At 52.6% G+C, this 70638-nt stretch overlaps 4 protein-coding genes across 4 annotated transcripts in view; 3 read left to right on the forward strand and 1 right to left on the reverse strand.

Moving 5' to 3' along the window:
- Positions 1–16301: 16301 nt before the first annotated feature.
- On the forward strand, positions 16302–18063 carry LOC122372162 (chaperone protein DnaJ 1-like). Its single transcript, XM_043349049.1, has 2 exons — positions 16302–16473; positions 16654–18063. The coding sequence occupies exon 2, from the start codon at positions 16718–16720 to the stop codon at positions 17324–17326; it is 609 nt and encodes a 202-aa protein (XP_043204984.1). The 5' UTR covers positions 16302–16473; positions 16654–16717; the 3' UTR covers positions 17327–18063.
- A 2853-nt stretch (positions 18064–20916) lies between these two features.
- Positions 20917–32037, reverse strand: LOC122372164 (pecanex-like protein 4). Its single transcript, XM_043349051.1, has 14 exons — positions 31979–32037; positions 30154–31164; positions 29716–29857; positions 29302–29458; positions 28419–28757; positions 27994–28118; positions 27484–27706; positions 26944–27180; positions 26555–26658; positions 24976–26235; positions 24446–24573; positions 23880–24066; positions 23292–23441; positions 20917–22678 (listed from the first exon to the last, which is right to left on the reverse strand). Exons 2-14 carry the CDS (start codon positions 30834–30836, stop codon positions 22577–22579), a joined length of 3837 nt encoding a protein of 1278 aa, XP_043204986.1. The 5' UTR covers positions 30837–31164; positions 31979–32037; the 3' UTR covers positions 20917–22576.
- Positions 32038–32348: 311 nt separating this feature from the next.
- Positions 32349–48583, forward strand: LOC122372163 (DNA replication licensing factor mcm5-like). Its single transcript, XM_043349050.1, has 15 exons — positions 32349–32787; positions 32931–33057; positions 33191–33319; positions 33460–33632; positions 34005–34160; positions 36974–37055; positions 37289–37402; positions 39011–39140; positions 39748–39941; positions 41552–41692; positions 42876–43052; positions 43686–43798; positions 45338–45466; positions 45792–46062; positions 47848–48583. Exons 1-15 carry the CDS (start codon positions 32636–32638, stop codon positions 47947–47949), a joined length of 2190 nt encoding a protein of 729 aa, XP_043204985.1. The 5' UTR covers positions 32349–32635; the 3' UTR covers positions 47950–48583.
- A 10048-nt stretch (positions 48584–58631) lies between these two features.
- LOC122372171 (kin of IRRE-like protein 3) overlaps positions 58632–70638 on the forward strand; it is a 45979-nt gene continuing 33972 nt past the window's right edge. The window contains exon 1 of the mRNA XM_043349065.1: positions 58632–58920. Within this exon, the coding sequence (XP_043205000.1) occupies positions 58860–58920 (61 nt within the window). The 5' untranslated portion in view covers positions 58632–58859. The remainder of the gene's footprint in view (positions 58921–70638) is intronic.

Below are 70638 nucleotides of genomic sequence, written 5' to 3' on the forward strand. Positions count from 1 at the left end.
ATGACGAGCGACTTCGGTTCACCTCCGAACCGACTGCCTTCGAAGCATTAGCATTAGATGAGCATCGCCGCGGTGCCGAACAAAAAGGCGCCGAGCGCCGGGCCCGACGGTTGGCAGGGACGCCGGCGGCGACTCGGACAGCCCATCTCGGACGCTCGACAAACCGCGGCAAAAACGGACTCCGCCGGCGCCAGAGGACGGCTGCGGTGGCTGCGGTGGCGGTGGTGGTTGTGGTAGCAAGCTGGCACCGAGCGGCGCGGTGCAGCCGCCTCGAATAGCTCACGGCGCCGGCCGGCATACCACCACGTCACGGCGCACCGCGGGGGAGCATCCCGTGCCGTCGGGTCTCGCATATCGCCGCCTCACACTCGCAAATCTGACGGCAGCGAACAGCGTCAGTCAGCTGGCTCGGAGAGAGATGTCCGTCAGCCGTCCCGTCAGCCTCACTGACCACTGAGCTGGGTCGGCGGGAGAGAACACTGGGCAGCGTCCGTTCGTCAACGTCTGAGCTCACGAAATTCCGCTGCTGACAGATACTTAGGATGGCCATTGGCCCGGAATTCTTCGTCCGGTTCCCTCTCAAATCCTGATCGGTCTGCAGGTAGGTAGATGAGCTGAGCGTCCACCGCAGAGCGACTACCCATATGTCCGAATGACTCCCAAGTCACAAGTCGTATCTCCAGAGTAATTCAGACCTCTATACCTACCTCCAAATGGACTCCCAGCGGCCCGCAACAGTAGACTCGTGACAGGTCCTCCCCAGCACACTGCCGCGCCAGCGGCACGTCATTGTCAGCCTGCACGTCACAGGCTGTCACGATCTCTGCAGGAGCTCCAATCAGCACGGCTTCCGCTGCCGCCGAGCTGCCGGTCTGCAATCCCTGGACAGCGCCACTGGTGCCTGTCTCGGGCCCATCACAACGAGGTCTGCGGGACGTCCGGCGCCTGTCAGTGTCGTCTGCATGCTGTCGTTCAGCCATCCGTTGAACGGTCCGTCGTAGTACTTTCAACCGTAGTACCATCGTGCGCCGTACTGTCAGCTGTCGTACCATCAGCCTTGACCGTCCCTATCCTCAGTCCTTTCTTTTCGTCACCACGCCGTGCTCTGCGCACCATACCAGCCTAAGCCCAGCTATGCCGAGAAGGGTTTGAGACTAATGTCCCGGTCACCGTATCGAGCCGAAACTCCGTGTCGTGGCTCGCGGCTGAGGCTGAGACCCCGTGTCGCGGTCCGCCGTGCCGAGATCCTACCCCGTGGTGTCGTGGTCGCCGTGTCGAGCTCATACCCCGTGTCGCGGTCGCCGTGTCGCGGTGACATCTGCCGGCGCCATGTCGCCGCTCGTTTGTCTCAATTACGCCGGCGCGGGCCATGTGGCCGCCCGACAGGCCCCATTCATCACCGCCTGCAACGACACGGCACGTCCGCCGGTGCCGGCCACGGCGCCGGCGCACGAGCCAGACGGACGGACGGAGACGCGGTGACGGGTCCAGCTGATACCCTCAACACCGGGGGTTGACCAGGGCGGGGCAGCTGGTGACAACAGCACACAGCACGCAGCTCAATGGAGCCCTTGACCACAGACGGCATTGCACACCATGCTGCTGATTGTTGGTGGCTTAGCCTGGGCCGGTTTGAGAGGATGTCGTGAGTTCAGAATACCTAAGGCTAAATCACTCACAACTTTGTAGACGGCGTCGTCTCATCCAGCCCGCTATGCGGCGCACAAATCTGACATCACGCAGAGGACCGTTTATGTAAGACGTGCAACCCTGCATGCACTTGTTCTGGTTACAGCTCCAGTCTGCATCGTCCGTCAGGATTTAACCAGCCATTCGCAGTAAGGACCGTTTGTTCTCCACGCCTCCTGCCAGCGCGCAGAAAGCTTCCATGAAGCGACGCTGTTTGTTTTCTGGATATACGCCGCACACTCGCATTCCCCACATACATGTCTGTCCACCCTCAGCCTCGCTCTCAACACAGCGGACATACTGAGGCGTTAGAACGTCCCACGCACCGGCCGGCGCCGCCATTCCGTGCCGTATAAAGCTCGCTATGCGGCCCCGCCCGGCAGCTGGTCGACCGGCGACGTTCGGCGCGCCGCGACTCCGACAGGTGACACTCGGTTCCTTCATCTGACCGGACCGACAGCCGACCGCTGGGATTTGACACGACCGCACGTGATCGGACAATAGAAATTGGGTATTTATGGCCTCGGCTGAAGACCGGATACACTGACACGCGCCACACGGGTGACACGAGGCTCGAGCCACGCGCAACTCGGTGCCTTCAAATGACCGACCAGCAGACCCTGGGACGGTCGGATGTCACAAGCGGGTGCAGGTGGCGCAGGGCGTTTGTGCGGACGGGTCCAGAACAGAGGCGCACTGTTTCAGGGGTCTCCCGGAGGCCATCGAGGGACGCCAGCCGTTGGAGAGAGGGCGGGGGACGCCCGAGAGACGGCGGGGAGGGGCGCGGGACGCCCAGAGAGGGCGGACAGACATCGGAAGGAGGGCGCGGCCGTCCGTGGGCGGCCATTAGCGCTTCGTTCCGTGCAGCCGCCCCTCTCACTCGAGAGATCGGTATTCATGAGCCGCGGAGAGAGAGAGGTGGACAGAGAGAGGGAGGAGTGGGATGGAACGAGAGAGGGATGAGAGGCATAGGAGAGAGGGAGAGAAGTGCTATTGAAGTGGAGAGGCTAGGAGAGTGAGAGGGGGAGACAGACGACTCTCCACGGACCACCGGCGATGCGCTGATCGGTGGCGGCCCGTCGCGGCCGAGAGGTAAGTTAGTTATCGGCCGCCGGGGGAGCATAGACCGGCGCGGCGGGCCCCGGTCACGAGGTCATGCTGAGAGAAACGGCCCACCACCGACATCGCGACGGCCGAACCGGTCGGGTTGCGGCGGCCGCGAGTGGAAACTGATTACCGCGTCCAATGTCGATAATGACCTGCTATCTAATCATGTAACGAGCCGGATCTCGGCGGCCGCAGGCGACGCTCGCCAGCTCCGGCTTCTCTCGGCTCGGAGCTACGTTACGGCGAGACTCCACTCGGCTCGGCTTGGCTCGGCTCTCAGGCCTCAGCTCTACTCGGTTCGGATACGTTCCTCCGCAGCGGGTAGGACACCGGCCGGTCCTTGCCCGGCCAGTGTCCGCCCCGTCGCGCCCCGCCCCGGTGCCGGCGATGGCATCAGCGCGCAGTCCATTATACGCCGGCCCATCGCCGATGGAGCGCGATGGCGGCGCGCGCTGCAGCCGCGCCGCCGGTGGTCCGCGGCCGGCGCCGCCCGCGTCAAGAGCGACCCGTTACCCGCAGCAGGGCGAGCGACACTCGAGAGCGCACCGCGAGGGGCTGAACACAGCCTGCATCCGGCCGCCCGCACACCGGCGCTCTTGTGTTCCCCCGTGTGTGGCTGGGGATAAGTGAGCGGCGCACGGGACCACCACCGCTGCGCCGCCCGCCACTGCTACCACCATCACCGCCGCCGCCGCCCGCCGCCGCCATCGCTGGTGAGGCGGCGTGACAGGAAGATGATACGGGACGATGATGAAGAGGAGAGAGGGCCGCGGCCCGGAGAGCCGACGGCGGCGCCGATAACGGCCGACGGAAGCGGCGCGCGGCGTGCCGGGGTGCGTAAACAGGCGCCGGACGGCGCTCTACCAGCCTCTCCCTCTCCCGCTGGTGGCACTGAGCGGCGAGCAGAGATTCCCCGTCGGTGGTGTGGGGCGCGCGGCCGGCGTCACTGAGGTCGGAGGGTCGGGGTCAGCCACTGACCCCGGGCCATACCGGCGGAGCGGCGGGCACTCCCGTCGGTCGGATCACGGCGAAAACACGAACAGGCACGGGCGGAGCAGAGTGGAGGCAGCTGGAGCTGAGCACTGAGCAGGGCCGATAGAGGAGGGTGAGCGGCCCGGCGTGGGAGGGAACAGCCGGGTGGGTATGATAGGGATGGACGTATAAGGTCTGAACGGAGAAACATCGCAGAAACGCCCAACGCTACATCGAGTATCGACCCTCGGACCTACCGCCGCTCAGAAACCTCGAACCCGTGCCCGCTGCTGACTGAGAGCTGGTAACATCCCTCTGAGTCGGCGTTTCTCCGGCGGCTGCCGTCTGGGTCCCGAGACCACCCGCAGGGCCGAGCCGCAGACCCACCGCGCGTGGCAATTTACAGAACGGCCCCAGAGCTGACGGCAGCGGCAGCCTTGGCCGCGCCGGCCGGCCTAGCGCAGCGTCCGCCGCCTCTCCGCCACGGGAGAAGTCCGATGACGAATATGCGGCTGGCGGGCGCTCCAGCGGCGCCCCGGGCGCCCAGCGGGTGTCGGGGCGCCGCGGGCGGCTGAGGCGCGGCAGGTGCGCCGCATCCGCCTCAGAACAGCCGCCGCACGCCGCGCTGGCATATCCGCCGCCGCTGTAGGAATTCGGGGGAGCAGGCCGCGATCAGAGCCACATCCAGCGGCTGAGCGCTGTCACAACACTGCCAGCAAGACGGAATCGGCCACCGAACCGGGCGCCGAGAGGCAGTACAAACCTCCTCAGAACTCACTGGCCCCGTCTTTAGCCATCCCTTCTCCCTCCACGGCCCGTCTCTCACCCGACGCGGCCGGCGTCGGCCGCATGGCGCCGGCCGCAGCCACTTGAGCCCATCTGGCGGTCACGCCGCCGGCAGGCACCCTCTCGCCGTGTATCTCGTCATGCTGATGAACGCCGGCCATAAACTGGCAGCGCGCCGTCCCGTGCGCTGCAGCGCCGCGGTCCGATCGGCACGCCGCGCGGCAGGTGGCCGCTCGGACCGCGGCGCGTCGATGATTTGTGCTTTCTGACGGCCGCCGAGTGAGCGGTCATGCGGCACGTCCGTGGGTGCTGATCGGCGAGAGATGACCAACACCAAAAACCGCCGCTGGCGAGCGGCATTCAGCATTGGGTAGGACGGATTCACGCCGACAGGTGTGATGATCTCTGGCCTCCAGAAAATCTCCCTAGTCTAACTTAGTGACGGTCGCAGTCGCCCAGAGTCATGCTGGGGTCAGCTTCTGCGCCCGGCCGGCCTCAGTCACCGGTCAGCGGCACAGGCGTCACAGATTGGCCGCCATAAAAGCCTCTCCGTCCGTGGGAGAGACGGAGAGAGAGAAGGCGCCGCGCGAAGGCCAGCCGAGGTGAGGAATGCGCTGAGTCGCGCGGCCGAGCGAACCTCGGCGGCCCTCGCGCGGCTCTCGTCTTTCTGCTCGGGGCGCGGCGAGGAGCCGGCCGCCCGAGGAAGTCATTTATCCAGCTGTCAGACCATTCGCGAGGTGTGAAACGTGCCGCTAAACGCTTTACCGAGCGTGTCTCGACTCAGACGCGACTCGGCTGAGCGCACACAAACAACCAACGCCCATCGGCCGAGGGCGCAGTCTCCGGGTCCTATCACAGTCCCGCCCGGCGGCTCACAGGTCCCATCACAGACCCGTCGGACGTCCCTGGCCGGGGCGGTCCAGTCCGACCAGGGACGCACCTGAGTGCGCCCCTGATCGCCGCGCGGCGATACACCGGGTCCGCGCGGGTCTCCACGGCTGTTGGCCTTGTCAGCGCCGTCCCTCCCGCCTGACAAATGGCTCCACGGGACGCAGTTACCCCCTCCCCTCCCTCCCGCGTGACCCTCCGCCCAACCAGCGACAACGGACAACGCGCTGACGCTTCCGAGCGCTCCCGAAACTCCACTCCTCTCCCTTTGACCCCACCCCACCCACGACGCGCCGACGGCATTCCACCGGATCAGCTGAGTTTCCGAACGAACGGCTGCCGATGTGCTGGCAGGACTGCCACACAACAGCTCGGAATGCGCTAATTGGGTCTGGCGATGGCCGGCCGGGGAGGTGGATTATCTGGCTCAGACCCCGGGCGCGCACCTTGAGGTAGATGACGCTCAATCGGCCGATTCACCGACAAGGGATGGGGTAGGGATGAATGAGGGAGAAGGGTGAATCCCGGACGCCCCCGCAATCGTTGGGATAGCGCGGTCATCTCATCAGAGGAGAGTCGGAATGGGACACGTGACGAATTAAGAAAAAGTCAGCGGAGGCCACGATGGCAAACGCTGAGGTCACACCTGCAAACCAGAAGATAGTGTGGGGAGAAGAAAGAACAGAAATGACCGAGACAGTCAAAGATGGGTCTCGATGGAAGCTGAAACTAGCTTATGACGAAGTTCGTGTCTGAAAACGCCACCCATCTGAAATATAAATCTCGTTTGAGACGTTCATGGTCAAGTGCCACTCCACTGTGCCCCTCTCAGTCCGTCCGGTCCGGCGGTCCGGCGGCGGCGCGGATGAATCGTCCGCGTGTCCTCTCCGCCTCGTCCGGCACCGGTCGGCGCCGGCGCCGGCGGCGGCAGCCGACACTGACTCCCTGTGCTCCTGTCATCATACAGCAGGTGACGTCAGCGTCCAACAGACCTCGCTCACTGCGCGCCGGACGGCAATCGGTCCTAATCACCGGCCCAGAACCCGGCGCCGCGCTGTGAGACGCCGCGCGGCGGCCGGGTGACGACGTGCTGAGGCGCAGCCGGAGATCGGTGGACGGAGGGGCGCAGGCTGCAGAGGGTAGGACAGAGGGCCGCTATGGAGGGCCACTGAGAGCCGCTACGAGGGGCCGCTGAGGCCGTACCACGCTCTGGGAGTCAAAGGGCTGCGAGGACCACTACAGAAGGCCGCCGAGGTCGGGCTACGACCTCTACAGAAGGCCGCCGAGGTCGGACTACGATCACTACAGAAGGCCGCCGAGGTCGGACTACGGCCGCCGAGGTCGCACTACGTCTGAGAGAAGGAGAGCTCCAACTTCCAAGGGCCAGTACCGAGGGCCACTGAAGACAAAACACGTCCAATACCAGAGCTCTGAGGGCCGAAACACAGAGTCGACATAGATCACAGAGATCGTACAGCATAGCACCGCACACCTGCGGGCTGCTGGTGCAGAGTCAGACTTGCCATCACCAAAATTAGACCTGCCTCTTTTGACACTCCAATCATTATCATTCATTACATCGCAGCATTAGGCGTCAGACCCATCACGCGGTGACACGTTTATTATTCTCACGGTACGGCCGTGAGAAAACCGGACAGCGGGCTTCTTTGGAGTCGGCTCGTCAGGACTAAAAACGGGTTTTCTTTCATCACGCCATGACAGAGCTGTGAAAAGGATGTGTCACCTGACACCGCTGTTTAAGACGCACATCTGCACCGGGGTGTCCATGTCCTGCGAACCGCGCCGGATATGTCCGTCCAGCGCGACTCTCGTCTCTTGGATTGATGTTCGCCGCGCACATAGCGGTGCCACTGCTAACCCATGATGGTTCTCATTGGAGTTTCTCAGTGAGACTAAAGCAGCGTAACTGTCGCTTGGATAACGAAAGAAGACCAGACAGCGCCGCTGCTACGCTACCAATGAATCAGAGATTGAGATACACCGATGGGAGTTGTGTGTCAGCTTGAAATCCCATGACACTGATTCCATAGCCCAAAATATTCCACACTCATCGTTAGAGTACAGTACGAGCCAGACACGGACCCGAGGTGCCGACAGCCGACGAGCCGCGAGGTCAGGTCGGGTCAGGGCCGCCCTCACTCCATCCCGCCGCTCTCCACCGGCCGGTGGACTGCAGTGGCTGCAGCGGGCAGCGGCGCCCACCACCACCGGCGGGCAGCGGCTGCAGCCTGCGTTATCAGTTCGGCCGGAGCCGTCCTGACAGACACACACGGGAGGAGAGGGGGAGGGGAGAGGAGAGGCGCCAGGCAGCCGTCGGACGCACACCACTGGCCACTGCAGACAGAGGTGGGCACTGGACAGGGCCGGTAGGTAGTGGAGCTTCGCCCATCTAAGGACCATTCAAGGACCATTCAAGGGAAGTTGTGCCTCACTTGTTTCTCCTACGTAACCCGAGAGTTTGATTGGTAAGGTGCAACAATGTGATTACAAAGTGAACAAAACATTCAAACGTCAGCTGTGTTGTCGTGTATGGGCCTGCCGACCAGTGACCACTATGAATTCTGGAATTTCCGCAGTGATTTAACCCAGTTCAGCCGCATGAGCTCGTTCAAAAAGAACGGTATAAAGCAGGGATGCGGAGCCGGAGCCGGAGTCGGAGCCGGAGCCGCCGGAGCCGGCATATTTTGCCCGGAGCCGGAGCCGGAGCCGGAGCCGTGAAACAATATAGCCCGGAGCCGGAGCCGGAGCCGGAGCCGCCAAAAAAGGGGGCGACTCCGGCTCCTTTTTATTTTTTGAAGAGGAAAAAAATAATTGACCTAGTTCGGTTTGACAGTACAAGGCAGTAAAACATATGGTACTTTACTTACGTCATGGGCCATCAAGTGAATGAAAAAAGCCGAATATCCCCAGTATCCCACAGTACGCAATCAACTTCTTGTCTGCTCCTCCCCCCCCCCCCCCACGTCTACTGCATCCCCAGAGCATGAGGACCGGTCATCAGGTGACGGCCATTGTTTTCAAGCCAGTGCAGTGGACTGCGACTCCCAGCACCGTCTCTTCCCCTCCCCCACCCCCCCCCCCCACTCCCACCCCCAATGCAGCCGAGACTGGTGTCAGCTTACGATGGTTCAGTGAACTCCAATTCGCGGCGACTGCGTTTCCAATGCCATCGCTTCCTAGTTCTTTGTTCTGCCAGTTCTCTCCGAGGTGCGTTTGCGCGGGAACGCGGTGAGCCGGTCATGGCAAAGAGTAACGCGTATAACCAATCCAATTTTTCTTCCACCCGTATTTAATTGATTGCATAGGGGATGTACTGAGTCGGAGCCGGAGCCGCCGGAGCCGGACCATTTTACTCGGAGCCGGAGCCGGAGCCGGAGCCGCCACAACATTTCACCCGGAGCCGGAGCCGGAGCCGGAGCCGATTTTTTTCTCCGGAGCCGGAGCCGGAGCCGGAGCCGTCTGAAATTTCCACGGCTCCGCATCCCTGGTATAAAGTAGTCCAACCAAGGCCTCACAACTCGTGAACGCCGCGGTTCTATGACCAGCGACACGGGCCTCCCCTCCCACTGAACTCCGTCCGTGTAAAAACACCGGCCCGCGACACGGCTCCAACGCGTGTCGCAGGCTCCCCTCCAATATAAATACCCACCCGGGAGCGGACGGAGGGCGCACGCACCACCGCCACCGTCCTCGTTCAGTCTCGGCGGCTGGCAGCGCGCCTAACAAGCGGCGCAGCCGAGACAAAAACGCCGCTCCGCCGGCACGTACCTGAGCAACGGACACGTGTTGACTCTCCGACGGCGACGGGACGGCGCCGGTCGAGTGCAGACTCCGTGGAGATAGTTGGCACGGGATGCGATCTCCTCCACTGATCACCACACTCCTCTCTCAACACCGTCCGCTTTACTAAGCCGCCCTCTCGGCTCTGAGCGCACACACACACTGCGTCGCGTCCGGATCCAGCACAGCACACACCCTCCGCGGCGCCTCTTCTCAAACAACTGGCGGCGCTGGTGGCGGCGGCGGCGGGCCGCGCGCCCGCCCAGCCAGCCGCTGTTGTGATTGGCTGGCGCCGAGCGCGGCGTCTCGGCCCGAGGGGGACGCACCTCAGAGGCCGGCTCCGTCCATGTAGCCGCTCCGTTCGTCCTGGAACACAGCCGGGACGCCGTCAGCGACATCGCACTCACTCATACACACACGATCATGACACACACGCATACACACACGAGAGAGAGGAAGGGAGGCGCGTACAGCCCACAGTACGGTGGGGCGGGCCTACGGCAGGTGGACAGCGGGAGAGGGTTAGAGTGGAGGAGTGGGGACTGGGGACGGGACGGACGCACCTGACAGCCAGGAGAGCTGTGTTTGTTTCTGGCACGCGGAGGGACGCGCGATTCGCTGCGTCACCTAGCACCGGCCCGACACCCTTTGTGCTCGGACCGAAAAGGTAATGACCGCGCCGGGATTGGCGCCCCGCGCTCTCCAATGACCGCCAGCCGGCTCTGGCCGGGGACGGTCGGGAGTGGAAGGGAGGGATGGTAATGGGAGTGGGGAGTGTCAACAGGGGAACAAACACGCTGCTGAAGTGTTGAATGCGTCAGAAATGGTGTAGCAACACAACACAACGCAGCTAAACCGAGGGACAAATAAGACGAGTGTTTTGCACAGTGGATCATGAATGACAGAAAATGACTAGAGAAGTGATAACCATGACAGTCACACAACAGCAGAAACCAGTACAGACTTTAAACGACAGCAGCCCGACCCAAAGTCTGACACCCTCTGGGTCGCAGCCCTCTCACACAGCTTCACCCCGGAGTGTATAACGATTCGCGAAGACGCGCCCGCCCGCCGGCCTCTCTCCGTCCGTCCGGAGAGGCCGGCGGCGTTCCGTGCCGTCCCGCGGTCGGCGATCGGTGCCGGGCACGATCTACGTGATCGGAGCCCATGGCGGCCCGAGCCGCGCCGAGCTCCGGCCGCCGCCGGGGCGCCGGTGCCCGCCGCCAGCGGCCGATAATTGCTGGATAGCGAGCAGAGCAGACGTTCTCACCGAGCAGACATCACGCCCGGCCGGCCGTCTGCACGGAGACAAGAAACAAACTAATAATACGGAGAGACGGCCGCGCCGGCGGGTGGTTGAACTATCCAGAAAAGGATGTCTGATTAATTCCGGCAGACGATTCGTCACGTCCAACATACAACCAGCAGAGGTGCGCCAGAATTTTTAGTGAGCGACGCGCAGTTTAAAGCCTGCAAGAAACGAATGCAGAGAAGCAAACCCGGTCTGATTCCGATGATAGGAACATTGCGCAAGTGAAGGGCGACTGTCCGCGACCACCAGTGTCCGGAAATGTTAGCATGTCGTCCGTCGTGTGTCGACAATCGAACCATCTTCGGTCGGTGGAGAGCTTCAACCCGGGAAGCAGCGTGTCGAATACAGAGATCACCCAACCGGATATCACCAGTCAGCGAGTACACTTTCGCCATTCACCGAGCAATATGAAAATCAACAGCCGGAAAGATGGAATACAAACGACCGAATCAGCAGCGCGTCTTGACGAAACAGAGCCCAGCGATCTTGTTTTCACCATACGGCCACCGCAAATGATCAGGGTCACCGCATCTCTGCCTGTAAACACACCACAACATCCGCTCGGTCCGCTCCAAACGGCCCGGGGACCAAAACGTACCGAAACCCGTCCAATAATTATAGGTTTGGTCGCGAAGGAGGCTTTGCTACTGGTAGTGAGGGAGACCTTGAAAACTGCCTACAAGTTTAAAAGTACGCTCTCTCCATTCCAAAGAGCTAGACGGCCGACTAACTTGGTTCGACCTGGAACGCAATCTGTCCCTCCCTTTGACGAGCCGTCCTTTCCGGCTAACAATCAGCTGTATTTATTACACCCCAATTAATCCAGATGGACTGCGGGGCTGTTTGGCTTCTGGAGAAGTGAGAACAATTGTCATCGAGGCATTTTGAAATGTTTCGAGTCCCTATCACCGGCCTAGGGCAAAGCGGCTAGAAAGTAGCCCAAAATAAAGGTAAGATAAGGTCCAATACGAAGTCCAATGGCATTTTTTCATAGCGACAATGTAGTTTCACTGATCGTTCCATTCAATAGGCACTTCCTACACCGCTCATAACGCAACTAGGTAGAAACTAGAAAGTTATTTAACGGTTCGTACCGCAGTCACCCGTATCAAAACATGAAAATTAAATTTATCGGATGCATTGCAATCAGGAAGATATTGCAATGGTTGTAGTACACGACTCCTGATTGATAGATCCATTTGGTTTATATGGTAATATTATTGAGTTTACCGCCTGAGCGAGCACTGAATCTGACCGGTCCTCAGCGGTGTGCTCCGTGTCCTTGGACGGAACACGAATCGACCAGATAAGGATTACGGCTATTATTTTTGGCGTGATCGACAGATCACGACACACAGAGACGCGCCGAAGAACAAGACAACGGCGAGTTTAGTCTCAGACCGAAGACCGCAGCGATAAAAACGAGACGGAATCGCAGTCGGACCCGACTTTGGCGCAACACCTTGCAAAACGTGCGTGCTAAATCCTTCAACAAGCTACCTGATTAAATTTAATGAACGTGATAAATGGCCGTCATCAGAGCGCTGGCAGGTGCATCTGTTTTCATTTAGCCCCTACAGAGACACGAACAGGGCCCTGCGGAGCACGTGCAACACGGACACATGTTACGGGAGTGTCGCGCCGATTCGCTATCCGTTTCACGTGTAGCTACACCTGATACACGGACTGGGAGGGTGTCAAATGATATGTCACCGCTCGGTAGAGACAATACAGGCGGCCGACAGGTGATGAGATACATCCAGGGACGCTGTGACGTCATACAAGGTGAGGGGCTACTCAGTGACGTCACTCACAGTCGGCTCTGGCAGACTCTCACCCCATTTGCAGTCCACGCAAATCCTGCCGCTGCCACCAAAACTACTGACTGGTCACTAGCAATATGGACTCGACAGAAACACCGGCCTGTCGCTACAAAAATGAAATGGTCACAGAATATCGAATAACAGAATACAACAAAATATAAGCGGCCACAATGTAAAAATCAGTCTCCAGAGAAACTTAATGATGATCCAGGCTTCAATTTGAGAGACACAAATACCACAGGAGAATGCTGACCGCCAAAAATTGATCGCTGTCGTATTACAGCCGTGTAGAATGTGTCACTGCAAACAAAAACTAGCGGAGAGACGCGAACAGTCGTGCAGAATGTGACCAGTGGACAGTAACGGAATCCGACTGAGAGTGAGAGGAGGAAGACATGAACGAGGTGTCATGTCAGATCCCGGTTCCCTTCTAGAACAAATAAGCTCGTAGCTCCAGTGAAAACACGAAAAACAGGCTCAGGAGCCTCAACAACAACCGAAACAAGTCATGGTCAACCTGACAAGAACCAATTTCCTTCACCGTCACACGTTATATCATAGCCCAATGTCCCAACAAACTGCAATATTCGACCGCCCAGCATACCTTCGTCGGCTGCACGATCACTATCCTCCCATCTTCCTATCAGCAATCGGTGGCTGAAAAATAACCAAACAACCAACTCAGCGACAGACGACTGTGTGGACGAAGAAATGGAGAGAGGAGCGTCCGAGGAAGGGAGAGAGAGAGGGAGGGGAGAAACAGACACCTCCCCTCTCCCCACGCCTTGTGAGGGGAGAGCGAGGCTGGGGTATGGGGGCGACAGTCTGGAGGGGACGACGGCAGAAAACAACAGGACGCCGGCCAGAGGAGACGGGGAGGAGGCGTCGACACCGGCGACTGTCGGAAACGACAGGGGTCGCACGGCGCGCCGGTCATAGGGAGGGGAGGGGAGGGGAGGGGAGGGGCACAGCTGGTGGTTTCCGGGACGGGACAGCGACACGGCGCGCTGAGACGTCCGGCCGGCGGGTTGGTGAGGGGTCTGACATAAAGAAGGAAGCAGTATGTTACAGTATTTGGAGTGATAGAGTTGTTCCTTGCTCGGGGCGAAACGTCATCAGCAAAACAACCAGATACAAACGAAGTAAGTGAACGAGACGTCAGATGATCACCCCCTAGCCAAAGACCAAGTTCCTGAGGTCCATATCTCAACAGCATTGAGCTGCAAAAGTCCTTCATGGTACTTCCACCTAAAAAGGATGCAGCATGATTATTCCATCCCGCCGTACAATTTAATTTCCTCCTGAGGGACATCGCAGAGCCTTGCTCCGGAACCATCCGATGCCCTTGCAGCACAGACAAGTTTAACAACAGCGGGCTGGTAATAAATACGGCACTTCTGTCCAGTTAGCCCTATTACTAAATTACTAAAGTAAATTTCAGCTCGTCCGGCCCCACAGTTCCTCAGAAGCAGTACCACATTTCAATAAATCAGCCCCCAGTGACGGGTGCAATAGCCAGTCTGGAGCAACTCCTCAGTGGGGCAGTAAAGTCAGACATCTCAGACAGGCAGACAATTCAGACAGTCCAGTAGAATAGCAAATCAGACAGCCAGTCAGACAGTTCAGACAGCTAACTGGTGCTCGGTCAGACAGACATCGCTGGTACCGCGATCACGGACCGATATCATAAACGTCACGCTGATTAAATACGGCGGCGATGCAGACGTACACAAATTATCCCAGGAGTGAGAGCGCGACATTAATAACTTGAGATAAGTCAAGGAACACGTCCCGGTCATCTTATCGGTTTTACTGTATTGCATTTATTGCATTTTATTGAAGTCGATAGGTGAAGGGTAGATGATTTATATTCGATTGCATACAAGGTGATCTTGGTGCTTGGAGCTCATTTCACTAGAAGAAACTGCAAAAATATTCATCTAAAACTAAGTTAAAGCCATTAATACCACATATATATAAGATGATAGTTGTTTGCAATGTGAGTTGTGACTCGCGGCCCAATCTAGTCCAGCGAAATCCTCAGCTGGAAGCGGCATCTACAGATTACAATAAGGCAAAGCATCAAGGATAGATGTCGCCACATTACAGATCAGCACACAACCATTTCAAGGAACAAAATAATTAATTGTCATAGGGTGCTCCATTCAGGGTTAGAGGTGAAATGAGAATGAGATCAGAGATTGCAGTTGTCTCAAGCTCCTCATGGTCCAAAGTCCCAACTCCCATCCCCCAAACATAATCATAAAATGCCAGTTCTTGGAAAGGTCCTTGATATACAGCTTGATGTTCTGCACAACCCACAGGGGTATCAGGCTGCTAAAAAATGGCAAAATGGGAGGTGACTTTAAAAACCAAAATTCAGTCAAACAATTTAATTATTCTAGAATCTAGATCCCCTCAAGAGGGAGGGGGCAAGCCACCCTAGCCCCCCCCCCCCCCCCCTTTGGCTACACCCTGCTAGCCATTAGGGTTCTTTGCAGATGCTAGGGCATCATTCATTGGTTAGAATTAATTTTTCATTAGCAGGCTGCCAACTTCCTGACATTTGTTGGCTTTTCACTTGTTGAATTTACATGGTCTGTTCAGTTCATCAATGAAAAGCCAAGAAAGGCCAGTAAACACCCTTCAAACATGGGAAAACTGGCAGCATGCTGATAAAACTGAAAACATGACAGATTGCAGAACTCTGGTTCAATTTGAAATGGATTTCCAAGTTAGATGCTGCATTGTTGTCCCCTGGATATGTATTTGGAATGGCATGAGTGATGAGAGTTAAACAGAACATTTGCTCCTTGCACTGACAGATACAGCACAACCATTCACGCAACCAGCCTATTCATCACAAATCTGTTCCAGGCATTATATGATTATGGCATGTAGATACCTACTACATGGTTTCATAAATAATAAAAATGATGCTGAAAACACAAATATTTTAAGTGATACAAATGAATAGCAAAAGATTTCAAGCGTGCAGCTGCAACAAACAATTACATTGTAGTCGTTGAGCTCGCGCAGATTCAACACAAAATAGGCAGGAGTTTCAGCTTAGATTAAAACAATATCATGAGTCTGAGGATCTCAGCATACCTTATGAATTATTGAGTTGACACTTGATGTTTTATGGTCATGCAAACACCGACTTCGGTGGCATCAATGACTCAATATTGATAATCAACCTACTGATATGCCAATTATGCTTCAAATCAAAATATTAATTTCCTCATATAAATCGCACTTGTTACTAATCTTGCTATGAGTGTTATTCTACTTCTGTAGGCGAAATCAGTTACTTTATGCACAGAACTCTAAAAAAATGAGGCAAGAAGAGGTAGGTAGTTGGACTGATTTGAAAATAATAACAAAACAAAAGTAAACAAACAAAAACAATGCCAACACAACTAAGCGCCAGAAGTTGAGGCGTACATGCCGCACCTGCTACATTTCTTGACAAGTAGCCGCCGCTAAATAAAATATTTGTCATGAGCTGTAAATCAGAGGGACTAAAAAGTTAAATAAGTGCCAAGAGCTTGCTTTAAAAATCATCAATTATCTCATATATGCTTTGACTTTCAGCAGGTGTTATAGGAAGGGCTTCTTTGGGGCGTTTGGTGTCTATAACTTTTTCGGCTGTTTTAATTTTGCGGAGGGCTTTAGAAAAATCCTTTGCAATATTTTCTAACAGCACCCCTCGCACTCTTTCATGCCTGTTGCTCGATAATTAAACCTCATTTAATTATATGAAGCGTTATTTTAAACTCTGAATATAGGCATGCACCATATGATCAATCATTCTATCCTGGATTGTTTTAATTTGGTAGCGCTTTATTTTCTGGGCACTTCTGGATTCATCCGAATGCTGCTCGCTGATTGGTCCACGTCCATGTGACTGGTATACGCATGCGCAGTACGTTGTTTACTTCCGAGGTCAGGCGCACACGTGAAATTCCCGCTCTGTTTTCGGAGTAGTGTGGTGGAGTGGGGTGTCGCTGGTGGTGCTCTGATTGTGATCGTTTTCCAGAGATCCTGTCGGCTGGAAGTTTATTTATTTCATAGTCTGCCCCGTTGAGTGAGGTAAGATGTATGCTACTTTCTCTAGGAGCTGGAAAACTGCGTGCTGTGTTCTGTTCGTAGCTGGCGATCCACCGCCCATGGCCGACACCTTTCAAATTGAAATCGAAATATGTGTCATAGGTGAGAACTGGTGAATGTATGATACCAATATTGACTAAACTAATTGGTCTTTCTTCACAGGTACTTTTTGCTCTCAGGGCTGCATATTGCCAGTTTGAACTTTGCAAGTGACATCTTGGTTGCAATGGATACCTTCATTGGATGTCTGCTCTGCATTTATCTACTGAGCCTCACCCAGAGGAGCCTTGGAGCTGCATTTAAGGACTACTATAAAGTTATGGGCCTGGACAGAGAGGCTACAAAGAGAGAAATCAAAGAAAGGTTCAAGAAGCTGGCCGTTCTGTACCACCCAGACAAGAACCACTCTCCAGAGGCAGAGGCGCGCTTCTACGAGGTTCAGCAAGCCTTCGAGGTTCTCTCGGATCCAATCCAGAGGGGCATGTTTGATATCAACCTCGGGCTGGCGGAGCGCTACCCAGAGATGGTGGAACGCCACAACGCGCGCGGCGGCCACCGCCGACGGATGCCCGTCTTCAACAACCTCCGCGCCGTGCACGAGGCGGTGCCTGACGCGCAGCCCTCCTTCGACAGCGGGAACGTCGTCACCGGGTTCTACGTCGGCATGGACCAGGTGTCTGGCTTCCAGCCGCCGCCGGACCGGATACTGCGTCCTCGGGGCAGCCTGCGCCTCCCCGAGAGCGGCTGGGACACCGAGGACGGCTCCATCACCTGCAGCACCTTCAAGGAGGAGGGCGTGGACGGCCGGGCTCACCTGCACACGCAGTGTAGTTAGTACGGCTGTGCTGTCGATCGGAGATCGTCTCCGCGCTCCGCGGTGCTGTGCCACTCGTGTTGTTCAGCCGGCTGTGAATGCCCAGAACTTGTGGATGCTTTCAGGGACTGTGGGTGTGGGAAGGGCTGTTGCGGTCTGAACCGGTGGATTCTTTCAGGGAGGCGGGAGGTGGACTCTTGCGGGGAATGTGGGAACTCTGCTGGGCGCACAGCCGCGGGTCAGACAAGTGTACAAATGTCCTCTCATGACGGGTCAGAGCTCTATGTATAGCTATAGGTAGGTTATAGCTGTGTGGTAGCCGTGAGCCCGCTCTAACTGCTACGGTTTTTGTAACTGTGGTCCGCGCCGACTGACGCACCGAGCTTTGACATACTCTTATCGGACATTATTAAAGACAACCTGCTACCGAGTAGTTCCTTGTAGAATGTTTATTAGCTATTTGTTTAGCAACACACTAGACCCGAAGCTGCAAGAAGGCGGTCTGTTGCCTGTAACCTGCGTGGTAGCCGTTCCCTATCCCGTTTCTGACTTCAGTGAGCGATTTAGAGACGTTTTGAACTAAGCTGCCAGCTGCCGGGGGTATGTTGTTTTCAGCGGATATTGTATAGTCTTTCTCCCGCGCGCTGCGCTCCTGTGCCATGTGAAGCGTGCTGTCGAATACCTCTGATGCCGGCCAGAGTTTTACTTAATGACGGCGGCCAGTCTTTCGTAAAATATATTCGGTTTGTTCTACTGTACTTTTTGTCTGGAGGCTATTTTATGACTGGAACGAACGAACGGTACGAAACGAACGATTAGATGACCGATTCCCCATTCATCAACCTTTATCAACTTAGCGCACTCCGGCGACCTTGTATTGCACATATCCGAACGCAAAACCCGTACAGTGACAACTGACAACACCTACGCATATTCTCGGCGGTCCCTGCAGCCGCCGTTGACCGCACCGACAGACAACCCTTCCCCGAGCGGTGGTGTGTCAGACAACACAACATTTGACCGTCTCTTCACTGTGACCGGGGCTTGACCTTACGAGCCAAGTCTCAGGATTCCATTTCGTTGTCAGTGATGTTAATAATTAAGGCTATTGAATAACTATCGAATGTGCTGAGTATCCATGACAGGTTGGATGATGATGTAAATAATAAACCAAATTATTACAAATGCATTCAAATATATTCAAAAAGACACACAAAGCTTTCGGTTCATAGAACCTTGATCACTGTGCAAATGAGTATAACAATCGCTGTAACCGTCTAAAAATTCTTTGAAATTAATCAGCCGCGTGTTTTCTTCTTCTGCTGGTCTACCACCGATTTTGCTGCCATTGACGACCATGTGATAAATCCGCTCCTACTGTTAAACGTATCACGTGTGATGATGTGGGCTGCTTCCAGGACCTTCCTTGTACCTTTCTTTATATTGTTTTCTAATATCTTCGTACCGTCCCAGTCAGGTAAGTGGTTATACTTTTCTATATGCAGTACTATTGCATTTGATGTTCGGTGAAATTTTACATCGCTTCTGTGTTCCTTCAAACGAACTTCCAACCCTCTTCCCGTCTCCCCAACGTACGTTCTTTGGCACCCTTTGCATGGTATTTCGTAAACTACACTTTTTTCATCACTGGTATCTTTTTTGGTTTCATGGTGCTTGACTAAATCTAGAGTTTTCTTTCCTGTTACTGTAGCTACTTTGATATCTGACTTTTCAAGTGCTCTTACTATGATATCAATATTTTTCGAATTTGGGACCGAAATCCATCTCTTTCTTTTGTTGGCTTTTCTTCTCGTGTCATCTTCGTGTGCTTTGTTCGCACGTTGTTCGTCTCTTCTGTTGGCATCGTCGCCGTTTGCTTGGTTCGCGCGTCGTTCGTGTCTTCTGTCGGTCTCATCTCCGTGTGCTTGGTTCGTACGTTGTTCGAGTCTTCTGTTGGTGTCATCGTTTTGCGCTTGGTTCGTTTCTTGTTCGTATCTTCTGTTTTGTTCGTTTCTTCGATTTTTGATTTTTTCGGCTTTTTCTTTTTGTTTGATTAAAAATCCTCTGGGATATTTCAGTTTTTCGAACGAAGTATAAATATGATTGAACTCTTCCTGAATGAATTCATCGCTGCAGATTCTTAGCGCTCTGAGAAAGAAACCGATAACTATTCCGCTTTTCGTCCTTTGACTGTGTGCTGAGTAAAAGTGCACATAATCCTCTTTGTTTGTCGGTTTTCTGTGGACTTTGAATTTGAAGCCTGAGGCTGATTTTACGATGCATGTATCTAAAAACGCCATCTTTTCTTCTTGTTCTTCTTCAACTGTAAATTGTATGTTTGGATGAACAGCATTCAGTTTGTTCAGCGTTTCAGAAATGTCAGTTTCTTTCGGAATGATTGCTAGTACGTCGTCTACGTATCTAAGCCAAGTAGAGTCGTCACCAATAATTTTGAGAAAATGCTCTTCTTCGAGTGTCTTTTTATGGAAGTACTCGAAGAAGAGCATTTTCTCAAAATTATTGGTGACGACTCTACTTGGCTTAGATACGTAGACGACGTACTAGCAATCATTCCGAAAGAAACTGACATTTCTGAAACGCTGAACAAACTGAATGCTGTTCATCCAAACATACAATTTACAGTTGAAGAAGAACAAGAAGAAAAGATGGCGTTTTTAGATACATGCATCGTAAAATCAGCCTCAGGCTTCAAATTCAAAGTCCACAGAAAACCGACAAACAAAGAGGATTATGTGCACTTTTACTCAGCACACAGTCAAAGGACGAAAAGCGGAATAGTTATCGGTTTCTTTCTCAGAGCGCTAAGAATCTGCAGCGATGAATTCATTCAGGAAGAGTTCAATCATATTTATACTTCGTTCGAAAAACTGAAATATCCCAGAGGATTTTTAATCAAACAAAAAGAAAAAGCCGAAAAAATCAAAAATCGAAGAAACGAACAAAACAGAAGATACGAACAAGAAACGAACCAAGCGCAAAACGATGACACCAACAGAAGACTCGAACAACGTACGAACCAAGCACACGGAGATGAGACCGACAGAAGACACGAACGACGCGCGAACCAAGCAAACGGCGACGATGCCAACAGAAGAGACGAACAACGTGCGAACAAAGCACACGAAGATGACACGAGAAGAAAAGCCAACAAAAGAAAGAGATGGATTTCGGTCCCAAATTCGAAAAATATTGATATCATAGTAAGAGCACTTGAAAAGTCAGATATCAAAGTAGCTACAGTAACAGGAAAGAAAACTCTAGATTTAGTCAAGCACCATGAAACCAAAAAAGATACCAGTGATGAAAAAAGTGTAGTTTACGAAATACCATGCAAAGGGTGCCAAAGAACGTACGTTGGGGAGACGGGAAGAGGGTTGGAAGTTCGTTTGAAGGAACACAGAAGCGATGTAAAATTTCACCGAACATCAAATGCAATAGTACTGCATATAGAAAAGTATAACCACTTACCTGACTGGGACGGTACGAAGATATTAGAAAACAATATAAAGAAAGGTACAAGGAAGGTCCTGGAAGCAGCCCACATCATCACACGTGATACGTTTAACAGTAGGAGCGGATTTATCACATGGTCGTCAATGGCAGCAAAATCGGTGGTAGACCAGCAGAAGAAGAAAACACGCGGCTGATTAATTTCAAAGAATTTTTAGACGGTTACAGCGATTGTTATACTCATTTGCACAGTGATCAAGGTTCTATGAACCGAAAGCTTTGTGTGTCTTTTTGAATATATTTGAATGCATTTGTAATAATTTGGTTTATTATTTACATCATTATCGAATGTGCGCTTATTGGTCAGCCCGTGCCACGAGTGAACACAACAGCTCAGATCAGCGCAGAACAAGAGACGTTAGCGGACCGCCGCGGGCGGAATGGCGCTCGTTTGTACAGAGGTATCACTTTGTGCATGCGTGCAAACACCAACAGACTAGAGCTAACTGCACCAACTAGTTCTACATGTCACCAAGTTGTAGAAACCATTGGACGGTAATATCACTGTAGGTTTCTGTTTTCGTATGAACGGCGAGCGCTAGCAATTTACACGATCACAAAACTATAAAGTCCACAAGTATCGCCCGCTCACGATATGCGATATATGCGTGATATGCGAAGTTTACACACTCAACTTCAGTAATCATAGCTTATTGACAATAAGCGGTAGCCAACAATTTCTCAACAATTTTAATCTGTAGCGCTTATTGTAAAAATATCACGAACAGCAAGCCCTTTTTACATAACGACTAGCCGAGCGCTATCGAAATTTCCGTGAACAGACATTTAGTAGCTGTGCTGACGAACATCAACCGACGTGTACAGAGTTATGACGTCATCAGGCGTGACGTGTACCAACTGCGAACGTCATGACGTCATTGTATCATGTGGACGGTGCACTAATTGATGTGTAATTCGGGCTCCCCTCACACGGCTTTAGCCCTGACAACATTTGAGATCAAACGGGCGTGTTTTGTTACGAACATCAACAAGTGCACGACTAGCGACTGGCCGGTCTCGGATCAATACTTGTTCCCAGCAGTACCATAGGCGCATTAGTGCTCAACAGCGTCACCATATTACCTGCGAGTGAATCATACAGAAACAATGTGAGAAGCGTCGCGTGTGAAGTCACAAAGTGTGCACGTGGAAAAACCCGTGCGTCGCAGTGGCTGCATCAATCCTTCCCCGCTGCTCTTTACCTGTATCATGCCATCACAATAGTGGAGATCTTACATAATCACAACTAGTGGTCATTACAAGTTCTGAGTATGACACGTCACCTAAAGTCACGGACGGTATCACGAAGGACGCCTGAGTGAGCTGAACAACACATAGAGGTGCCCTGGTGCTATCACACGCGACTGATGTGGTCATATAACACGTGGCACTGACTGTCTTCGTGCGTGACTTCTTCAATCACCACGCGTACCAATGACGGCCATTATATATGTTTGCTGTGGATATCACACGTAGCTATTACACGTAGCAGTGACAGGTATCTCACGTGGGTTCTTCAGTCATTATAAGTGGCTACGTGATCCCCCGGTGGTCCTCACTCGCTGCTATGAATATACAACACGTGGCTGCTGCGTTGAAATCACACGTGGCCCTGACGGTCATCACATCACTCGTGGCTTCGACGGTCATCATACGTGGCACTCACTGGTGGCTGCTGCGTATAACACGTGGCTGCTGACTGTCATCACACGTGATATCACCCGTGGCACTCACTGGTTCTCACACGTGGCTGCTGCGCACGGGCGGCCCGGAGAAGACGGGGTAGCCGAGCGGCGGGTCGGCCGCCTGAACAGTCAGGTTACGGAGAATCATCGGGTGCGCCTGTCGGGACAGAGAGAGACCCTTGTCATACAAAGGGCAGTACGGAATGAAAGTCTGGATGCATGCTGCACACGGCAGACTTCATTTCGGAGTTCGGAGGTGCAAACATGAGCAAATGGAGAATTGGTCTATGGCGACTCAGGAACGTCATCAAGCATGGCTGAATCATCTTGCCAACCAAGTTATTAGCAACCAATGTCACCAACTAATGAGACGCACGACCGAAACAGGCGACTGGTCATAGGCATCTCACACAGCAGCTGTCTGTGGTAACCTTGGTATCGTCTATTTACCCTGTATCCTTGCTGTCTTAGAAGCACTTTATCTCGCCCGTACCCGTCTGCACAAGCCTGTACCCATCTATAATACCCGTCTGTAATAATTGAATGAAGACTTTACTCCACAAGAAATCGTTCGGGTCGGAGCTTTCGAATTGTATTACAAAGCTTCGTCAGCGTAGGTATCGTAATCGGGTTCGGGGGTATCGGATTCTTGTGGATTTCTTGTGGAATAAAGACTCCTCATTCAATTATTACATTAGCAAACTCCACATCATGTCCTTTAGTGAATACCCGTCTGTGCTAGTCAGCAAGTGTCAGTAACCGGTTCGTACCTGAATGCTGTACCGCTCTTCATCGTCATTGGTGACGTAGAGCAGCTCCAGCGCCAGACTGGCCCAGACTCCTCGGACCAGCTCGGCGCTCAGACTGCCCACCGAGACAGTCTGGTCGCCCAGACTCAGCAGGTGCGACGTGTACGTGTTCTGGGGAGATGGAGAAGGGAGGGGTTATCGAAAATCCCGCAACGCATACACGAAGCCCGCCGTTTGCTATTATATGGCCGAGAGTGAGGCATTTGCATTTAGAACATGCATGGCGCCGTAATCACGCATCATTTACGACAGAATATCCGAATAGACTTCGCTTGGTTGAACAATGCGAGGAAAAGAGGCAAAGTAGATACGAAGTCGCATCATCTGCACCTCTACCCCGCATATGAAGCTGAAGTCTCACTCCAGGCAGAATATATTACCTTACCCGTGATACTCGAATCATCATCACATGCATACACTTTCAACCAACTGGCGTCTAACCATCACACCCCTGATGTTCTGAACTGTCAACCTACCCCAGCTCTGAAACTCTGACCTCTCACCATGCAAACACTGCCAGTGACTCTCACCCCCTCCTCTCCCTCTCACCCTGGAGTCGTCATATCCGAGTGAGAACAGTGACGGTTTGTGCTGGAGGACCGCCTGCCGCCAGCCGGGGTCCGAGTCCAGTCCGATGTACCAGTCGGTGCTGTACTCCTCCAGCGTGTCCAGGAGCTCGTCGTCCGAGTCGAACCCGCCCAGCAGGATCGAGTCCAACGCCAACTTCACAGACCACCTGGGCGGGATAGGCGGCAACGTAAAGAGGTCTAGAGTGGGTTAGAGGAACGCATGTGTGGACTAACGTTATGGTAAAGACAAAATCTGTTGAAAATGCACGAAAGAAAAGAGAAATAGCTTGATAACGTGCGGTCATGAGATTCGCCTAGTGCAGGTAGATATGTAATTTAACTATATGTAAGAATCTTGGATTTGACGGTAGGCAGGAATCGCGTCAGTTCCAACTCAATTTTGAATCTGTACAACTTTTGGAAACACTTCAGCTGCAAATGTCGGTAGACTAAGACTAAACCTGGAGGTGTATAGTAGTGTTATGTGTCATTCAATATGTAACGCTGCTGACGAGTGATTGACGCTCATGCTCTAGAAATACTGACCTGTAGGCTCTCCGTGCCAGTGCGGCGACCACCGGCGCCCCTCGCAGCCAGGTACCGGCGGGTGTGTCTGGAGCGCCGCCCTCTTTGTACAGGGACAGCACTCGGGCCGGAGACGAGCCCACCTGGAGCTGGGGAGGGGGAGAGGGTGAGCTGTGGTGGTGATACCAGGTCAGAGAGGCATATCAAGGTCGAGTGTAACAGACGAAATTGGAAAGTTAACTGACAGCTGATGTATGACATTTACAGTGGACTGTGATCTACCAGCTGTCTGAAAGGTCTGTGACAGCTGACACTCAACTGCCCAGCAAATCAGGAAATGTTCATCATAAGTGCCAAGGCGCGGCCAATTTCGTGAGCAGTGCATTTTGGCAAATCCCAAATACACCAAAGACAAATAAAACAAAATTAAACCTCGGGAGGGGCCACTGACCCCTAGAACTAATCCTAATCCGCAGAATCATGGGAATGATCGATACCAGAAATGAAATGAAATGTAGTGAAACACGACCCCCCCCCCAGATTCCACTGACCTGTCTGGCGGTGCTGTGGTACGCCGAGTCCACCAGCTGACACACCACTCTGTGATTCTCCATCACTCTCTCCACGGCCGCGTCCCCTCCCAGACTCTCCACCGGGTCAGTCGCCGCCGCGCCCACCACCGTCTCTGTCAGCGACTGCCCCTTGGCCGCCATCTGTGCCTCCTTCTCGAGTAGCGAGGTGACAGTGTGCACCCAGAACTGACGAGGGAATGGGGAGGCCAGCTCGGTGTTGAGCGGAGGTGCTGCTAAGGTCCAGACGGCTGGAGGAGTCATACGGCGCGCCGCGGCGGTCGGTGGCGGCGGCACGGATGGTGCAGAGGGTATCAGAGGCTGCCAGGCGGCGCGGGAGGGTCGCCGGGACGAGCTGACGCGGCCGACAGAGGCGGTCACAGAGCCGTGGGTCGAGCCGGGCGGAGTGTCCCGCTCGGAGCCGGGCGCCGGGGCTACCCGTGAGCCGCTGCGCAGGCGGCTGGGGCGCCGGCTGGGGGTGGTGGTCACCGACCCGGCGCCGGAGGGGGCGCGCCGCGGCGGGGACGGGCGCGAGGAGGTCGGTATCGGCGGCAGCTGTGTGGAGCGGCGGGGGGAGGCGGGAGCACCCGTCCCAGACGGAGAGCCGGCCGGCGGGCCGACCATGATAGTCGTGCTCGACACGAGCGGAGGCGGCGGCGGAGCGGTACCCTCTCCGTCCGACCCCGGCGAGCCGTCATCGGCGTCCAGCACCTGTCTGAGCCAGGGCGCCGCTCCCAGCGCCACCCCGGCCGGCTTCTGCGGCTCGAACAGCAGCAGAGAGCCCTGCGAGCCGTCCGACCACTCCGCCACCTCACCGAGCAGAGCCGGCGGCGCCGGGGAGCTGAGCGCCGTCTTATAGCGTTCCATGCTGTCCGCGCGGGCCGCGCTCTTACCACCGGCAGTGTCACTACTCTGCACCGCCTTGGCGAGCAGCTTCTGCTCCTCCGCTACCGCGTCAGTGGTGAGGAGGTGCTGCACCAGCGTCCAGGCCAGCACCTTGGGGAACAGCTCCTCCACAGCCGCCAGAGTGGCAGAGTTGTCGATCACTCCCGTCAGCTGACTGCGAGCGTCCGAGTACCCCGGCACGTGCAGCTGGGTGAGAGGTGTGAGCGCATGGAACCAGAACGGCGCCAGAGGACCGACCGACTCCGCGGAGCGCTCCTCGTCGAAGGCGCAGTCGAAGATGGCGTCCACGCGCGTGGCTTCGGCGGCGTGACAGGAGGTCTCCTGGAGCTCCAGACCCTGACGACGGGAGGGGAAGCATAGCTGAGTTACTAAGTGAGCTGGGAATGGGTCGAATCATATAGCGGCCCAGGTTAACGCAAGTGCTGACACGAAAGCAACTGTAAACTAGCCTTCAGTACCATCCCAACATAACTAGTTACGGATGCTTTTGTTCATTCCACAAGCTTGGCAGTAAAACTCCTGAACTGTACATTGACTGTTAAATAGAAGGCATTAGCAGTTTTCGATCCTCAGAGCCGTTAAATCCAGCGACATGGGCTATGGGTAATAAGTTCGGATAAATCAGAAACAGCTATATCATGACAAAATTCACGACCTTGATGCAGAAGTAGATGTATGCGTTTCCCATTTCGGCGATATAGACCCACATGAGTCGGTCTTCAAACCGGAGCAGCAGATAGTCCCCGGGCTGGACGAACCCTGAAAGCCGCACCACATCGATCATTAATGTCTGTCGAAACATCTACATTCTTCATCGGCGCAGAGCGGTGGCAGGCTATAATCATAGCATAACAGACACTCGACAATCATGGCAATCTTCAGTCAACAATCGTCTCACCAAATAATTATAAAGCCAACGGAACTATTAAATATCCGCGTTGACCAAAAGAAGGCACAGCTGTTGGCTAGTCCGTATAGAGATACATTTCCCATGCGATTTACTGTGAGATCCATGCACAAACCAGCCCCACCCTTTTCTCTCACCGGCGCATCCGTCCCAGACGGCCCTCCCCAGCACGTCTGCGGTCGGAGCCGACATCTGCTGGTAGTATACGGCGTCTGGTCCGGCGGTCTGGGGCGCCGCCGGTACCCGGCCCGCCGGCCGACGCGGGAAGGTGGCCACGAACAGCGGCAGCGTGCAGACGGGGAGGAGGGGGGCGGAGAACAGACAGGAGAGCGCCAGCAGGCCGGCCGTGATGGGCAGTAGAGCCGTGTTCAGCGCTGGAACGGAGAGAAAACGGAGATCGGTTAGGAACACAGTGCGGAGGCGGGAGGTTACTGCACCGGTAAACTAGATCGAAACAGCGCAGGTTGTCGGAGAACAGTCAAGAGCGCCATGGAAGAATAAAAATATGGCAATATTGACGGATACAAGGCATAAGTATACGATACAGGACATAGTTACGCGAGGCAAGCTGATGTCCTCCGTTTGCAGATGATCAACCAGCCGAAGAATGCCATCCCAGCAAAACCGACTTCCACCCTCTGCACCTATCCCCTTTCCTCCTCCATCCATCATCTCACCGAACAGCACGTGAGCGCGTCTCCTCTCCTTCACGCTCAGCCACGACGAGAGCAGCACGGCCGCCATGTACAGCTTCCCGCGCAGCTGAGTCAGCCGGTCCCTCAGGGCGCTGGCGGCCGTTAGTACGAACTCCGGCCGCCAGGTGGCAGCAGTGGGCCACAGCAGACGGAGCAGAAACACCACGGCGGTCTCCGGCAGGGCGGCCTCCGTGTTCTGCCACACCTGTGTCAAGGGGAGGGGGAGTGAGCAGGAACACCAGACCCCAGGGCGGTCTACGGCAGGACCGATATTTAGTCGAGGCAGCAAAAGAAATGTGACTAGCAGTTAGCACACATGACTTGCAAGTTGCAATCGCGCATTATGACATACAACAATAAAACATCACCAACGATCGACCAACGACCTCCTTTCCCTCAGCTCTAGTTCAGACCGTTCTACATCACAATCACACGCCTCCCACACCTTTCAGAGGTCCCGCCATACCCAGACCACTCGAAATCTCCACCTACCCATCGGTAGCAGCGTGCCAGACACATGGCGGACAGAATGTCCTCCGGTGAGCCCCGGGATGGGCGGTCCGCCGCCACCTCCTCGATCTCCCACGTGATGAAAAGAGTCAGCAGCAGGGGCGCTCCTAGGGACGGGGAGAGGGCGGTCAATAACACTGTGTTAGTCAGCAAAATTTGGTTATATTAAAGAAATAAAACGTCCGTTATTATTGACATGACATTGCAGAGCATTCGAGCGATTCGTTTTCGAGTGAGGACATCTCTCACGGCCATGGATTCATCCCCAATGTCCACCCTTCTTTGTTTATTAGGTTTAAAGCGGGTATTGAGGACTGCGATGCTCAGTTCGTGGCTTTTCATATCCGCCCTATGGGTCACGTTATCGTGAGTTCCACCAACCGCGCTCGCCACGGATCCTGTCTCACCGAGTGTATGCAGCCGCAGTCCGGCGGCGCGCACCCCGCCTTTGACCCCCCGGCCGGCGGCCGGACGGTACAGGCAGTTCCGCAGCAGACCGGCGCAGTAGACCCGCTGCAGTTCCACAAACACCGCTCGGCCAGCGGCCAGCGCCAGCAGCGCGGCGCCCAGCGACGGCAGCGCCCCTGGCGGCGGACGGCGGAGGCTACCCGCGGCGGCCACCGCACCGCCTGCCGCGCAGCAGACGGCGGGGTAGAGCAGGGAGCGCCACCAGCCACCGGGGAGAGAGGGTGGGAGCCGGCGGCAGAGGCCGACCGCAGCACACCACAGCCACTGCAGGAGACCGACTGTCGGAACACGAGGGGACGAGGCGGGGTTAGAGTGACAGGCTGGGACGGGAGGGAGGCGCATCAACGCCTGTTGCAGTCCTTGTTAAAACATTAAGCTGCTGTGTTAGCTCCTGCTTAGCGTCCTTCGTCACAATATTACCCCATGTTACAGATGTCTCGCTAAGTAACTAAAAATTACCTAGCATCGGCCATTATAAAAAGCACGGTGACGATATAAAAAGATTGATCAATGCGTCCCTTGACGTCACAACATGGCTTCAATATTGATCGAGAATGAATGACTCTCGAGACGCCGGTACAAATAAATATTCCATAACACATCGCAAACGCACTCGGGTAGAACCCGCTACTAATTCGTACAGACAACTATGACGGGGAGGGGAGGTAATACAGCTGTAACTAAGAGTCCCCTAGTTACAGAGAGGAGTTCCCTAGTCCCCCTGTAACTAAGAGTCTCCGCAAATGAGTGCCAAACGGAGCTCTGATGGAGACTGATTGACAGTGACGTCCATTGGCTATATGCAACGAACTGAGCACTGACCGACGTCTGCGCTGAGCAGGCAGCCTCCCACTGCGGCGGGTATCAGCCGGTCGGCGGCGGGGAGGCAGCAGAGAGGGACGGCCAGGGCGGCGGCCAGCAGCAGCTGCAGCGCCAACCGGGACGGCGTCACACAGGGAGAGCCGCCGCACAGCAGAATCTGAGGGACGGGGGACGGGGTTAGAGATGACAGAATTTGAGGTACGACAACACTGAAAATCTGAGACAGGACGGTCAAATACATAAAGTTCCAACGACGTTCAAGACAGCTGTACAAAGTGCAGCTCTCAAGCACACCCCGAAAAACGGAAAGGTTCTCCTGGCATAGTGTGATGTTAGTTTATTTACACCCAAGCTTGTATCAGGTCTCCATTAGCACATCAGTCGTGTAGGGACATCACATCGACCCCAACTCACCAGTGTCTGTTCTGAGAGCCACCCGAAGGCCACATCCATCGGCGGGATGACCCCGAACAGCCAGAGCAGCGGCAGCGCGCACATCGTCAGACGAGCCACCACGTCACAGGTGATCAGCCAGTCGGGAGTAGGAGAGGGCCACCTGCAGGGAGGTCAGAGCTCAGCAAACAAGGACTTCGTTACAGTTATCAGTTAAATTTATGTTGGATGTGCGACTGCTTACAGGTCCCAAAAACGGCATGCTTCTGTATTGCAAAGGAGTCGCGAGAATCGAACATTTCCGTACGTATTTCAAGGCACATCAGAGCCACAAAGGATGCTGGCGATGATACCGACACATGAAAAACTGCTTCACCATCTGTCAAATCATCATACAAGACAATTGTATCGTGCCTTGTTTGTCACCATGCCCCACTCCCTTCTGCTCTGCTCACTCACCCGTGTTGGATGAGCAGCAGCGGCGCGGACAGCAGCAGCAGGTGGAGCGGCCGGTTCAGAGCGGCCACCTCCCAGTCATCCAGAGCCCGCAGCGTGGCCGGTTCGGGGGGCCGCGCCACTGTCACCGAGTACAGACCCGTGCAGACGCTGAGCCAGCCCAGCACCGGGAAAAGCACCACCAGAGCGGCACCGTGGCGGGACACCGCCGGGAGGGTGTCTGGGGAGAGGGCCACGGCGGCGGCTGCAGCGGCCAGACCCGCAGCCAGTGGGTGTAGCGCCAGACTCACCATCCGCCGTTTGGCCGGTATGATGAACGCCCAGGTGGCCGAGTGGCAGACCCCTTCAAACACCACCTCATCGTCCTGCGCGAGGATGTTGGTCTTGACGTCCCTCTGCGCAGCCGAGTGGCGCTCCGTCACCACGCCCACAATCTGCAGGGTCAGGGACAGCAGCGCGGCGCCCGCGCCGACCAGCGGAGCGGCCAGCCGGGCGCGCAGCAGCAGCGTCAGCGGCACGCCCAGCAGCGCCGGCGCCAGCAGCAGCAGCAGCTGCAGCAGCGGCACGTAGAGCGGCGCGGCGAACGGCAGCCGCAGCCGCGCGCCGCCGGCCGCCGTCTGCGCCACACGACGCCACAGGTACTCCCGCTTGTAGTCGTTGATGACGTTCAGGTTTGGGGCGTCCATCGTGAGGATCAGGTGGCAGTGTGGGGCATCCAGGGACTCCCAAACAGACGAAAAACTTGTGGTCTTGGCTGATGCTTCATTTTCACTTCAGATGGCCATCAGACTTAACCCAGATAGCAAACATGACAGTAAACTTGTCTCTGGGCTGGCATCTTTGGGTAGACAAATCATTTACTTCAAATAACTCATGCATTCAACTTCCAAAGCTTGAGTAGTATGGAATGGACCCATTTAGGTCAGATTCAACTGGTCCATAGAAGCAAGTTCAAGCTTCAGACAATACCAATTTGCATGACATGGATTCATCTTCACAATCTTACAAGTCAGCCTGCAAAAAAGGTATAAAATAAGACAGATAAATTGGTGACTGCGTGTGCCAGGTTATAGCTTAGTGGGGAAGATAATCCAACTTCTAAGCATGTCAGTGATGAGGTCCTTGTTGTAGACACCCCTATGCTCAACACTTACTCCAGAAGTCCTGACAGACTACCAGAGCTCCTCTAGGTCAGTACCTACTCCATGGTGTGCTATAAATCAACTTAGAGTGGGAATCTAGTGGGCAATAAGCAGATTACGTTCAAAACATGAATTAATCATGCTCTGTACACCAGCTTTTCTGAAGATGCAGAACAAAACCACCCTTGTGGCTCACTAGTTCTGAAGGGTATAGCAATCTTAAGTCAATCCCATGCTGCAACAAGTGCAATCTCCAGAATGCTATTGATGCTGTGATTAATTGGTTATGCTCTAATGTGATGCTGAGCCAGCATTTGCTCCACACAGAAACATTTGTGGAGTTGCTGATTTTTTTCCTTGGCAAGTTTTCACTTTCCAGGTTTTTTCCCCTGGAAAGCCAAAAGTGAAGTAGCAGTGCCAGGGTGTCGTGTAGGTACCTACTCTCATAGCTCAGACATCTAAAAAAATACTTCAGCTTGGGCAGTTGGGCCAGTGATCAACATAAATATTGAGTAGTTGAAAATGCACTGAAATCATCATGAGCCTGTGACTTGCATGAATACTTACCTATATAATGCTTGTTTGGCACAAGGAGACCAACACGCTTTTAAAAGGAAATACATGTGTAAAGTGCATAACAAAATTACAGCATTATCCGATAAATCAAGCAGATGAAAACAACTTACCTCAATTTACAGCACCTTAACGTTGTTTGTTGGTTGTTTGCAATGTTGTTTGTTTCTTATAGGTATCTTGGTTTGTTTATTGTTTGTTTGCTTATTTGTCAAAGTAAGCATATTTGGCGCAGATAATACAAGCAGAGAAATTCCAAGCTTAAGCTTCATTCTGTTCACTAACAGGTTTTGTGTGTTCGCAAACCAAAATCAATGAACAATTTTTCCTCGTTGCTAGGCAACAACTTCCGAAAGCTCTATGAATGTTACAAGTCGAACAGGACAAAAATATCTCCCCTCATTTGTAAGAAAATATATTTGGTGTTATTTTTTGGTAAAATTTGCCAGCAAAAATACATATCAAAATGGGTCTAAGCATCCAAAAACTTTTAAATCAGGGAAAATTTGAAATATTACAAAAGAAGCACTTTTCAATAAACAAGTACAGCGATTCAAAAGTAGTATACTTAAAATTTTGCACAGTAATACAGGCCAGCGGCTGTATTCCCGCCAAATTTACGCTAACCTTGCTCTCCCCACGCGTTACATACTTGTTTGTGATTTATGCTGGGCTGATAGGGTCTATTGTTTCTTCGCTTCGTGTTGGGTGTTTTTGTTAAGTGTTTACTTTGGAACCGATATCATATTTGGCGTATTTTCCTCTTAACGATGTCTGGTTTCGATGATGCTGGTGTTTTCTTCTCCGACAATTTTGGTGCCGAAGACCACGATGAAAATCAGGCTAATTTGCAAGCTGTGAAGAAAAAGTTCAAAGATTTCCTACGTGAATTTCATGAGGGCAATTTCAGTTATAAATACAGGTATGTCGGTGATGGCCATTCTGATCCAATAATTTTTTCCTAGGTGTTTTACTTCTGACACAATTCTGTGAATTTTTTACACCGACTTGTGAAATGAGATTGTACGCGCCTATCTCACAGAACATGCCTTTCTATTGTTTCAGAGACAATCTGAAGAGGAACTACAATCTTCAAAAATATTACCTGGAGGTGCTCTTGGAGGATGTGGCCAGTTATGATGAAGCTCTTATGGATTGTCTCTACAAGAAGCCTTCTGAACATCTTCCTTTGGTAGGCACTAGCTAGGCACTGAGTGTTGGTCTCATCAGCCATGATATAGTAGCATTGATGCTTTATTGTATGCTTGTTTTGTCTTTCTCCCATGACTTAAGTGATTTTTGACCTTTTGTTCTATGCATTTCAGTTTGAAGAGGCAGCCCGAGAAGTGGCTGATGAAATCACCCGTCCGCGACCTGAGGGCGAGACAGAGGTGGAAGACATCCAGGTCTGCCTCATCTCCAATGCCAATCCTTCCAACATCCGAGACTTGAAGGTGAGAATTTCTGGAGTAAATGCCAACTCCCACAGTTAGGATGCAAATATGATCTCAGGATGCCAACAACAGTCGGGGAAACTATGGTAATTTCCTATGTGAAAACTACTTACATTTCCCATACCCCCTCTGCCCTCCAGTCAGAAGCAGTCAGCCACCTGGTGAAGGTACCCGGTATTATCGTGGCGGCGTCCGGTGTGCGTGCCAAGGCCACGCGGCTCTCGGTGCAGTGCCGCTCGTGCCGTACTGTCATCCCCAACCTGGCTGTCCGGCCAGGCCTCGAGGGCTACCAGCTGCCCAGAAAGTGCAACACGTGAGTTTAGGGACCGGACGGGGCTAGAGGAGAACGGAACATGACGATTGGTGGGTTGATATGGACATTTAATAGTTTAACCAGAGGGTGCGGTACATGTGTTGACACGATAAATGGGATATGCTGTAAATGCGGTGCGGTCAGCGGTGTTCGGGTATTCATTGTTTCGTCATATCGGCGTCGTAGTATTCGTTTTACCGATATCGGACGGACTCGCGGCCGAATTTTCATCACTGCCGTACGTCGAACGTTTTCAAATTTCACCGACATTTTATCGGAATATTATCTGATCTAGCTACGTGTTTGCAATACATGCCTTTCGTTTCCTTCGTCTGCCTGCTCTCACGTTTCTCTGTGTGTCCGTTGTCACAGGGAGCAGCCGGGCCGACCCAAGTGTCCGCTGGACCCGTACTTCATCATGCCGGACAAGTGTCGCTGCGTGGACTCCCAGGTGCTAAAGATGCAGGAGCTGCCCGAGAGCATCCCCCAGGGCGAGATGCCGCGGCACCTGCAGCTCTTCTGTGACAGGTCAGAGCGAGGTCATATGGTAGGTTGGAACACGGGTCACGGAGCAGATCTGGTCGAATGTTTGTCGGGATTGGTCCGGGGGACAGGATCAGACTTGTGCCGGGACCAAAAATCAAGATCCAGGATCCTCAAGGTCCCACCGCAAATTCAATTTTTAGAATCCAAGGTTTCCAAGGTCCAACGGCAAATTCAATTTCTAGAATCCAAGGTTTCCAAGGTCCCACGGCAAATTCAATTTCTAGAATCCAAGGTTTCCAAGGTCCCACGGCAAATTCAATTTCTAGAATCCAAGGTTTCCAAGGTCCCACGGCAAATTCAAATTCTAGAATCCAAGGTTTCCAAGGTCCCATAGCAAGTATACTTTGCAGGGTCCACAGTCCCCAAGGTCCCACGACAAGAATGCATTGCAGGATCAACAGTCCCCAAGGTCCCACGGCAAGAATGCATTGCAGGATCCACAGTCCCTAGGGTCCCACGACAAGTGTGAATTTCAGGATCCACAGTCCCCAAGGTCCCATGACAAGTACACACTTCAGAGTTCAGGGTCCACAGTCCTCAAGGTCCCACGGCAAGAATACATCTCAGGATCCAAAGTATTCAGGGTCCCACAACAAGAACTTAAACAAACTAACATTCTGATGAGCAGACTTACTTCTAAATATTCTGCCAATGGATGCCCAGCAACATTTAAAGGGGCAGAACCTATATGCAAACCTGTGGACTGTGGTGGTTTTATCATTAACCAACATAGGTAGGGGGAGCTTCAACACAAGTTAAAAATGAATCATAATATCAATCTCTCCTTTAACCTGACAAATTCGTAAAAAATATAGGTAGGTAAAAGGTACCTTGCAATTTGTATTGTCATGTCCCTTTCAATTCAATCTTACCTTATCAGTAGGAATGTAGGATAGCACCTTACAGTTATTGAAGACAGACATTCAAGTATTCTTTCAGGCAATATAAAAAAAAAAAACAGAAATAAAACCTACAGGCTTCATAGAAATGGAAAAGTTGAATTGATAGTTACATGCTTTCGATTTTCTGCACATTCAGTTACATAATACCTAGGATAAAAAGAAAATATGTTCTAAGTCTTGTTTGCGCGAGCGCTCACAGAAAAACTGATCGACTAAGCCAATAGAATTAGAGTATCAGCGAGCGCAAACCTTACTTACTGTTCATTCACATTAGATTGAAGGCTCTGAACAAAATTCCATCTGACAATTTTTTCGTCAGCCGGTTATTCGTCGGCAGATTTTCGTCTGACTTTTTCGTCTTGCATTTTTTTCGTCTGTTCGAATTAATTTGGTGCATTTTTCGTCTGAGTATTTTTCTGTCCGGCATTTTTTCGTCTGGACGAGGCGGAAAATGTCCTTATGAAAATAATGCGCGGACATAAAAATGCACAGACGAACAAATGCATAGACGAAAGTCTGCGGACGAAAATCTGCAGACGAAAAATTGTCCGACGAAAACCTGCTAAACGAAAAAGTTGAACTGTCATGGAATGATTGCTTATATTGCTCATTGCTCAATGGTGATTTGATGAATTGCAAAACAAATAAGTTTGACACTTACTTGGTCAGTGGGTAGCTTCCAAGTAGCTTCAAGCCCGGCATATCACAACCCAGAAAATATGTGAGGTGAGATTAGAAAAGAACTTTCCAAACCACCACTGTCCACTGTTTGACAGTTTCATAATCCATAACATTGATAATGTAAAAAGCTACCAGGTCTCTTGTTCCAGTTCTGCCTCACAACCATGGCAATGATTTTGCTCTATATATGTCTACACAGTCTGGTTCGTTTTCTCTTCGTGTAGCTATCTAGCCCCTTGCAGCTGGTCGCTCAACCATATATATTTATTGAAGTGCTTACAGACAAAACCTAGTGCAGGGTCCTTAGTGGCCCAAGTGCAACATAAACCTCATGATGGTCCAGCTTCCAGGATTCTTGAGGTCCCTCAACAAAATGGTGGTGTAGGTCCAGACCGTTCTCCTAAGATCCCATGACAAATAATAAAACTGGTACTGAAGGTCTGCATTCTGCAGGGTCTTGCAGCATACCAAAATTTTGAGGTCCTAACCCCTGGGTTTCCATGGTTTTACGGCATATGAAATGTTGAGGTCCTGGGTTTCTAAGGTCTCATGTCACATGAAATGTTGATGTCCTGGGATTCCAAGGTCTCACGGCATATGCAAATGTTGAGGTCCTGGGATTCCAAGGTCTCGCGACATATGCAAATGTTGAGGTCCTGGGATTCCAAGGTCTCGCGGCATATGGATGTTTTAAGGTCCTGGGATTCCAAGGTCTCGCGGCATATGGATGTTTTAAGGTCCTGGGTTTCCAAGGTCTCGCGACAAAAATGACAATGCAAGGTCCAGGATCCATCAAGGTCCCAGACCTTGGACTCTGCGAACCCTGGATCTCGGATCTTTTTGGGACCTTGGCACAAGTCTGGACAGGATTGTCTGAATGATCACGAGGCGAGTTTTTTTTTCAAAATTACCTGTCGATGTAGGTTATTCAAGATAACTGTTTTAGTTACGAGCACATGAGAGTGGTCAACGATGCCGTCGATTTGGTAGTGTTACATCGGCTACGGTTATGAGATAGATCGGTTAGATCACAGGGGCAGATCGGTAGAATAACTAAACTGGCTCAGACGGGTTGAGTTTTATTGGTCGATCGAAGTTAATTGCTTTAACGGAAGAATATCGATTTCACCTCATTACCTCAATTTGTGTAATCTACTATGTGTCAGAAACTAAGTCGCTAATTCGCCTAACTCCGCGCCACTCCTCGCCCAGGTACCTGTGCGAGCGTGCCGTCCCGGGAAACCGCGTCACCATCATCGGGCTCTACTCCATCAAAAAGACCCAGGGCGCTAAGGTAAGTCCGGCAGAGCTGCGGCGCGAGAACTTTAAAAAACTGTTCGCGGTTGGAGATCGAAATGTCTGTGGGAAATTCAGTACCATTGCGATTGGAGTACTGCCTGTCGGAATGTTCATAAGTCGATTTTGCTTAGCGATACCAAACGTCTCTACCCATTACCTTTCTGTATCCTGTGTTGTGCTCACTTCTGTAGGTTCACACCTTACGCCACCCTGTGTTCGTGTTTTCAGAAGCAGGACAAGGGTAAGCCTGGCGCCGGTATCCGCGCCCCGTACCTGCGTGTCATCGGTATTCAGATCAACAACGAGGGAGCCGGCAGGACGTCTACCATCAACTTCACCCAGGTCAGTGACGAAACTCCCTCGTAGCAGAGCGATATGTGTTTTGGGACTGGTCTGCGCTTGTGAGCTTTTACCAGCACAGCGGCAAGGAGCCGTTAAAATCGTGAGGTGCCCTGAATATGAGCAAAAGGGACGCGGAATGGCGGGCTTCTGTTTGATTTTGTCGCAACTGTGTGCTTATTCTCGTTGCGTATTTTAGTCGCCGCTTTTTATCAAGATCTGAGTATTTGATAGAGCAATCTACTAGACTAGCCCGCGCCCTGCTGGGGGGGGGGGGGGTGTTTGAACACCCCCCCTTGTGGTTTTTCGCGAATATCTCAAAAACGGCGGCGCGGAGCGCCGCCGTTTTTGGTACACCTTATCATACATCAATTCTACACATGTTGTGAAAATTTCAGACCAAGGTCATTCAAGGTCAGGTCACCAGGTCACTTGAAGTGACCTCACCTCATAAAAAGTTTCAATGTCTGTCATAGCTACACCGAGTGACCGATCGCTTTGAAACTTTCAGCGTTTGATAAGGGTAACAGTATCTATAAAATGTATATCTCGGAATTTTGATATCGGTGACCTAAGGTCAGGTCAATTTTGCGACCTCCCCATTATAAGTCAATGGGAGAAAATTGAAATGCGCCTCTTTTGGACGAAAGACATTATAAACACTCCCAAACACTGAATTACAAGTGGTTTAGACACACTGAATATGAAAATGGTGTCCGTGACCCTTGTTTATGCCCTGAGGTCATCTTAGGTCACGAATGGTATCTAACAGTTTTTCGCAAATAACTTTTGATAGAGGCATGCTAGAGCGATGAAAACGCCTTAGATGTGTTCAGCTCGACGATGCGGATCGACTGATATGCAACATGACCCTTTCCGGTCAGGTCATGACCTTGACCTGAGGTCAAATTTTCAAGTTGACCTTTCAAGGTCCAGTTATAGTTCATTCGATGCGTCTTGACGAGAGGAACACGATGCTGGTAAAAGTAAGCTCGTACAAGGCTTGGGTCAAAAGTTATTGCAGAAAAACTGTTTCCGTAAAAATCGGCTATTTTTGCAGTTTTTGCCCCCTGCAGGCAAAACCGTTGACGTTACGTCAAATCTGAGAGAATTACTCAGAAAGGGCGTTAATAGGGCTATCGAATGCGCTTTTCCGCGGCGCTGTAGCTCTATTGGTTCCCGAGTTATGCGTTGGCTTCTTGGAAATTTTCGATATTCGACCTGGAAATCGGCGAAATTTTGCCTTCAATGACCTCTGGTGACCTGACCTTTGACCTGACCAAAAAATTGACCGAAGTGATTTCGTCATTATTTTTGACGCTCTTTCGAACGCCGCCTTCCGCGTATCGCTACGTGGCCCAGGAGCCGAGTTACAAGGGGGGGTGTTCAAACACCCCCCCCCCCCCCAGCAGGGCGTGGAAATCCAGGACCCCCAGCCGGGCGCGGGCTAGAGCTGGGTCACATGATGACGTTATCTGGACCAGGCTGAAGCAAAAAGTACGTCATCCGTATTTTCATATATTCATAACATATGTATTAGCCGTCGGTGTCCGCACGTCTCGGCATCGCTCTGCCAGTCTCTTTTGACCGGTGCTGCCATCTCACGGACAGGAAGAGGAGGAAAAGTTCCGGGCACTGGCCGCCTCGCCAGATGTCGTCGAGAAGATCGCCAAGTCGATCGCGCCCAGCATCTACGGCTTCACAAACGTGAAGCGCGCCATCGCCTGCCTCCTGTTCGCCGGTAGGTGCCGCCGCTGATGGCGTGGGGGTGGGGGGAGACGAGTGGCCAATGTGGTTTGGGACGGGTGATGGTTATTGAATCATCGCTTCATCCGGGATTTTATGTCGTTATTTACGTTTTTGCTTTTCGCCTGGCAGCCAGGGGCGCGGGAACTACGTTCAGACTGGGGGGCACACCATAATAGAGATCAACCTAGGGTTGATCTAAATCAACCAAATCTAGTTTTCTCACCGGTTTTAGGCCACTTATTTTTCATCCCTTGGCTTTTTAAAAAAAAGAAAACATTTGCAAAAAAGTGTGGTATTCCGTCTCAAAGCTGTGGGGGCATCGCCCCCACGGCCCCAGAGTTGGGGGGGGGGCAAGCTGCCCCCACTGCCCCCCCCCCCCCTCCCGCGCCTATGCTGGCTGCTAGTGTGAATCTGTTAGATTGACATGGTTGTAATGATGAAAACAGCATTTTGCATGCTAATGATGTTGAATATTCATAAAACTGGCGATTGCCATAAATTGGTCAATGGCTTCTTTCCAGAAAAGGTTAAAAATCTCCATTTGACATATTCACCCAGCCACCTTCCTTTGCTCCAATGACGTCATATATATTTCACAGGCTCCCGTAAGCGGATGCCGGACGGTCTGACGCGCCGCGGTGACATCAATGTGCTGCTGCTGGGTGACCCGGGAACGGCCAAGTCCCAGCTGCTGAAGTTTGTGGAGCGCGTCTCGCCCGTGGCCGTGTACACCTCGGGAAAAGGCTCGTCGGCGGCGGGTCTGACGGCCAGCGTTATCAGGGACCCCCAGTCGGTGAGTGACGCGAAACCGGGGGGGGGGGGGTATCAGGGTGGGTGGGTGTTTTGGGAGTTCGACTGCATTTTCGCCGCTTAGAGGGGTCTGTAATACCATCAGTAGTCCTCCAGTATGACGTTTTAGCCCGTAGTCTGTCACCCGAAGTCGGTAGAACTCCAGGCTAGAAGTCGAACCGTAGTCTGTGATTCTGGAACTCTGTCTTGTGACCTCTAACCTTTACCCAGTACCATTTAGCTGATCGCACGGTTCGTCGCCGCCAAACTTGGCGTGCAAAGCCGGTATAGCTACATAGTTAACGTGGGAAGTCTTCATAGTTGGTGTGCAAAGTCGGCATAGCTCACTTGAAGTATCCAGTTGGCGTGGGAAGACGGGGAGGTTACCGCGAAAAGTATCCGAGACGCGTGAGCACAAGTCGCGCCGTTGTCCAGCCAGTCATCCTCTCGACCCGGCGCCCCTTATCTGACTGTCACTTTTGGCAATGTGTCACCCCGTTAGCCACGAACTTTGACGGCAAACTGGAGTGGCCGGCGGCAAGCCTGTGGAAGTCTGAGGAAGGACGTAACTCGACGCAATGTTTTCAGAAAGTCGGCTACGAAATATAGCTGCAGGCTCAGCTGTCAGCAGCGGTCACTTCTCGACTTATTTACTGGAAACAATTTTCCGATGTGACATAATTACCATATAAAATCAAAATATCCAAATGATTTGGACCAGCCAGCTCACCAAGGGGACATTTGACTCCCAGCTGTGCTTCCATTTAATTCCATCGGACTCGGAGTCCACTTTTCTCGGGGACTAATTCCACTGTCGGCCCATACGCCGTAAACCAGACAGCGGCCACGCCTTCTAAGCAGTAACTGCGGCGGCGAATTCCGCGAACCCTGATGGACGGCCCAGTTGTCCGGAGCGACAATAGATGTCGCTGCCGGCGATTTATGCACCGAACAACTCGCCGGGCGGAGAAATACGCCTCCGGCTATCTGACGCCGCTGGATTTATGTGACCGCTCGGCCGTGCCGCTGCCTCTGTGTGTGAGCCGCGCAGTGGCGGCACGACTCGTGAGTTACCTACCGCGGCTCCCCGCGCCCCGGAGGTATTGAATCGTGTTGCCAGGATGCGTGTTTGCCGAGCTGTTTCGTTCGCACGGTGGTTCAGACTTTGATGGCGATTGTGAGGAGGTGGCGTCGGTCGGAATTGATTTGTGTTTGCCTAGTCGGTAATGTGCTACGGAATTACATGGGTAATGTGAGATTGAATTACTTGTTTGTGGAGGTGCCGAGCTGATTGGTTATACAAGTCCATTTTCCGTGGAGCGTGAGTTGCCCCTCGTCAGTTTTCTTCTTTGGATTTCACCAGTTTCGCTATATAGTGTAAAGTTTCGCAGACCTTAGACTGCATTAGCAATCAAATATGTCCAATTATTTGCTGTAATGAAGCAGATCCTGGCATCGGCAAATCGATGGCCGTGAAGACAATGCGAGTGTTGTATAACAGCGCAAACCCTGCCAAATAAGAGGGTGTCGTGGTCCCCCACCTCCGTCCCTCCTATCCCCCTCCCCGTCCATCCACTCAGCTGGTGACCTCGTTTGTCCCGTGTGTGATTACAGCGTAACTTCATCATGGAGGGCGGCGCCATGGTCCTGGCCGACGGAGGCGTGGTCTGTATCGACGAGTTCGATAAGATGCGGGAGGAGGACCGCGTGGCCATCCACGAGGCTATGGAACAGCAGACCATCTCCATCGCCAAGGTAACGCTTCGCCATTCATCGTGCACTATTCTAGATGTAGTGGGTTGGTCCATCCAATAGCTCATAAAGACATTTACTCTTCTGGCTTCCCTAGAAAATAGGATATCGAACATGATTCCAAACAATGTGTGAAAAGTTATTGTCGTCGTCCACAGGTTTTTCAGCGTGTTCTGTGTCATGTATTGCGGCTTTTGTATGGTGATTTTCGCCACATTTGTTGCCGGTGTTAATCTCTCTGTTCATCTGTCTGCTACTGTTTCTCCCTCCGCGCGAGTCCCTCATTTTCCGTTGGACGGTATTCGAGGCGACCTGAGAGCCTCTGCCTCCGCCCGCCTAATGAACTCGCCTCCCGACGACCGTGTCATCATCGCACCATCGCGGTCCGCAACTCGCACACTACACTGGGAGGCTCTCTCAAAGCAACGGACGCCTGTTTCCTCTCATTCTGTTCCACCCATCCCTCTCCTCTTCAGTAGCGCTATCCTCTAGGGCACGGTCTCTCTGCCCTCCTTCTCCGCGCGCCCCTTCTTTCCGTCCTCTCTCGGATGCGTCCTCTTCGCCGAAAATTACGCTGTAATATGCGTGTTCTGAGTACACCGGAAATGTGGGTAGATCAACTGATCGAGATGAGAGAATGGAAAAAGGAAACAGCGGTTGATTAATTCCCGGTATCTCTTCGGATGGGGGTTTATTTCCTTTCGGTGTCGTGACGAGTATCACCTAGAACTCGGAGATACGGGTTACAGTAGGCGTTTATTGTCTAATTTTGCAAATTATGGACCCAGCAACCATTGAATGGCGTAAGTTTTACAGCGATGCCATATTTTGTCCGCATCATCACATGCTGCTGGTGATGCCTTGTGAGTGTTATAACCTGAGTTGTAGGGGCTCAAAAAAAATGCGATGATTTTTGCCTAAAATGGACTCCCGTATATCGCTTCCGGTGCATCGCGATGACATTTAAACAACTCGACCCGGAATCTATGTCACGTGACTGACACTGTTTCCGGTGTTTCCGACGCTGAACTTTGCGTTTGATTCTTTGAAGATACGCGGCCCGAGCTGTTTCATCCGGCCGGCCGTTTTCCGCTTGACCTTTGGACCGTCTCACTCTGACCTCTAACCTGCCGCCTAACGTGACCTGTGTCCAACGTGTTGACCCGTATGACCTCTGTGACCTCAGGCGGGTATCACGACCACGCTAAACTCCCGTTGTGCCGTGCTGGCCGCCGCCAACTCCATCTTCGGCCGGTGGGATGAGCTCAAAGGAGAGGAGAACATTGACTTCATGCCGACCATCCTCTCGCGGTTCGACATGATCTTCATCGTCAAGGATGAGCACGACCCCACTCGGGATATGGTGAGTAGTCCGCGGCAGCTCAGCAGGGGCCTGAGGGGTGCCGCTCGCCCTGTAATGTCGCGCTCGGCTGCAAGGGGTCTGAGGGACTCTCGTCGAGGCCTGGAGGAGCCCATGCGACTGCGCCGTTTTTTTTTTTGTGTCTGTAAGTTACGGCCCCTCCGCTTCTTTTGTGTTGGGCGCATTGTAGTGAATGATTAGGTTTGAGGAGTCAAAATTTTGGAACACAATGGCCTTGAAGTCAAATTGTGATGAGAAATAGCGGTGTTATATCACGTTCTATGCAATTATAGCTGTGGGGATCCCAACTGTATTTTTGTTTGTAGATTGGTTGGCATGCCAGACGCTTGCTTTCCCCCGGAACTGGTGTAATTTCCCCCGGGCTTAGTTCCAACTTTCTGGAGGCTGTCATATCGCGCAAAGTATGGCGAATTACCGCGTAATTGTTTCATTTGGAGGGTCAGGTAACACTCGTAGCTGCTAAGTCAGCTGTATTCCATCTTTTGGGAGCTTACCACGCCTCAACAAGCCCGGGGAAGTGACTATTCGTTTGTTACGTTGTTTATTTGTGATATCCAACATCTGCGCTTAACGCCTTGTGATTAACCGAGTCGCCTTGTGTTCTTCTTCCGCCAGACCCTGGCCAAGCACGTGATGGGCATCCACATGAACGCCCTGCAGGAGAAGCCGCCCGGCGAGGGCGAGCTCTCCCTGGAGTTCCTCAAAAAGTACATCGCCTACTGCCGCAGGTATGCTACTTTTATGTTTATGTTATTGTTTACTGTGGAATAAGGCGAGGGGCACATCGTGAGGCGGGACGAGGAAAAGAAAGATAGGATTCGATGCCGTGAGAAAGCAAAAGTAACTGGTCGAGCAGTGGGCCGGAGTAGTTTCCCTTATTTTATCGCATTTTGGGCCTGCTCTGTATGATTTTCAGCGTATTTGGTTAGCAGCTCCAACATTTGACAAATGTCCCGACCATGTATCACATTTCCGTCGCCTTATTCCGCACTATAATTGGCCGTTTCCCGGTCTCCTTCCCCTCCATTGGCTGCGGAGCTGGTAATCCCCTGACTCACGCCTACCACAGATCACTGCCCTCGTCGCTACTGTACACTGATTTACACGATTTATTCGCTCCGATTCTGATTTATCGTGAGTTGAGCCGTTTCGCACAGTCGCATGTCAAACAGTTCTGCTGTTGTCGGGTTCGTTTGGGATATATGGACGTCCTGCGACCACCAAACGTAATAATTGGGGTCAACGCCCCTCCGATCGCGTTGCATGTCGTAGTGAGGGGATCCTGATAGGCTGTTTGTGTCGAAATGTGGACTGATTCAGTCTCTTTCGTGATACTGGTGTGGATAATGCCATCCTTGTCAACGAGCTATTAGAACTGATATGAGTTTCCAATGTAATAAAAAGGAACATCGGAGTTTCTTTACGCAGACTGCCCCGGCCCGCGACCCAGCACCGGGTCGCGGGTCGGCCACCCTGCGGCGAATGTGGTAACTACGGTTTCGATGATGCAAATAGCAAGTCTGCAGAACGACTGCTCATGTAAATTAAAAATGGAATGGCTGATGTTCCAAAATAACTCCGTATGTATACCAATCAGTGGGTGGTATTTGTGTAAACTCGATCACCAATCTCACATCGACCATTAAACAATATCCCACCCCGAGTGATAAACCAGCCGCGTGGGTGTGTGCTTATGGCAGCGGTGCTCGCCACCAGTTCCTCCCACCCCGTGGGTAGTTATCGGGCCGCCTGGGTGGTAATGGCTCGTCTGGCTTTATGTGGACTGCCGGCCGACTTATTAACCGGGTGTATTTCGATGAGATATAGACCCCCAGGGTGTACTAAGACTCGGACGGGTGGACAGGGGGGGGGGGGGAAGGGTAATGATTTGTGGTGGTTAGCTCAACTTGGACTAAATTGATGGTTTTTGTGGTGATGATTTGTCAGTACAGGATAAACCACCACTTCCTAGTTCCTGTATCAGCAGATGTCTCATAGTTTTTGCAATCTCTGTCGTAATTTCATTGCTGACTGGATTCGTTGTCCAAATTGATGATTGTATGTCGTTGTCATTGGAGCATTACGTTAGCGACACAAGAGCGCGTTGTGTCGACGATATGACTGTTTACAAACACGCAGCATTGCACATTCCAAATTAATGTATATGCATTGCGTGTGTCTGTTTTGTGGTGAGGTGTTTGCGCTCTGTGTGCGCGTGTTATGGCTATGTTTTCTCGTCCCTCACATGATTGTCCCCTCCTCCACAGCCACTGCGGCCCTCGCGTGTCGGAGGAGGCCGCCGAAAAGCTGAAGAACCGCTACGTGTTGATGCGGGGCGGCGCGCGCGAGCACGAGAACCAGTCCGAGAAGCGACTGGCCATCCCCATCACCGTGCGGTGAGTCACAGCGACGTGAACTGGGGCGACTCAGACAGGGGATGAACGGTACCAGACTTTTCTGTTGTGTTTAAGAGGAGAGTTGAATTCTTGAAAACTCTCCATCGATCTGTTAGGTTTTATCTCTCTTACAGTGCCGCTAGCACAGGGCAAGCCTGCTAGTGTTTTTGGTAACTAAAACCACGTGTGTTTTTAGTTGTCCCTTAAATTTGCCCCCAATCGAAGCACTCATTCATTTCGTAATTCACCGCATCAGTCGATCCACAGCCGATCTTCTCAAAATTCTTGCGTGCTTGTCTGACCCTCCCCATCCCCCTCCCCACAGTCAACTGGAGGCCATCATCCGCGTCTCCGAGTCTCAGGCCAAGATGCGCCTGCAGCCGTTCGCGACTGGCGAGGACGTGGACGAGGCCCTCCGCCTGTTCCACGTGTCCACTCTGGAGGCCGCCACCTCTGGCGGACTGGCCGGCGCCGAGGGCTTCACCACCCAGGAGGACCACGATATGCTGGTTCACATCGAGCGGCAGATCAAGCGCCGGTTCGCGGTCGGGTCGCAGGTGTCGGAACACGCCGTGGTGCAGGACTTCCTCAAACAGGTGCGTTGTTGGGATGTTCAGAGGTTGAATTTGGGGTGGGTAGAATGATGCTGGGGGAAGGATAGAAAGGACGTAATAACAACGAAAACAACGTTTGATTTGGCGAAACCCAAACGGGATGGGCGCGCAAAGAAGGTCTTGATGACAGAAGTGATAGCAAGAGCTGTCATTTGTTCACTTTTTGTAGCTGTCTTATTGTTTACTTAGCAACTAGCATTGGTCTTTCATTGGCATTTGACGCCGAACTACTAGCACATCTATTAACCGACATGGATTATTTCTAGACGTATTCGATGGGCGTATTCACAGCCTGTCGCTGACGGTTGTTAGCGCGGAAATCATTGGTCATCACGCACTGTCCTCGGCAGCGGTGCTTGCCTATTCATTTCAATTACCATGCGCATATTTGGGGCGCCGGTGACGGACACTTTGCCGGCACTTGCCTCTATTACTGTCATGATTCGGCGATTCCGTTCATGCACGTCAAATTTATCAATATTTATCCACTATACATTTCCATTTCTTGTTTTTTTTAGGTGTAGTTACTGAAGACGTGGCTCGTGCAGATATTTTGTGATAAACGTTTTTGTAAAGTGTTCGTATATGTTCCACATGACGTCCGTTTACCGCGCTATTCGTCGGCTAGTCTTGGGACACATTATTTATGTAGGTCACTGGACGGCGGCCCTCCATTTGTGCTAATGGCTCCGGGCGATCAGCTAGGGGGACTGTGACCGCCCCCTGCCTCAGCCAGACCGCTGGGGCGTGCCAATGAGAGCGGGGAGGGGGAGGTCGACGCCCGCCACATGGACGTTTGTACTTGATGATTCTCTAAGCAGCGGTAGTTAACAATGTGTGTTGCATATTGCTTTGTCTTACATTATTCTTTCCAGTTCTTGTTTATTTTGTTTTTGTATGGCGATTTCAGTAGAACTCATTTCGTCTCCAGATAAGTGGAAGCCTGCCTCACTTGCCTGAATACAAATCGGCCTCAATGATCTGACTGAATGCACTACCACAAGCAATAGCGCATTTATGGCGCTGTGGTAACGTTCCCCGGTCGAGCCATCCGTCGGGATGCTGTAATCTTGTGTCCAGAGTTCGTGTTTGGACACTGACGGCTACAGCGGGCTAAACTGTTGTTTGCTCACATTGATGAGCAGAGGGGGAAGGGGGTAGCTGGGTGTCAGCCTCTCCCATTGCCCCATCCCGGTATTCAGAGGGCCGTATGCAGCCCGAACTTTGGCCGTTTTCTCTGCCGCAATAATTGGAGCTGGATGTGTTTCGACTTTGTTCCCCGCACCATTTGGGTCCCCTTCCCAACGTATTCTGTAGCTTGACTCTAGACTCCCCAGTTTTACTCTTACCTGACTCTTGATCGAGTCTAGACTTTCCAGCCTGGCTGTGGTGGCTCTTCTGTGGCGGCTAGGTTTCTGCCGTGTCTGTTGTTCTCGTACAAAGACCACTTTGAGCCGACGTTTCCCCTTTGAGCCCGTTGTTTCCACTTTCAGCCTGCGTTTCTCGTCCCGTTGGACCCAGTGTGTGGCGTACCTTTGTCTCTTCAGATCTTTGTCGGTCGTACAACGCGGGTTTGATCGTGCTCGTTCATCCCACGTCCCTCCGGCTATTCTGCTTTCATCTTAGCTCGTCTCCTCTTAACTTATCTGTTCAGTCCCCTTTTGGCGTGCCGCAGGAATCGTTTCAAACAACACACCTCAAGTCGCATTATTTCTCCATTGTTTCTCTGCAGTGTGTCTGACTAGGTGTATTCCTGTTCCGTTTCAGAAATTCCCCGAGCGTGCCATCTACAAAGTCCTGCACTTCATGATTCGTCGAGGCGAGCTCCAGCACCGGCTGCAGCGCAAGATGCTCTACCGACTCAAGTGAGCGCCCCCTCGCTCCCTCTCCCTTCCTCTCCCCTCCTCCTTCCATGTCTCTTCCGGTTCTCTGGCGCGTGAAATGTGCACAGGCAGGCGAGGGAACCTCGGTCGCCAGCACGGGGCTGCATTGTGCTAAATCTTCCAGTGTGAACGAAGTGCGAGAGGGCAACACTGGTGCGGTGAGCCAGGGACCACCCACCCGGCGGTGTGGCTCCGTGGGTCTCTCAGTGCGGTCCTGTGGCGAAAAGAGCGTAGTTTGTGGATTCGTGTCAGCAGTGAGGTATCTACACTGGTTTCTCATCGTTGCACTGCCGTGCATGGCACCAGTGGGACCAAGAGAGGACCAAGCTGCTCTGACCGCGCACGCAGGCTACCGAGCCTGTCTTTAGGACCGCCTTGTGCCTTACGATGTAGCCCGTCTCTGACCAGGATTGGGACCACCGGCTGATGGCTGACGCACCGTGTTGTCCCAGCCCGGTCGTCACATTCCCGTACCGTGTCCGCGGACTGAGGTGCATGCGTGCCACAGTGGCTGAACTGTTGTATTTGGACCGTGTACCTGCTAGTGATGCTGCGGTTAGTTGTCCGTGTCGCCCCAGGCTTGATACGATGGTTTTGCCCAAATACAGGCGCGTTTTCTATCAGTTTGTTTGGTTTCTCTACATAAAATGTTGATCTAAGTTTGTGGTTGTGTACGGTGGTTGACAGCTGCTTCTCTGCTGATGAGTTTTCCAGTATCTGAACTTTGTTCCAATAAAGTTAGCGTCTTCATATTGTCGCTCAATCTCGAAAAGCCTCTATCTGGACTATGCGTCCTTCGAGGGAAAACGCAATTTCCGCGCATCTATACATGGAGCGCTGATTCCAAGCTTTCGCGAAGAATAGAGCGTAATCACACGCATTCATCATCTTTTACTAAGCTGCTAGACCCCTGGATATCCGATAGGCATATGCATCATAGCTGCTTTTTTTAATTCGCAGGCTGCTGCTACAAGAAACTTTTTGAGGTCGTCACGTCATTTTCAAACGTTTGCTATTTGCATCTGCGGACTTTCTCTTTGCTACATTATTTGATTGTTTTTTCTTCTTCTTTTTGGCACTGCTCTGGTAACACAGAGCAGACAGCAGCGCTACTCCTCTCTGTGGTATTATCCTCGAGTGATGACAATAACTGATGGCTGCTCTTGTCGGCGGCAGACTGCGCCACTGCCCGCCACAGATGCGCCAGTTATGCCACTTTTTATCGACGCCCGGCGTGCCTGTGAGAAATGGTGTTTGTCGGGCAGACCCGCGCGGGTCGGCCGGTCCGATTGCTGCGCGCGGAGCCCATCCCTCCCCTGCGCCCATACCGTGTGGTGTTTGCGAGTACGTGTCGAAAATACGTGACGTGATTCAACGCCCCCCTATGAGCACATTTCATACACAGAGGTCGGCTATTTTCGTGAATTTTGAGCTTGTTAGCCGCGAAGACATTCGCGAGATTGTCCTGTCAAGTGGAGCAGAGAAGATAAGCGATATTGGATGAGGGAAAGTAGTGGTAAACAAGGCTGCAAAATCGGTTGAGACCTCGAGTACCTTACGCTTTATTACTGCGCTTGGACCGACAATCACAGCCTAAAGGCATGGCGACCTGATTTTCACATAACCTACGCTATATTCCCTGTTGCCCTTGGATAACCAAATAGGGTCACACGATGTGACTACTGAACAATCACAATCGCAGCCGGCACGGTCTCTCTCTCTCTCTCTCTCTCTCTCTCTCTCTCTCTCTCTCTCTCTCTCTCTCTCTCTCCCTCTCACCCACTCTCCCCACACCCTTCTAGCGCTCAATATTGGCTCGGAGACCATATGGACGAGTGTGACGAAAACATCGTCAGCCGTATAAGGGGGTGAAGAGGTGCTCATCTGCCCTCGTGAAGAGGTCAGAGGACGCCTGGTCGTGGATGATCGGGTTTATTGGGCTCCCGGCGCACCATTGTTCGCTGACTCGGGATAGAGCAGCAGGGGAAATGCGGATCATTGGCACGCGAAGTCTTTCATTGGCATAGCGATAACCGTTTCACCTAACATTTCATAGACGTATGTTTTTAAATCTGATAAGTTATGTATCATTCTGTTGATAAATGACCTTTGTTCATGCGCTGAGTACCTAAGTTGAGGAGGTAAGTAGGTGCTGAAGGGATCATCTAAAGGGAAAAGCTTGCGCCTTTTTCGACAGCCCTCGGTCTTGGTTGACGTGATGAATGTGTGATCATAATAGACCTCTGTGAATCTGTAGACCTCTATCATAGGTCTGGTATACAAAGGTCTATAGCGTGACAACTGACACGTGTGTCTTGCGATTGACATTGACTCGGCGCTGTTGCGCCTACATGTCGAACAGCGCGTAGCCGTGCTCGAAGTTAATGTCATCTCCCATAGATGGCAGCAGCAGTCTGCGCCCGCAGATAGACTGTGCCGCACTGCTTCGCGGCTCCCACGCTGGCGTAATGCTGTCAGTAAGTTTTCTCCAGTGCGAGTGTCGCTTCACTGAAGCAGATTCGGCGATTCTTCTTACCTTTATTGTCCTTTTCGATAAAGGGATGTCATCTTCTAATGTATCCCACCATTCAGCGCTGCTGAATCCACGGGGCTGCCCCGATCGTCGCCACATCCGAATTGCGCCCGTCGTTTGTCTTCATTCGGCCGTTTTTACTCGGGTCTTCTTTCATTAGGCGATGGATCGGAACGACGGGTGATAAGCGAGATAGATATGACCGCTGCATTTTACTCCACTTTCGGTTCAGCATGGGAGTTGGTGGTTTTCGAGGTATCGTGATCCTATAAAATAAATGTCGAACATGATGGTAGGTGCGAGTATTGCAGCTTTGCGTGGGGTATTCCGTTTCATCAAAAATTATGTAAAAGCATCTCCCGTTTTTACCTTATTGTTTTATAACAAGCAAACATCACCACAAGCCCCTACATCTCCATTATTTACTTACGCGAGTTAGGCGTGTTTTTCATTTTGTTTTTATACAGTGGCACTCTGATAAAGAGCTCGGCATGTTACACATTATTTCGTTCAGCCTGCAGCCTCTTGATCTTCTCATTAGTCCGTGGAAGTGGGTACTTACAACCAGGCCTGCGCAACCGGCTTGTTGGCACTTGTCGACTCAGGGCGGATCAAAGGCTGTCTGGTCGGGACAGAGCCACTTGTTTCAACACTTCCGACTCCTTGTGTGCGTGGGGTACGTCTCTCATCAACTGAGGCGGGTGCTTTGTTGGTGCCGTGTTGTGGCGACTGTTCAAGGCTGGGTCAATATCTGGAGGGGTCTGATACATAGGGTAACAGTGTATGGGCAATGGAGGGAACCTCTTACTTTTGCCGCTGGTATACTATAAAATGTTGTTTATGTGCGCTCTGACAGGATTTTAAGTGTTGATTTGTAATGACATGTGTTTAAATGTTTCATCTTATTTCGCCATTGCTGTCTCTAGTTTGCTTCTCGTACCGTTCACAAAAGTGGCTGTTGGCGTTGTTGCATAGTCGCGAATGTGGGCTCAAATTGAGAACTAAACGCCACGTCGCTACCGGGGCACCGCTTTCAGCGAAATTGTCTTTGGATTTTGTGCCCCGAGATGTTTGATATCGACGAATATGACGCGAGTGGCTGGCCGGTCGTAGCCTTGGGTCGTAGCAACGCTAAGCCCCAATCATCTTTGTTTTGTATAACGAGACACTGATGGCTTCAGCCTGGTGTAGGTAAATCAATGGTTGAATAAATGGTTAAAAGGATGGCGCTAACGCTCGAAGATGTGTGCTAAACGAACGACGTAATGGCATCTGATTCATGTTAACTTTTTTAGCTCCGATATTGTATTGCATTCCATGGATTCGTTTGTGCAGTCCGGGCGCCCAAAACCCCAAAATTGTCATAATTGGATTCACTTCGTCTATCCATCATACGTGCACTCATAACATCAACAAGGTGATCCATATATTTGGAGGGGGGGGGGGCTTTATCTCAGTCAAGTCGCTGGTTTCAGTTTCCTTGACCTTTGCCAATGGCTGAGCTAAGGCCGCGTATGTCACCCCCCCCCCCCCCCCCCCCGCTCACACACCGATCGTCTCTTGCCGGTCGGCCACCCACCGATCGGGCCGTACTGGGTCGCTTTGTGTTGCTGTTTCGGCATGAGCGGCGCTGACTGGAGCTCCTCCCGGCGACGGATCCTGCTCCCCGGTCCGATTCACACGCCATTGTTCAGTCGGCGCCAGAAGCCGACCGTGCCATCGAGCGAGAGAATAGCGACAATGATGCGCCATTCGTCTCCTTCAGGCTGATCTGTTTTCCTGAGATTTCCTCACCCTCAGCTCCGATGGTTTCATTCCTGCTCGTTTTCCATTCGCTTCTAATCTCCATTCTGCCATGTTACGGCTGCTCTGTTCAATCTCTGTCAGTGTAGTCCCATTATTTGCGTGCTCTGCTTTCGTTCACCCTCCATCATAAGTTTCCAAGAACGCGGACGCTGATTGCTTGCTCCGCCAATTTAACGAGAGCCTGGGGACATGCCCGAGGCTATGGAGGCGTTTGGCGGATGGCAGGTCTGGTTTGATCGCTGGAGCTTAATTTCACTCGTGCCTTAGCTCATAAGTAATCCTAATTATTCAGCACAATATGAGGTAGACAGATAATTGGTCGTTATCGTTATTACTCAACGCATCTTAATTTTGGTTAATAGCTTTGGCCCCATCAGAAGCTAAAAATGAAAAGTGTTTACATTTACCAAATAAAAAAATCAGAGCACATTTTCTTTTCTTTTTTAAATCGCAGTGAATTGTGGGCGCCATCTTATTATAAAGCTTCCCACTGCATCGTTGCCATACGCTCATGTATCTGTTTTCTCACGGGTGACGCACAGAAGTGAGCTGCTTGTTAGGGCCTTTAGGACAGCCGTGTGCGATACAGACATCTCATTTCCGGTCAACCGAGCTCGGAACTGCGATAGCTCCAACTTCCGGACGCAGTTCCGGCGCGCGCCGGAGCTGGCTCTCCGGACCAAAATCGGCCTGCCAGACAGACAGACCGAGATATATCGCTGTGCGTGAGCTGTAAGTCAAAGATTCAGCCGACTCATACATCACAAATCTGGATAATTGAAGTAAATTGAAAGAATTCTGCGTCGCGGCAGTTTGATCCGCTCGTGGAACCAGACGGGACCGGACTGTGGGCTGGTCGTGCTGTCAGGGCTGAGTGACGGGTTTACCATGTCCAGTTGGAGTCGCTGACCGCTGTCCGGTGACCGGCTCGACCTCTGAGGTCACAGACAGACGAACTGAGCCGTCAGAGTGGTCGACCAGCCCATCGTCAGACCCTGGTCATTGCTCTCTTGGGTAGCTAAGCAATCTCACAGACGCCACCGCAATCAAACCCGGCGGAAATTGGACTTACTGCCGCAAACTCAATGGAGAGCCGTGGTCACTCACTTGGTGGCGTGATATATAATGGGGAGCTGGGATATCACTTGGAGACCTGCCGCTCGCCTCCCGGGCCGTCAGAAAAGCATGGGGGGGCGGATCGGCCTGGGGGCGGAGGTGACACCAACTCCAGCTTCGAGACCTCCGCTCGCCCCCGGGGCCGCCCCCCCCCCCCCGCCACCACTCATCAACAAAGAGGAGCCGCGGACCGGCCTGGGGGGCGGGGGCGGCATCGTCTCCAACCTCAAGACCTGCCGCTCGCCTCCCGGGCCGGCAGAAAAGCACAGGGGGACGGGTCGGCCTGGGGGCAGAAGTGGCACCAACTCCATCTTCGAGACTGCCGCTCGCCTCCCGGGCCGCCCCCCCCCCCCCACCACGCATCAACGAAAGAGGAGCTGCGGGCCGGCCTGGGGGGCGGGGGCGGCATCGTCTCCAACTTCGAGACCTGCTGCTCGCCTCCCGGGCCGGCAGAAAAGCACAGAGGGGGGCGGGTCGGCCTGGGGGCGGGAGCGGCGCCAACTCCAACTTCGAGACTGCCGCTCGCCTCCCGGGCCGTTCCCCCCCCCCCCCCACCACGCATCAACAAGAGGAGCCGCGGGCCGGCCTGGGGGGCGGGGGCGGCATCGTCTCCAACTTCGAGACCTGCTGCTCGCCTCCCGGGCCGGCAGAAAAGCACAGAGGGGGCGGGTCGGCCTGGGGGGCGGGAGCGGCGCCAACTCCAACTTCGAGACGTGCCGCTCGCCTCCCGGGCTGGCCCCCCCCCCCCCCCCACCACGCATCAACAAGAGGAGCCGCGGGCCGGCCTGGGGGGCGGGAGCGGCGTCGTCTCCAACTTCGAGACCTGCTGCTCGCCTCCCGGGCCGGCAGAAACGCACAAACAAGAAGGAACCACGGGGCGGCCGGGGGGCGGGGGCGGCACCATCTCCAACCTCGGGATCTGCCGCTCGCCTCCCGGGCTGCCCCCCACGCATCAACAAAGAAGGAACACGGGCTGGCCTGGGGGGCGGGGGCGGCGCCACCTCCAACTTCGAGACGTGCCGCTCGCCTCCCGGGCTGGCCCCCCCCCCCCACCCCCCAACCCCACGCAAAAAAAAAAAGCAGAGGGAAAAAAAATAATAATAATAATAATAATAATAAGAAAAGAAAGAAAGAAATCACTTAAGTGTGAATCTCTGCATATTCCCTGTATGAGTGCGACTGTTAATTGTGTGTGAAAATATGTGTCGAAGATATCGAAAGAGGCAAAAGAGGCAAAAAAAAAAAAAAAAAAAGCCCACAAAAAGAGAGAGAGAGAGAAAAAAAAGGTTATAATATATAAAAAAAGAAAAAAATAAAAAAAAATAAAAAAATAAAAATAAATAAAAAGGTTCTGTTGTTCGTGAGGATTTTATTGCAGAGCATTCCGAGAAGAAGAAGCCGATCACCAACCAGCCACCCCGAAATAAGCCACAACGTCCAAAATCACCTCTGGCGGTAGGCCAACGCTCACAAACTACTGCTGCGGGCGTATCGCCAATCACAGGAGGCCAAACCCAGAAGCACTGCACGGCCGAAATCGCCCCTGACGGCAGGCCGATCCTACAAAGAAGCGAAGCGAAAAGGGTCGGCTGACGTTATCGTGTCCTCACTCCGCGGAGCATTGTTGCCTGCTGCTAGTAAATCAAATGCCGGATAACTCGGTGATAAAGTTGTATTGTGGTTAGCAGAGATACGGGTTACGGGTTGACGTGTGGTTTGACGGACACGCTGTGAAATCGTAAACCGGTTGGTGATATCGGTAAGACTTATTGAATAATTTCTGAAGTATTCAGCATGTTCAGAATGTATTCACAGTCTTGTGGCGTTTTGTGGCGTCTCCGCAGTTTTTCTTTTCCAAACCTCACCTACAGGAGTCAGGACGTTTTTAATAATCCATTGCGCGGTAGACCAGACCCCACGTACAATTTCTGCAAAAAAGCTTGATTTTTTGGCAAATTCAATCCGGGTTTTCACTCCGCTCAAATAAGAATGTGGCGCTTGTTCTCGTCTTTAAGGTCCGTAAGTAATGTGATCGTTCATTGGCGTGCCAAGTCTCTGCTATGACGGGCAAGAGTTTTGAATTCTACCAGCTAATCGAACAAACGACCTCAGAAAAGGCCGTTTATCTTTTTGCTCATTTAGTAAATGTGGTTTCCAAGAAAAGGCCGAGACTTGGCTGCAGGCTCGTTGAACTAAATTGCTGCGGTCGCGCTTCCTATTGGTCGAATGTTGTTGAGATTTGGCTTCAGGCGCCGGCAGGCTGGTCTGAGGCATTGCGGCGCCATAAATTGTGTCCAGATGGGGGTCACGGCGGTCCAGTGGGGCCCACCAGATGGGCGGCGGTCCGCCCCTGCAGGAATAATGCCCGCCGTCCGTCTCGGCTGGCACCGGCGGCCGGTTCATTTGGAGGCGTCTGATCCGGCCCGCGACATGTGTCGGCCCGAGTGTGTGTGATGGATAGGCGCCGCTTGGAATTGCATCCCTGAGAATGGATGCACCTAGAATCACGCTGAGGTATAGAATCGACGAGAGGACAGCTAGTGACGCTATACCAACTAAGGGAACCTATTGCATCGTGTAACACGATTGGAACTGTCCTATGATTTGGAGTTCGCTGCATGAATTAGGAGTTATATTTTATAGGACAACTTATATTAGTGGTCTCGTATGAGGAATATATTATTCTTGGCATGTAATGTGATTCGCAGTTTTGATTCGCTATGGCAATCAAATTGTTAAATTGCGAAGTAGAATTGTCTGCACCGTTTTCCGACTGGACGGCTCGCATTGGAATTACAACGTTCAACTGAATATCGGACCACCCACCGCCAGTAGTTACCTCTCGCACTTCCGAACTACTGTAAAGGCCTTTCAATTGAGATGCGAATAAATGTATTATGAAAGACACTGTCATGCAAATTAGCCGTAACTCACTTTAGAGCTTGTCATCAAGGAAGATGAACAGAATACATAATTAGCCAGTCCGAGTCGTGAAACTCGGGGAAGAATTGAATAGCGCTCCGATATTTCCGACAGTGAATCCGAATAAGGCGTCAGGTCCTAAGAGAAATGGGCTGCTCTGTGTTCAGCAACGCTTTTGCAATTACGTAAAGGTACTAACGTGATGCTAAATTTTGGGGAAGCATTTGTGGTGTTGTCTATAGGCGTGACTATGGATAATGGATATGCCTCTAATTAATGTCATCTAACTATAATGCTTACCAATTTTTTTATAGCTGGTTGAAAGTATTAGATGCATTGATGATAATTACCGAGCGTAATTCGATTCTATCCCGTCTTCATCCAGAAGTTTAAGTGTTCTCGGGTCAGTGATTTTGCACCGTGAATCAGCGAGCTTGTTTGAGTTTAAACTCAGCTAATCAAAGCCCAGCTTCGGACGACGGCCACGACGTAATCTTCAATGACTTTTGATCAAGCTTGACACCGAGTTCAGGACAGCGCGCTCCAGGGCACGGCTGATTAACTGGGGAAACACAGCGTCGCACAAAGAGTGTCGGAAAATGCAGGGAAGACGTCCTGCACTGCGACGGGCTTGAAGGCTGAGACGAGCTGCCGAAAGTTGCTAGACAAAGTTTGTGTTTTCAGAATGTGAAAGGGAGTTTTACTGTAAACTCGGATGGCAGAACGTCCTTATTAAAAACACCTTGTGCGTGCCTATGTACTATACGTTTATATTACAGCTATACACTCTTCAATGTTTTATGAATTTATATTGTGAAATTTAAATAAGTTACTTCTAGCAATAGAAGGGAACAATTGCCTTGTGGAATCCTGGCCCTGATATTTCCAAATTCCAATATCACTTTGTAAGCCACAAAGTCCGTTTCTTTTGTCTCTATCGGATCTGAGCGCCCACCATCTTTCAGAGACATTCGTCATCCGCTGCCTGCAAAAACACTCCGCAGCGGCGCCCTGCGTACCTCATCATTTCTTCGCTCCTGTTTCCCCATTCCGCCTCCGCGGGCCGTCGAGTGTCGACTGCGGCACTTCCGGCGCGCTCTCCGGGCGTGGTGGCGGTCGTGGCGCGGACGACCACCTCTCCCCATCGCTCCCCGTGGTGTCGCCGGGCCTTTTTACGGCAGCTTGCCCCGCGTCTGATCGATTACCCTGACAGAGGGTCGGCCTCCTCCCCTGCGCTGACGCCTGGCGAGACGACCGTGGCGCGATGGCGACAAACGCGCCGGGATGACGGTGGCATGTGGAGCTAATTGCGACAAATCGGAGACGCGAGAAGCTTGTGGGCAGGATGGATTCCATCGGTGACCTGCCGGAGACGGCAGCCGGTCGCATTGCTTCATGAAATTCAGGAGTAACTATAAGTAGCATAGATTCTTCTACGTACACGTCAATCACACCCTGAGGACCAGCGCGACACCTGACGACTAAAATGTCACGTCAACGACAGTGCCTACACGGGTGGTGTTCCTGAGATTGACAGGACGCGTCGGGACCCAGCAGGAATCCGCACCAGAGAGCCGACCCCCGCGGGCGTCGAGCGCCTGTCTGGACCACACTGGGCGTGTCAGGGGCGCCTTTGGGAGTGTCGGGGGCGCAGGGGCGCCCGGCGAACGCTGACGGCAGTTCCGGGGCACGTGGCGGGGTGTCACCTCGTGGCGCGTGATCCCTGGGGGACGCCCGTGGCGGTCTCCCGTCTCCCCTCTCGCCCCCCGCGGCGCGACGAGGGTGTGATTTTGGCAGCAGCTGTGGCCGTGGCGTGGCTGGTATTGAATAGGAGTCAATACGTTCTATATACACACGCTTTATCAGTGCGTGGAAGGTCGTCATAACTTGAAAACCCCCCACTTGGAACGCAAACTTCACTGTTCTTCGTACTTGAGCGGGTAGTCTTGTAGCTTCTGTGATGCAGCCTCAAGCAGAAGTTGCCGGCCTGCCGGAGAAAGATATGAAAGGCCTCAACGGAGGTCGCATTAGGGTAATTACCTCTCGAGTCTCTCGGCCTCGCCGGGACGCATTCCAATGGCGGCAGTGCACGTCAAAACAGCCAACATCTTCCCTTGTTATGGCGCGCCGACGTCTGCTCGGCTCATTACCAGGTATTTACCGATCGTTCCGACTGCCGACATTCACTGGAGTCGCCTCCAGAGGCGCTGACTCGGGCGGTCGGGTGGCCGGGTGGACGCCCCGGCGCGCGCCGCCGCACGCGGCTGCCGCCGGCGCTGAGGCGGCGGACCGGCGGACCGGCGGCGGTCGGCGGCGGTCGGCCGTCCGTCGGCGGACGCGGAGCCGATCAGTCGCTCCCAGACCGGCAAGGGGAGGGTACGCGCCGCCCGGCGTCCGCAGGTGGCCGTGACGGGACTGGCGCGTGGTGCTGATGTGTGTTAGTGAAGTGGTGCGCGCAGTGCAGTGGTGCTGGTGACGCGCTGGTGTGAGATGTGAGGTGATAGACTCGCAGTAGGAGAATGGGTGCGGAGTGGGCCGCCGCGCTGCTCCTGGCTGCCGTTCTCGCTCTAGTGAACGCAGGTGAGTGGAACGACCGCCACCGCGCGCCGCCACACCGCGTGGTGAGCCGGCGCGCACGGTCCATCAACACACCCACCGGCACGGGTCTGTGATCCGCACCGGTGCGTGTTCTCACCCAGTATGTGATCATGCCTCGCCATGATCGCACGATGTTCTCGGCGCTCGGTCCGGGGACCGAACGGCGGATTTTCACGTCCTTTGTTCGCGTGGTGACGGATCTCCGAGGTGGGATGTTTTTGTGGCGCTCGCCCCCGATTCGCCGGCGTCTGGCAGCGCGGGCCGCTCCAAATCATCCATCCCCAGCGCGCAGCTGTTACCCATGATCAGGGTGGTTCCCAGATCGTCGGTGACTCACGAGTTTCGTACCGAACGACACGAAATGAGCGAATCCAACTGGCAATGAAAGAATGTACCGACGACTATCAGTGATCATCAGGATATATTCAAACAACACCACAAAGTCAAAATCCACTGGTCTCTGGAGAGATGGATAAAGCTCGAACAAAAATTCTAGTACAGCTTCTGTTTTAAAGCAATGCCATTAAAAAGCAACTTTCGCCGTTGTAACTAGCAATAGATCAGAAACACAGAGGGACTGATGCATTGGCGTGGTGATGGAACATTCACCCAGTTCGAAATCTTGGCCTCGCCTCCCGTGTTTTATTGCATTTTTATAACCCGCTAAAGGGCCTTTGACACATTTGGCTATTTGCGTAATACTAATTTTGTCTAATGGATTGACTGCGATATAATCAGAAGCTAGTACCTACAGGATTTGTAGTTACGTAAGGGGGGTGATTAAGCATGCAACTTAGCCGTGCGTTTGGATTCCTCGTAACTTGTCAATGAGATTGGATGGGGTAATTTGTGGTTTGCTTCTCTTCACTCCCAATTAACATTTCAAACAAGATTCTAAATTGGTGTCACTTCAAGGATGTATGAGGTATTTCAATCGCTCTGTCTTCTATGGTATACACGAAATGTTTTCAGCACGGTGCACCCTGCTATGACCGTCTCCGAGTCGTTACGTTTCTGTGCCTCGTACCGCCGTTTCCGCCGCAGTATCGCTCTGGTCCTGCGGCCAAATTTCGGCGGTGTAAACTGCCGACCGCCGCCCGCCGCTTCACCGATACAATCGCCTCGGGCACTTACGGCCAGACCGAGTGTAATTTACGAGAACACCGCATGCATATTGCGCGGGAGCTTTCACCTTGATACACTGCCCATTAATGTCCCGAACAGCGTGTCGGGACTACCGAAAATTCAGCGGGCTTTCTCCTGAGGTCTGATGGTGGTGAATTTGTTGGAACTTCTATCGCTGCCGCAGGAGGAATCTCAGCAGGCCGATGAATGAATGAGTCGAAACATTCATAAATCTTCGTTCGAGACTGGGCGTCGTATTCTCTGACAGTGCAGCATTAGCGGCGAGTGAATGTAAAGCGCAATATAAATGGCTACAAAGAGGGTCAAAGGGTTGAGCGATGATCCACCGAGCGATGATTAATGCACCTGGACGTAACGGTAGTCCGAATTGAGCCGTTGAGCCGGTCATCTGGCCACGTTTAGCACTCATTTTGTGCAAAAGCGGCCAGTTACGCTCTCATCGTGAAATAAAAGCACCTCATCATTGGTCAATCCGTCCTCATTTTCGCTCGACATGGAGCCGAGACTGCTGATGACCCCGACCCCGCCTCCACCATTGTGAGCACCTGACCTCATACCAGAGCCGACCCCAGCGTGTGCCTGAGCTCAGCGCCTCCCCATCAAGTCCACCCACCCACCCTCCGCCTCGGCGGCCCATGGTCCGAATAAGCTCCCGTTCACGGGCCGTATTCGTGAGCACGAACCGTTTTGGTAGCGTCTGGGACCGTCTCAGTCGGACCGTCCCAGCGCGCCGAGGTTGAATGTCGGTCCGCGCCCGCGGACAGCTCGGCCGTCTCATAGCGGCGACTGAATGGCTCTAACCGGGTCTCCTAATCTGGCCTGAACGGCACTGAAGGAGACGGAGAGAAGTGAGCGGCTATAGCGGCGGTGGGAGACGACCCCACTCGGCCGGCCTCCAAACGACGGCCGCCAGACGCTGCCCCGTCATCAGCGGAAGACTAATATCCTCTCCATTTCACTGTGAACTGCCCCGAATGAGCCGTGCGAACTGCCCTAAATGAGCCCTGCTATAATGGTCGCTTAACCCAAACTGCTAAACGTGCACTTCGCTGACTTGATGACAGGATGTTTCCGCTCACCTCACCTCTCAGCATATTCATGCTGCATTATGCAATAATACCTATTTGTGATGTTAAATGGCTGCCATTCAAGTTCACAGGTGGACATATACGAGTATGATAAACCACCGAAGACTAATGGGTCAGTTATCCGTTATATCCTATCTCATTCTCTTGTGAATGTTTCAATCACATCACTGCCCTCACCTATATGTACAACCTTTTCCCAGCCAGTGACCACATGACCCCACCCTCAGGGCGCTGTTCGCGGTATCCGTCTGTGTTCGCAGCAATTCCTGGGCACACATCCTCATCCATTGATCCCTGTAGACACGGGAGAGCCGGCCTGGATCCTGGCAGATCATGTGTACACCAATCGCCTCTCCCTGGGGTGCTGGGGAAACGGAGATCTCCTGGTCTTGGGGGAGCGCGTTGGCGCTATGAGTAAGGATAACATTGGCTATGCTTTCCCCCGCCTTGCTGATACTAACCAAGGCATGGAAGAATGAAAGTGGATAAAGCAATTGGACTTATTCTTCCCGTGCAGGATTCTAGTTCGAGGCGGAATGCAGATTCAGAGGCGTCTCAACGACCCGCCGCGGACGAAACTGACCATTCATCCAAGAAATGGGCGACCCGGCCCGGAAAGATCTCGCCTTAATAGCGCACAAGGGTCTCTTCACATACAATATTTACCGCCCCCAGTAGTCAGCTATGCCCGGCATGCATATGCATATGCATTATGTATGCGGCATTGCGGCGGTTCGTCTTTGGCGCACTGCACAGGGGCGGTGGCAAACTTTGTGTTCTCCCTGGAGAAAACAGTCCACAACTCAAAATCTGCTCGGTCGGGCCTTACTAACGTTGCGCCATTCTGTGCGGGAATAACAGCCGGTGTGAGGCACGACGTCGCATTCATTATATCTGCCGCGTGGATATAACGTGGTAACTGCTATGCGCCTGACGTACAGCGCTAAGTACGTTATGTGAAGACGGGTTGTGCAATGTGCGGTGGTGCAGAGCGGCGCCTTCTGTTGTGCGCTCAGCGCTCTGTGATCTCCCAACTGGTTGAAGTTGGGAGAACAGGAAACACGAAATGCATCCGACTGCGTGGATGGATCTTACTGAGCCGACTAATCGGCCACCGACCTTTCAGCGTTTTCGATGGAGCAACAACGTCTTTGAATCGTGCCGCCATTAGGTAACAGACACAAGCGAAAACACGGGAAGCCGCTGCGTGGTGGTACACACGCGGAAAGGTCGTCTTGTCGCCGCGGAAAGGTCACAGCTTTATCGCCCGCAGCGTCGCCGACTTGTTGCCCGTTCTAACGATCCAACAGTCGACCACGCGACCGACGAGAGTTTCCCAGCTGAAAGCACCGACCTAACAAGTTACAAAGCGTCGGTGGACCACGGACTAAAGACCCCCGCCAGAATACCGCCTCACCGTCCGACTGCCCAGCCACCGCTCGCTGCCCAATGTCCACCGCTCCGCCCACCGCCCAGCCGCCCACCGCGACCATTGCCCACCGCCCACCGCCAACCGCCCACCGCCAACCGCCCACCGCTCTACCACCGCCCACCGCCCACCACCCCACCGCTCTACCACCGTCCCACCGCCCACCACCCCACCGCTCTACCACCACCCACCGCCCACCACCCAGACAGACTACAGATCCGCCACCACCCTAACGCCTCGCCGAACCGACCCACCGCCCACCACCCCACCGCTCTACCACCGTCCCACCGCCCACCACCCCACCGCTCTACCACCGTCCCACCGCCCACCGCCCAGACAGACTACAGATCCGCCACCACCCTAACGCCTCGCCGAACCGACCCGCCGCCCACCGCCCCACCAACCCACCGAGCACCGTCTCGTCCGGGCGGTTGCTGACCGCCTCTGCAGTCTAAGGGGAGATTGATGTGATCCCTGCGGCGCCGGAGAGGCCAGCCTTCATCCCACGGTCGGCTCGGGGTCGAGGTTGGGGGTGAGGGAGGGGGTAGAGGGGAGAAGATCGGGGTCGAGGAGTTTTCTGAGCACGTGCTGACCGGACGCTGGAGATCGTTATACTCCTCTTCGCACTCCCGATAATCCTTACATCAGTCATGAGAGGCATTTTTCCCATTGTATAGCATTCATGCTGCATAGTTCGTCGGTTGTAAGCATACTGTATAAATATTTGCCATTGGTTCATTTTGTTGCTCGGAATGCTAGGCTGTAGCCCCCATGCACCAAGTCAAAACGAGTCTGTGATAAACTGCTCCGGGGACTCTTTCATTCAAACGGACATTTATTTTGCCGGCGAGACCAACCGAAGTGTCATAGTGAACGCCTTTGATCATCAATCTTAACTCAAGAAAGCACTCGTCTTCTGTCCTAAATAGACTGTTAGCGTTCAGAGTTAGCTGTTAGTTCATACGGAACACGTACCACTGACTTCATCATGCATGGTTATTTGATGCAACGCACTTTGGTCCTGCTCCGTTATGCATTTCTCCGATTTTCGCTTCATGAATGGCTGAGTTACCCGTATGCGTCAGTGGATGCTCTTTGAACTCGGCTGAACTCTAGCGCTCACTGCAGCTACAAATGGCGCTCGTATGAGTGCGTTCTGGAACGGAAGTAATGCACTCGACACTTCATTAAGTCCTGGGGAGTTATGATGCCCATATGTATACTGATGATATTTAGGCGTATGTTCAGCTGGGTCGAGCTTAGCTTTGATTAACTTCACGTAGACTGATGTCATTATCAGCTTTGCTTATTGCTAGTCACAAGTATGAAGAGGCAAAACAAACGTTTTTGGTTAAATTTTAAGGGTAGGAAATACAACTTCTACATATATACCTCCATTTGACTTTCAAGGAAGACATGTGACTGAGCCTGAAAACGTATTGTCCCTGGTAAGAGCTCCTCTTTTGGCTGAAGCTATTTCGCGCATTACGGCAATTTCTCGGTCACCGCACGCCATATACGTATTTGGCGCGTTCTGTCCCCTAACGTGCGTGCCAGTCAATGCGGCGTGCTCTGATATGACGAATGGGCGGGCGTCTCTTCCGCCCCCGCCTCCCCCCCCCCGGCCGATGGTCGGTCGGTCGTCCGTCTCGTGCCGTCCAGAATCAATGCCTATTGCCCCCGGGTCCGGTGCGGGCCTTTGTCCAGACCTCCCACGAGAGGTCCACAGGCCGCTCCGACCCACGTCCGTATGGATATTGCTCTCGTCTGAATGGGCCTTACACCCTACTCGTATGCCTCTCCCGATATGCATATATCTTCAAAAGACATGCTTCCACGAGTAAGCGAACGTGACGGCACCCGATCGACTGTAAAGCACTGGGTCGAACCGACGTCCATGAGTCTTTTTGATGTTTGATTTATGCGCGCCTCGGAGCATTAGCCTCGGTCGCTGATCTGACAAAAGCTCTCCCGGCGCCAAGTGGTGGCGACAGAGGCCGTCGTCGAATCTGTCGACGTTCTGAATTCTCGTATTGAGATGTCCTTACAGCGGGTGAGTGCGGTGCTAAGAGTTATGCAGCCGATGGGTCGATTGACGTCTGTCAGGCACTGTCGACAGTTGCTGAGGAAATGGGGCGCCTCAGCTATCGATATGGTTACTCTGGGAGTGACTGCTTGGTATAGGGTTTGGAGGAGGCGCTTTCTGCTGCTCCGGGGAGGTCTGGGTTTGAGTGGCGGGGAGAGCTTACTGCATCCGTCCCGGAGAGCTGTAGACACCCTGCAGTCGGCACAGTCCAGTCCTGAGGGGCTGGTTGTCAGAGTTGGACCGACGTAATGATCGTTTCTGTGTTTGACGGATACCCGTCGCCTCAACACGTGGTTAGATTGAGATGGAGAAGATTGAAGGCCATTTGGAAGAATCCTCTCAAATCCCACATTTCCCGAGTGTGTCACCCGATGCTGTAAGCATGCTGTCCCGTTCCCACCCGTCTGCTAAGCTGCGCGTTTCCTCTCCATTCGTTCGGCTGTCACCGTCGATCCATCAGTGGCCGTTTCTCTGGTGGGGCGCGTGCCACCGCGCCGCACCTCACTCGCTCACCGCCCGGCGCCGGGTCTCGCCAACGCTGGGTACCGGGCGGCGGGGCTCGCCGCCCATCCGGCCATCCGTCTCTGGGACGCGTGGACGGCGCGCGTCGGCTGCCGCCGCCACCTCCGCCCGCTCCGACTCCGGTTTCGCGTCTGTTTTCGGCTGTCTGCGGCTACTGTCTTTGTTTCCACTGGCAGTGACGAGTGGCTGGCGCTCTGCAAAGCCCAGCTCACACCATGGGCGTGAGCACTGAGCATAGAGCAATAGTGTTGCGTAAAGGAGTAGAGATTAGAAAATTTAAAACAAGACACCTTTGCATAGCTAGCTCAATCTTTTGGCAGGTGTGTGCCTCACTTCAAGAAGTCTCCAGGCTTCCGTTTGTCATCAAATAAGCCTAAGCGACGACGGCCGGCGTTGGTATGTGCGGCGCTGGCACACGCGTATAGTATGCTGATTGCTGGTGGTCCCCTGTCTCGGTTCTCAAGCCCACGTGTTGTGTAGCACGTGGACTGATAAGGACGCAATCACGCTAGACAAACTGACGAACAATCGCAAACTTCTGCTGAAAATTCCGGTCACGTTCACCTGATGTGATTTACCGAGCGCCGTGCCTGAAAAATCGCTTTGTGAAGAGCGGATGGCGAAATCCCCTGCCACTCCTTCACTAGTCTGTCCAATGTTCCGGACTTCTGAGATCCATTTGCAGGCAAAAGACATCAGGGTGAGAGTTTGAAATGAATGGCTCCAATCGACACGGTGACGGCACAAATCGAACTGTACGCTGCCGATAAACAAGCTGTCATATTGGGATACGCAGTGAATAGCTGCAATCTACCAAATCCAGTGTGCAATCCATTTCTACCCGGAGAAGTTGTCAAGGACCTTATTTGTAGATTGGATGGAGAGAAAAACGTCAGGCTTATCGGAGTGTGAATTATGTATAGTGGTGTTTTGTAGCTTATGTAAGTACCGCTATGTTTATGCTCGACTTGCTTCTTGATCGGCAGCTATAGAGAAATGAGGGTCGGAAGAGGAGACAGCGTTTGTTTGCTCCAATGCTGCAGTCTAACTTTGCAGCAGACAGCGACGAAACCGATAGGAGGCACAACTTTACGTTACGTTTGTAAATTTAGGTACAGTCTTTTCGAGCACTGGTGCCGAGCATGCTATTGATCATGCCGTTAATTGCATTAATTGTCATTGAATATAAGCTTCGTGGCGGGAGGTAGGTATCTTTATTCTGGTAGGACCGGCGCATGCCTATCACCATCAAACACCCGAACGGTGGAAGTCAATCTCGGGAGCTCCCTGGGGCCCTGACAATATCATCGTATCGCCATAGTGTGACCACGCACTGACGCCGGCTATGTGGGCCATCTCCATCCATCGAGGGGGGGTGAAAGAGGGGGGCACCCTCACGACTCTGCCGTTATCTGGGCATCCGACCGCCGTTCAAGTTGAGCCAACGACGCCGTTTCTTACCTAGACGGCGCCGGGCGGTAGAGACCTGCGGTCGTACACTGGCGCAGCGCTGGAGGACGTTTGGGGATGGCAGGACACGTTTGTAAGACGTTGGAGGCGCTTATGGGATGTTGGGAGATGCAATATAACGCTAGAATGTGTTTGGGGACCATGGCTAGCGGTGGAGGGTATGGACAACATGCTGGGAGACGTTCGAAAAATTGGAAAAGTTATGGAACTTTGAGAGACGTTAGGAGATGTGGAAAGACGTTTGAAGTCTTAAGTGGACGTGAGAAGACGTTTCAGGATTTTAAAGGGCTTAGAATGTTAAGGTATTGGATTTGTACATATAAACGTTCGATATATCTAACTTCCTCGCACCATACAGTTTCGCACGGCATAGAAAATATTGAGCCGTCGCTCTGGCTCGGACATTTACTGCACGCCAGGGCCTGACTTTTAGTGGATGCTGGGTCGAACATTTCGTGCGCGCTTGGTCGGACGTTTAGTGAACGTTGTCCTGATTTGACCCTGTGTTCACGGTCCAACGGACCTCGCGATGGCTCCGGATGAGGGAGCTGACGTCAAGTGTCTCCGCTGATATCTCTATGAGATTCAGCGGAAGTTCGCGCCAATGGAGCACTGCTAGAACGGGCCGAGGTCCCCCTCCCACATCCAGCTCATAGACGCTCCAATGGAATCCAAGGTCAGACGCATAAATGGTCCCCTCTTGGCTGCCCTCACAGTAGGGGGCTGGTGATAAAGTGACGGATACTGGTCCCAATCTGTCGACTACGTTTCCATCCTCATACACACCGACAAGCATTCCACAAGTACTCACGTCTCTGAATCACCGATGGTAACGTTTTTAGGCATCCACGAAGCGCTTCGCTTCAATGGAATCCTGACATATCATCTGGCTTACCAACAATAACAAACCATGCATCAGCATGGAAGCGCATCGAGCCGCGTCTGTAGCTGTTTCCGCCACAGCTGGATATCGCTCCAGTTTGCTTTCAGTTCGTGTCAACTGGTCTCACCGCGAGACGGGGAGAGACCACATTTCATTGCGCCATCGCTGGGAGAGGCGAGCACCTGCTGCTGTCGGTCGGGGGGATCTAACTCTGTGACGGGAAGTGGGGGAGGGGTGTTACTGAGTGGGATGGGACCGGCACCGGGCTGGGAAGCGCTGTCACTACATGGTTGCTAAACTGGAGGGGCGACATTTGTCACTGGATTTGGATGGGGCTGGAATGAGGCCTAGACTGTTGCGATAGGCTGGCAGGGCTATCACTGGGCTGGGAGGGGAATGTCGCTGAACTTTGTTGAGAATGGAAGGAGGGCTAAGGGGGGTTTCCGTTAGGCCTGGAGAGAGATGGATGGCATTGTCATTGGGGTGGTGAGTTTCTTAGCCGTTCTCATGCTGTCCTGTCACTGTTTCCATTAAAACATTTGTTTGAACAGGCTGCCTTTTCTTGGAGCGTTCTTGCTATTTGCATAATGGTAGCAACGATTAATAACATGAGTAATTGTATGTCGTCTGCGAAAAATGACTGGCTGCTATTTTTACTTCAGATCTAGGAACCATGCTTTGGTACTCTAGAACGGTAGTCAGAACTAAGAACCCGGCCTGCCTCCCTGTTTAATGAAATCCAAAGTTATTTTGTTGTTAGGTATGCGCGAATTTATACGTTATCAGCGATCTCTACGATGCTTAACGTTCGCTTGACCGGCGCTTGCCCCATTGGTTGAGATATTCTCTTTAATAACGTTTTTATTTAATCTTGGTGGGCCATAAATGTAGATAGCAGCGAAATTCTGCTTGTTCATGGTGACGTTAAGTGTCCCATTAGACTGTAGGAAGTTGAATATTTACTCTCCAAAATAGTTGGTTTATAAGATGACCTCGCACTAAAGCGAAATATAACCCAATTTGATCTGACAGCAAGGCGTTAAAAATGTAATACTTTATAGGAGTGTGCTGGAAATTCGTATTTCTCATTACGAATGGGATGTTGCTGCTTATGTACAGTGACCAACCAAAAGTTCAATGATCCGAAAATGTTCATAGTAGGAACAGCTCACATGGCAAGATTTACAGCGCGCTTATCACACATGCAGTCGTTATTTATGCCTCCTTTTCTGTTTTACCATTCTGGGGAGCAGTGGTCGGACCATTTGTTTGGTGCGGACAATATCTGGGCTGGGCGCGATCGGGCCTGTGATGAATTATCCGCGGCCGCTCGGCGGGTTCGACGCCGCGCTGAATGGCGCTGTGATCCGGCAGGAATTGATGCGCGGGCGGCGACACTTCTTCAGGCCTGCTCAGAGCGTGTGACCGATTGGTTCTTTCAGCGGCGACCGACCGCCGGCGGTGGCGAGGGGATCCGTCTCGACCGCGGCGAACTCGATGGATATCAGGGACACGACTGTCTGCCACACTGCGTCAGTGTCAGTGGATGTCACGGACCAAACTGTCGGTTTCACGGAGGATAGAGGGAAATGTGGCGGTGATGACTCATGAGAAGAGACCGGTTCAGCATGATGAGACCAGAGATGGGCGTGCTCCCTCCACTCAGGGCGCTTTAGTTTTGAATCGAACCGTAGGATAACACGGAGACATTTTTATCACTGTCTGTGTCTAAAGTATGTCATCATTCTGCCATATCATATAACAGTTGTTTTGAGCACGACAGCACGGTTATTAGATTCAGAGTAGGCAAGCCGGGCTCAATATATGCATCCAGCTAGAGCTGGCAGCATGCTTTATGGTCGGTCATGTAACAAAGGCCACATAATTTAATGTTCTTGGCTGCCTATAAATCTAAATATTTCGGGCTACTTCTATTCTCAGAGTTGATGGATAGGCCGCTAATGTGATCCTTGGTCTCACAGAGTAGAGGCACAGCAGCGTTAATGGATAAGCCGTTGAGGCGCCGGTGGTTATGATTGAGGTTATTTTCAACCACCCCGGAGCCGTCAGTTGCTCGACTTTGTAATATATCAAAAATGTTGTACCGTCCTATAACAACGTTTTCTTATTGCTTTATAACTTGGTAGTGTGTCGAAACATTCATTCTTGTTAGGAAATCTCCACCAAGTTTTAAGTGAGACGTGATGCATGTATCCACTTATTCGAGGCGACTTTTGGCGGATGTTAGGCCGGGCACTGAGATTGATTAGCCGTTGCTGGGACTACTTGTAATTTTCCCCGTGAGTGAAAATGTAATAACTTGGAATGATTAAGACAAATTCATGTCCTCCGTGTTCGTGACGGCGAATAATGCTCCGGCTTATCCGGGTGTCCGTCCCGCCGGCGGGTCCAACGAGTGACAGCCTACCAATTCATCAACTCAACGCCTGTCCGCGACGCCATGCCTAATTCATGACACGTCAAATCGATACATTTGCATCATGGCTCGTTTGACCTTTATAAAGCAGCGATCGACGACGTTACCAGTTTGCATGCCGCGTCAAGTTCGCTATGCTCGCGAACGATACGCAGAACCGGCGTGGTTTCCCATCGAGAAAGCGGTGACGGACGTCCTCCGTTCACGACCGCCAGTGACAAAACTCGTCCGCTTTATATTTGTCCACTCTAAAGGATGGACGGTGACCAAACGGCAAGTCCGCGGCGCTAAATTTAACACACCAGCGCCGCCCGTGAATGCCAAGTGCGGAAGCTTGTGTCTCCGCGGGGGTTCGGCCACTGCGGATATATAGGAAATTTATGACCGGTCGTTCTTTTTCATTTTTGGATTTACGGCGTCCTTCATCGCCGAAATGTGGCTTTTGGGTTTGATCTTTGGCCCGGTTCGATTGGAAGTGGTACGGCGAAGTATGCGAACGACCATATTCTGGAGTTGACGACTGATGCCAGTGTTCGATGTAGCTCCGGGGATGCGTTGCAACACTGAGCAGGAAGCAGAGAGGTCATGCAGGTTATTTTTTCAAGTCTGTTTCAACAGCGTCGTTATATTGTTTTATAC

The sequence above is a fragment of the Amphibalanus amphitrite genome, unplaced genomic scaffold, assembly GCF_019059575.1.
Source record: "Amphibalanus amphitrite isolate SeventyFive unplaced genomic scaffold, NRLGWU_Aamphi_draft 001325F_arrow, whole genome shotgun sequence".
Taxonomy (NCBI): domain Eukaryota; kingdom Metazoa; phylum Arthropoda; class Thecostraca; order Balanomorpha; family Balanidae; genus Amphibalanus; species Amphibalanus amphitrite.

Excerpts from the sequence above, each read along its gene's own strand:
- LOC122372164 (XM_043349051.1), bottom strand. The coding sequence starts at position 30,836 with ATGGACGCCCCAAACCTGAACGTCATCAACGACTACAAGCGGGAGTAC. Across the intron at positions 29,459-29,715 it reads GGCTCTCAGAACAGACACTG|ATTCTGCTGTGCGGCGGCTC; the intron begins GTGAGTTGGGGT and ends CCCGTCCCTCAG. Across the intron at positions 26,659-26,943 it reads CGTCTGGGACGGATGCGCCG|GGTTCGTCCAGCCCGGGGAC; the intron begins GTGAGAGAAAAG and ends TGCGGCTTTCAG.
- LOC122372162 (XM_043349049.1), top strand. The coding sequence starts at position 16,718 with ATGGATACCTTCATTGGATGTCTGCTCTGCATTTATCTACTGAGCCTC.
- LOC122372163 (XM_043349050.1), top strand. The coding sequence starts at position 32,636 with ATGTCTGGTTTCGATGATGCTGGTGTTTTCTTCTCCGACAATTTTGGT. Across the intron at positions 37,403-39,010 it reads CTACCATCAACTTCACCCAG|GAAGAGGAGGAAAAGTTCCG; the intron begins GTCAGTGACGAA and ends TCTCACGGACAG. Across the intron at positions 39,942-41,551 it reads TTATCAGGGACCCCCAGTCG|CGTAACTTCATCATGGAGGG; the intron begins GTGAGTGACGCG and ends GTGTGATTACAG.